A 72,089-nucleotide genomic window follows, 5' to 3' on the forward strand; every position below is an offset into this window, starting at 1 on the left:
CTATCTGACGTGGCCCTATGTCCCAGCTTAAAAGAAATAAAAAGCATTCTTCTCAGGAATGGCATTCCTAGGGTTTCAAAGTCATCTCCCAAGAGAAGTCAAGGGCCAGAACTTTCTTGGAAATGTGCAGAGTTTTTGATCCTTCCAGATCCACTGTGTGAAACATCGGAAAGGATATTCCATAATTCTGATTTTATAGAATAAGAAAATTTAATTTTGTTTTTTAATTGCATTTTCTTTTTTATTTTTTTAAACTTTTATTTAGAAAATATAATTTTCCAAAGTACAGTTTGTGATTTACAATGGCTTCCCCCCCCATAACTTCCCTCCCACTCGCACCCCTCCCATCTCCCGCTCCCTCTCCCCTTCCATGCACATCAAGATTCATTTTCAATTCTCTTTATATACAGAAGATCAGTTTAGTATATATTAGGTAAAGATTAGGCCGGCGCCGCGGCTCACTAGGCTAATCCTCCGCCTTGCGGCGCCGGCACACCGGGTTCTAGTCCCGGTCGGGGCGCCGGATTCTGTCCCGGTTGCCCCTCTTCCAGGCCAGCCCTCTGCTGTGGCCCGGGAGTGCAGTGGAGGATGGCCCAGGTGCTTGGGCCCTGCACCCCATGGGAGACCAGGAAAAGCACCTGGCTCCTGGCTCCTGCCATCGGATCAGCGCGGTGCGCCGGCCGCAGCGCGCCAGCCGCGGCGGCCATTGGAGGGTGAACCAACGGCAAAGGAAGACCTTTCTCTCTGTCTCTCTCTCTCACTGTCCACTCTGCCTGTCAAAAATAAAAAAAAAAAAAAAAGATTTCATCAGTTTGCGCACACACACAGAACATAAAGTGTAAAATACTGTTTCAATACTAGTTATAGCATTAATTCACATTGGACAACACATTAAGAACAGAGATCCCACATGAGGAGTAAGTACACAGTGACTCCTGTTGTTGACTTAACAATTTGACGCTCTTATTTATGGTTTCAGAAATCTCCCTAGGCTCTAGTCATGAGTTTCCAAGGCTATGGAAGCCTCTTGAGTTCGCTAACTTCGATCTTATTTAGACAAGGTCATAGTCAAAGTGGAAGTTCTCTCCTCCCTTCAGAGAAAGGTACCTCCTTTTTTGATGGCCCGTTCTTTCTACTGGGATCTCACTTGCAGAGATCTTTCATTTAGGTTTGTTTGGTTTTTTTTTTTTTTTTTTTTTTTTTTTTTGCCAGAGTGTCTTGGCTTTCCATGCCTAAACTACTCGCATGGGTTCTTCAGCCAAATCCGAGTGCCTTAAGGGCTGATTCTGAGGCCAGAGTGCTGTTTAGGACATCTGCCATTCTATGAGTCTGCTGTATATCCCACTTCCCATGTTGGATCGTTCTCTCCCTTTTTTATTCTATCAGTTAGTATTCGCAGAAAATTTAATTTTGAACTGCAAAAGGAATTGTTTCAGAAAACTGGGAGTAATAAAAATGATTATTGTGCAATCAAAAGGCTAATGGTCTTGTCTAGTAGAGATATAAGTTTTATTATGTCTGGAAAGAAAAGATAAACTCAAGGCTGATTTGGTTACTGACCTTTGGAAGATACTGTTTTGGTATCTAGTGAAGAAAGCCACTTCACTTCTGCACTTCTTTGCTTCCAGTTCTGCAAGGAATTTGAATTCAGTTCTTGCTTATACTAGTTTGAGTTGGGTTTCTCTTACTACCAACTAAAATATCCTGATACAATAGTTCCTAAAAGTGGGACATGGCAAGTGGAAAATCCTGGAATTCAGAAGTGACTGAGTTAAACATGGCTGAAGCACAATGTGGGATACAGCTCTCATTGGAGTCAGCACGGCTATGACATCACTGAAAAATAACAGGTTACATGCTTGTATTTTGCAACTTAGGCCATAAACTAAGATCTAAGTTTTAGGGATGGAAGAGAAGATCTGTGGTGGATGCTTCTTTTGGCTTTCCATTAAATCCTGACAAAAAGAAATAAGTGTTCAAGCTGGAGGTGCAGAAACATAAATGGGCAAGGAATGTGGCCTTCGTAAGAGGGTCTGATAAGCTTGCAGCAACTTCTAACTGCTGAGTCAAGTCATCACGCACCTTGCAAAAGGAGAGGTCTGCCCCAATGCTGGAGGGCAGCCTGACCTCGAGCTGGGACCCTGAGGAGACCACAGAATGGTGGGAATCCCCCTACATTGTATGGCTCTGCCAGAGGAGATGTTACCCAGTGAGAAAGGCTTCCACCAGATGCCCTTGTGAGAGGGTGAGCCTACTAGTGAGGTGTCACTCTCTTAGCCTGTTCTCTTGAATGAAATGAAACAGAACTTGGAGATCTCGTATGTGGAGGCAGAAGCATCAAGACTACAGTTCAAGGTTGAGGGAGGTTCATAGTTCAGGACCAGGGCTCCACAAGATACCAGATTCCATTATTACCCTGCAATGGTCAGAAATGGGGGAAGTCAGCAGCGGAAGCCTGAAAGTTACGAGTTCCAGAGAGAGAAGGCAAGTCTGGGACATGCAAGTTGTTCAACCTTCATGAATCCTCATAACTGTGGCCTCAAAATGTGCACACGACAAAGTGTTGAAGGCTGAGGACATGGCTTTGTTGCCTTGCCACTCTCCCGGCACCCCAGTGCTGTGGACTGTCTGTGACTGTGCTGTGGACTGCCCAGGGAAGGCCCTTGTGGCAACAGTTAGGGTAGGCAGGCCAAGAACCATTGTGCAGGCTGGGGCAGGAAGTCCTGGCTCTTACTCCATAGCTGATCAAAGGCCATACACTAGAAATACTGACTTTTCTAAAGGCAAACATCACTTTGGGGTTGCAAAAGTCCCCAGGAAGGTCATGACTACTGGTTATCAATCCTTGGGCTTAGCCGATTTTTACTGCAGATGTCAGCTGGAGGGACTGGAAATCTCTACTGAAGAATGGTGTTACTCTGCAGGCCTCCATAGCAAAGTGCCACCCAACGGGGGGCTCAACCCACAGAAATCCGTTGTTTCACGACCAGGGGGGCTGGGAGTCTGCAGTCAGGTGTCAGCATAGGGGTGGGGGTTCCTTCTGAGGTCTGTACGGAGCACGTGCACCATGCCTCCTGCCAGGTTCCTGGTAGTGGCCGGCTGTCTTTGGTGTTCCTTGGCTTATGGAGGTGTTACCCCGTCTGCCTCATCTTCACAGGGTGAATTTCCCCTGGTTTTGTCTGTACGACCTCATCTAATTAATTATATATGCAATAACCCTACGTTCCAATAAGGCCACATTCTGGGGTCTGGGTGCTAGGACTTCAACATAGGAACTTTGTGGGGACACAATTTTCCTATAGCAAGTGAGAAACTTCAGAGGGGCATGAGAGGGAGCAGAAGTGACTTTGGAAAGGCAGGTCCCACTGTTCTTCTTTCTTGACCTTCCTAATTTCTGTCTCCAACAATTCCCCCATCTGTGAGGACTGAGATAGGAATCCCTTCCTCCATGTTTAGAAGAATTTTCTTCCTTGGTGGATCGTGGGACTCTTTTTCCAATGTGATCCTTTAAACAATGGTCTGATAGGTGTTGTCTCTATTCCACCTCACTTAGGACCTCTGGGGGCATGTTGCAAGACTCAGGCAACGTGGATCAGGATTCAACTTTGTGCTCTTCCACTGTGGTAGCCCTTTTACTTCCTTCTCTTCCCATTGCTAGATGGACAGTACTCAACTGAAGGCCTTTTAAATTTTTGAATTAAGATGATTCTTCCCTTTTACCCAACTTAGAAAATGGAGATTCATGTGGAGAAAAATCATTCAACTTTTATTGTTTCTTGTGAGCAAAATATTTTCCACAGGACAGAATTGTACAAATGTTAGATCACTGGAAACAAGTTTACAAATCAGATTTTTTTTTATTTGAAAGGCAGAGTTACAGAGAGACAGATCTTCCATCTGCTAGTTCACTCTCCAAATGGCTTCAATGGCCAAGGCTGGGCCAGGGCAAAGCCAGGAGGCAGGAGTTTCATCTGGGTCTCCCATGTGACTGCAGGGGCTCAAGGATTTGCACCGTCTTCCACTGCTTTCCCAGGTGCACTAGCAAGGAGCTGGATTGTAAATGGTGCAGCTGGGACTCAAACCGACGCCCAAATGGAATGCCAGCATTGTAGGTGGTGGCTTAACCTGTGCATTCCAATGCTGGCCCCTCAAGATCAGACTTTTGTAATCAATAAAAATATATGTGTAAGCAATGGAAATTATAAGAAATTGGTTTTGAAAAATATAATTTTTGAAGAACTCACCTTATGACAGTGACCTATAAGACATCTAATTAACTTATCTGTAATGCTGAATTCTAATAGTCTTCTTATTCGCTTTTCAAAGATTTATGTAAAGCAAATCACCAGTGTTATTTTCAGCTTGCCACTTTTCAAAATTCATATAGCTATCTCAATAACACTCAAAGTTGTAAGTATAATAATATTATGTCATGTCATCATGCTTCCTAAATCCTCCTTTTAAAATATATTCTTTTAAAATATATTCCTTTAAAATAGCAGTCAGTACAATTTCTTGATACAGAGTTTATTTGTGCATGTGTTTTCTCAAGTCACTTAATAGTGGTTTTTGATGGCTGTGGACAAGGGGGATAAGACAGAGTCAATGCGAGTCATCAGTTGTGTTAGAGCCCAGGCCTTTTAAGGATGCAAGATAGAACTAGTAATAATCCACTCTCCAAACTGGGTAAAGGCTACAGAAACACACATTGGATGGAACAAAATAGCAGCACAACAATAGCAGTAAGATCACCAGGGCTTTGTCTACCACTGTGTTAATTACATAGCTCAATTTTAAGACTTTTTCCACACTTAGCCCTCTACATCTACTCATGGTGGGACAAATCATTTCCTTGTTAATCATGCATGTGTGCATCTCATCTTGGCTGTGTCTGCATTTCAAGGCCACTGTCAGGACACTGGTACCTGCAGGCTCTCCCCACTCTTGGTTGTCCTGTTAACTGCTAAAGAATTCAGACTACCAACAGTAGTACCCAGATTCATGAGGTATTATCTTCACATGTCTTTTAAATATTTTCTAAATCTTTCCATATGGAATGCAGAATACATTGGTCTTTGCACTGTTAGCTAATAATTTCTAAAGAATTATTTCATGAGATCTGAACAGTTTGTGTTAAAGTTCAGCTAAGTTAAAGTCATGGTTGCTACACAAAAGTTGGGCATCATTCCATTACCACTTTTTCTGAGGACAGTGAGGCCCCTTTCTTGTGCGCATCTTTGGGCACTTGTAGGGAGGAAGAATCTGAAGTCAGTATTCATCATTAAATGGATATTCAGGATGATCACGCCACCTGCCAAAACAACCCCCAGAAGGAAGAAGTTCATTCCAGAAGTCGCACAGCTGTGCGGGTTACTCACACCCTTGGTTATTTCATGGATCACTCTCCCACTCCACTCATTACCCCTCTGTTTCTCGCATGCTTCTCCCCTCTTTTCCCTCAAGCCAGGGCCTTTTCCTGCAGCCCTGGACAGTACCCTTGGTTGTAGGTGTGAGTGTGGGTGTGAGGTTGGTTACCACATCAACATTTTACTCAGCACAACAACAAAAAAACTAGAGGTGAGTCCCGCCTGTCTGTGTTTTCAGGACTTTGCTCAATTCCATCCTCCTCTGCTCTCTTGACCCTGGCTCCCACCCACTGCAATGAACTAAATAAACTTTGCTCTTCAAAACTCCTTTTATGGGTCTGTGTCACTCTCTCCTCATCAGTTTTTACTTGCTGCTCTCGCTAGACCTCCTGAGTGTGGAAAGTTTTAAAATCTACAAAGGGAACAAGCAGTGAAGTGTCCATTACTAGTGATTGTGATGATGAAACTGTATCTTAAATAACAAAGGTGAAACAGGCTATAAAAGGTCTGGAGTGGGTATCCCTGACATGGTGCTTGTCCAAGATTCAGTTCTTTCCAAGCTACCATGAACTAAAAGTATAAAACAAAAGAGGCTCTCAAATGTAAAAGATCAACTAAATGAAAAACAGAAAAAGATTCATGACCCTAAATGATAGTTTGCTGACTCATGCAGCCTAATATTTGCTTCATCTTGTTAGTTTTCTAGGTATTTCCTGCACAATAGATTATTCTCTCCCAGTGTTACTAGAACTGGTATTAAATAGGTGGAATGTCTGACTGAATCATGTCACAAATGTCTGTGAAATAATCAATACAGTGGTGGATTGATTGCATCTTGCTATTACATCTTGCATCTTGCTATTTCATCTTAATTTAATGACATTTATTAAATAAAAACTGGCTGTCCTGAAGAACTATTAAGTCACCTCTAACTATCTGTTAGTTCAGTCAAAATGTTATGAGTTTGTGTTTTCTTTTTGTCTTGAGGTTGAGTACTACCTTTTGATATCACACTCTTTCCCTGGAAATCCACACTCACAAGTTTTTACTACAGTGGTTCAGATATTCAATATTAGCCCTACCAGAGTACCTTCCACCTTATCCAAAAAAGGAGAGTCCAAAGGATAAGTGTCCAAATCTTCTTAATGAGCATTTTCTAAATGCCACTAAAGTTAAGATTACAAAATGAAAATGACTGTTTAGGTGATGAGAAAAAATGGAAAGATTAATAGAGAATGATGAAGAAGAAAACAATGTGTGTATATGCAGATAAGTGCATGTGTAAAAACTGTATTTTTGTCTTAAAATTGTAATATTTAGAGAAAAAATGGCCACCTAGGTGGATTAACTGATTGTGGCAATACTCTAAAGAAATATAAGGAATTCTGCTTGTGGGAAGTTAGTTAATAGGTGGATCTAGAAGCTCTAATTCTTATAGGTAAGAAATTTGCAACTGAAGGTTCTTTCTTCCCAATCTGATTCTCTTTCTAGTACATTACAGTGCCTTTCTTCCAGGAACTTTTTCAGTTAAAAGATTTTTATATCAATTTGCTCTAATTTATGCATCACTTTGCTTTTGGAGAAGAAATAAATATATTTGGATACTTTTGCCGCTGTTGTTTTAACATATATACATCAAGAGTTAATTCTCTAACATGTATACATTGCATTAATTGTTTAACATGTACACGAGTTAATGCTCTAACATATGTATGTTATTAGCTAATTCTCGAACATATGTACATCATGAGTTAATTCTCTAACATATATGCATTATGAATTCTCTGACATGTGCATAGTGAGTTAATTCTCTAACATGTGCATATGAGTTAATCCTAAAACATATATACATAATGATTTATATATATATGTATTATATGAATTCTCTAAAATATCTATGTAACGAGGTAATTCTCTAATATGTATTCAATGAGTTAATTCTCTGATGTATATACATTATGAATTAATTCCTTAACATGTACATAATGAGTAAATTCTCTAACACATGAACATCGTGAGTTAATTCTCAGAGTTCTTAGCATGCCACACTTTAAGCCATGAAATGGCACAAATCCAGGATTCTCTTAAATAAGTGTAGGCTAACATTTCTCAACCTTTTGGCTAAGATCAAGTATAAATAGAAGTTTGGGGTTGTAGGAATTTTGGGGGCAAGGAGGCTTCAAAGAATTCATGGACAACGCATGTTATCTAATACCATTTTCACATGAACTTTTTGAATCCCTCTCACAATGTATATATCTCACCCAGGCGTGTTTAATATTCAGAACATGCAACCCACTATCCTTGAGCCTGCATTTTCTGTGGACACATGGGTCAGGGTGTGTAGGAGCCCTGTTGGCCACTGGGAAATTTCTGATGAACAATCCCCCAAAACTTACATGAGCAGTTCCACATATCGAACATTTTTATTCAAAGCTTCAATGTCCTTCATTTCTTCTTCAGTGAGAGAAAAGTCAAAGATCTGAAACAATCAGAACAAAAGAACATTTTTGTTGGTGGAAGGGTTAGGCTTGGGGTGAGAGAGTATGGCCAGCAGAGGGCGCCCTCCTCAGGTATGGGAGCGTCTCCGCAGGTGCCTGAGAAGGCTGGGGCTGCTGTTGGAGCCACCAGGGGAAGCAGGGCTTGACATTCTGCTCAACCCTTCATCTCTGAGATAATCCTGCTGAGAACATTTTGTAAGACATTCCAAATGCTCTGTCAAACAGCAGATGTTCAGGAACTCTCCTGAAATTCCAGTGTGAAGAATCATTATTATTTCTGTGTAAGATGCTCAGCTTTGGAGCCAGCATTTTGGTGCATCCCCTTAAGCCACCACTTGCAATGCTGGTGTTCCATATGAGTGGCACTCTAAGTTCTAGCTGCTCTATTTCCATTCTGCTCGCTGCTAATGCACCTGGGAAAGCAGCAAATATGGCTCAAATGTTTGGGTCTCTGCCACCAGATGGAGTTCCAGACTCCTGGCTTCAGCCTGGCCCAGTGTTGTGGCCATGTGAGGGAGTGGACCAGCTTGCAATGGAATAGTCTTGCCCCTCCCCCAAACCCACCACAGTTGTCACTCTCTTTCAATTAAATAAAATAAATCTTTTTTAAAAAATGGTCAGTTTTTTATTTTGGACTACTGCCTTATACTTTAAAAAAAATTTCCTAGTTTCTAAAATTGCATATTTTTTGAAATTTTGATTTTTTTATCTTGAAATATGTTCTTATATAGTTTTCAATGTTTTGCCTACCGTTATATTTTAATAGCATTTTCCATTTTAATTTTTCTTTATACTTATATACTTTGCACATACTCTGATTTTTAAATACATTTAATGATTTGTGAAGTTTAATTATCTGTGTAGTACCTAACTATGTGGTGTGTGTAAAGAAACGGACACCACGGAAGTACACAGACAAGCATGGAATGAAAAATGAGGAATCCGAGCTACCAGGTGAGTGAGCAAGAACACAGCTATGGGAGTAATGCACCTCGGCTTGTCAGGGACAGAACCTCTTGTGATTCAATCTCTCTCCCTCTCTCCCTCTCTGTGTGTGTGTGTGTGTGTGTGTGTAACTCGGCCTTTCAGATAAATTCATTAATTAAAAATGTACTTTGGTAGACACAGAAGAATATTATTTAAGGGGCTGGTGTTGAAGCACAGTGAGTTACATCACTGCCTTCAATGTGGATACCCTATAAGGGTACCAGTTTATGCCCCTGCTGCTCCATTTCTGGTATACTTCCCTTCCAATGTACCTGGGAAAGCACTGAATGAAAGTGCTTGAGCCCCTGTACCTAGGTAGGAAGCCCTGGATGGAGTTTCTGCTCCTGGCTTTGGCTTGGTGCAAACTTGGCTGTTGGGGCCATTTGGGGATGGGAGCCAGCAGACAGAACACTCTCTCTTTCTCTCTCTCACCATGCCCCAGTTTCTCTCTCTCTCTCTCTCTCTCTCTCTCTCCCTCTCTCTCTCACTACCTTTCAAGTAAAATAAGTAAATTTTTCTAAAAAAAAAAAAAAAAAGAATGGTTTGAAAAAAAATCAAACAATTCGGAATTTCATTCAGTTGAAGCCTTCCAAAGATTTTAGAATTGTTCTCTTTATGATCATTCTGCAAAACCCCTTGTGAAATATAGAATATCATGGTGTACAATTTTGTCAAACATTTTTTAAAAATCAGCAATGAGGGCCGGCACTGTGGTGTAGCAGGTAAAGCTGCCACCTGCAGTGCCGCAATCCCACATGGGCACTTGTTCTAGTCTCAGCTGCTCCACTTCTGATCCAGCTCTCTGCTGTGGCCTGGGAAAGCAGTGGAAGATGGCCCAAGTGCTTAGGCCTCTGAACCCGCATGGGAGACCTATAAGAAGCTCCTGGCTCCTGGCTTCGGATGGGCTCAGCTCTTGCCATTACAGCCATTTGGAGAGTGAACCAGCAAATGAAAGACCTCCTTCCCCTTCCCCTTCCCCTTCCCCTCCCCCTCCCCTCCCCCTCCTCCCCCCCTCCTCCCCCCCCCCATCCTCCTCCTCATCCTCCTCCTTCTCCTTCTCTGCAATAATTTTCAAATTTGTTTCCAAGTTTTACCAGAGTCATTGAGAAAGGACATAGTTTATAATGAATGTCAAACCTTACATATTTCTGTTGTGTAGAAATGAGCAGGGAATGTCCAGAGTCAACAGAGAAGGGGGAAGAAGATTGAAGGGAGATGAATAACAAGCAGCAAAGCAATCGCCAAGTACTGGGAATTATACAAAGATGTGGGCAGTGGTAATCAAGCAACACAGCATTACAAATTGCTTAGTGAGCCAAATAGGACATGCTCTGAAAGCAAAGGCAAGAAACGTACCCATATTTTCACATTTCCAAAAGCAATCCTCTTACCTGAAAGTTCTCTTTGATCCTTTCAGGATTAAAGCTTTTAGGAATGACAACCACCCCTCGCTGAACGTTGAAACGCAAAACAATTTGGGCTGCAGTCTTCTTGTACTTTTTGCCCAGTGAGTTCAGCAGTGTGTCCTTTAACAAAGGCGGGAGAGATGTATTCACCCTTTCAAAAAATCAAGACATAAATCACATTTAGGCAGAGAGATGACAACCAAGTGTTAACCAAACCCCCTCCTCCTCTGTTACCTGTCTCCTCTTTATCTGGTGACCCACCAGGACACTGCAGGTCACTTGTAATCAGTTTCTCTAAGTGACAGAATCCCTTGAATGAAGAGTTGTTCTTTGTATGAGAAGATCAAGGAAGAAAGTTTATGAAGATGCCTCTTCTGGAGGGTAAGTAATAATAGTGTTCTGAAGAGTCTTCTATTTTAAAAAAATATTAATTTTCTTTATTTGAAAGGCAGAATTACAGAGAGAGAGAGAGAGAGAGAGAGAGAGAGAGAGAGATTGATCGTCCATCCGCTGATTCACTCCACAAATGGCAGCAACAACTGAGGCTGAGTCAGGCCAAAGCCAGCAGCCAGCAGCTTCATCAGATCTCCGATGCAGGTGCAGGAGCCCAGGCATTGGGCCATCTTCTGCTGCTTTCCAAAGCACATTAGCAGGGAGCTGGATGGGAAGTGGAGCAGCTGGAACCCGAACTGGTGCCCATAAGGGACACACCACAATGCCAGCCTCCTCTGATGAGTCTTACAGAGAGAACTGGATCAGAAGTCCACACAGGGAAAGGCAGAAAGACTAAAGTGGAAGAAACAGAGCCACAAGTTTTGGTATCATCTTAGAGTAGAAAAATTTCTACTTTGTGGAACACCTCACATTGAAGTGCCACCATTCTATACACAGAACAAAAGATTCAAATATTTCAGAACCTAACCATAAAAACTCTTTGTCAAATAATAATTGAAATAACATTTATTTGGCCTTTCATATATACCAGGCACTGACAGATAATTTTACACTCGTAATGAATTCTAACAACACTTCAGGGAGAAGCGTATTAAAAGCTCTATTGCATATAAGTATATAATGATTTGAACAGATTACTGTCTTAACCAGTTAAGTGCCGAGTTTTCAATTTCTATTTCAATGAAATATTTATTTCATAGTTGCCAGAAGTAGTATATTTATGGTTCAATTCAAGTATTTATGTGTCCTATAAATAGGACAATGGGACATAATGGATTAAGATCAAACAGTCAAATAGGTCATTCCAATTAAGTAATTCACAGTAGCCTCACTACACCGAATGAACAACTTTCTGAAAAGATGTGACACAAACTAATGCCAAACTACTTACCACATTGGATTCCTACAAGTTCCCAAAGGGCTATATGCAACAATGATGATGTCGTGTTGTTGGCAAAATTTTAGGAGTTTTGGCTGGGTGAAGTAAGGGTGGCACTCAACCTATGTAGTTGTATTGGAGAACAAAGCACAAATTTAGTTTCTTGTAGTCAAATGCATTTCACATAGTTAAAAAAAAAAAAACTCTTCAACAAAATCCACATTAATAACATAACCACATCCATACTATATGCTACAGTTTGTATCTAGGTCTTTTTCTTAATGGGATAAATTAATCTCTCTTTCTTCTATTAAGGTCTTATATATTATGAATGCTTTAAAATTTATTTAATCATTCTCCTAATTTTCAATGTTGTTACCATCCTCTCTCCTCTTAATAAGCCATGCTTTGATAAACACACACGAAGTCTATCTGAGCATCCTGAGATTCTTTAATCAAAATAGATTCCTAGAAATGGAATCCTCTGAACATTGTTAAGGCTCTTAATATATATTGCCACATTGATCTCCAGTCAGACTGAGTTAATTTATATTCTCTGGTGCCTCATCACTTGCTTATGCAGAGCATTATAATAAGTACAGCATATGTAAATGTACAACAGACACTTTGCTAATATGAAATACAGAATCACACTTATATTTGCATTTCTCTAATTAATGGTGAGTTGAATATTTTTCATATATAAAGCTCCCTCAAAAACGTCCTGGAAAATGAAATTAAAAGAGGAGGTTATTTTGGTGCACACATATATAAGAAATCTGGAAATCCATGCACAATTTTTTAATAATATGCATTTTTTCATGAATTTCTGCAGTATCCTCATATTGACCAGTTTTGTAAGTTCTGTCTTTGTGAATTTGTGTTCACTTCTTTTACACATTTTTATGATGAATCTTAATTTTTTTTACTTATGTTTCACTGATATTTACTAGATTTTTAATTCATAAGGAGGTGAACAACTTTTCTATTATATTTCTAGAAATGTTATTATTTCTTATTTATTTTTCTTTGCTCCTTAATTGTTACTAGATGTTTATATTAAAATTTTAATAATAGTTAAATAATATTTAAATAAATACTAATAATTTAAAGTTGTCTTTGTGATTTTTTCCATGGTTTTTTGTTTCTACCCATTGCTCCAGAAAACTAAAGCTCTCTTCTTGTATTTCTGGGTGATTTTGTCTTCTTTAACTACTGACCAAGGGATATTAACTTTTTAGTATGAGGCAAAGATCTACATTTGTTTCTACATGGAGTCATTTTTCTCACACTATTTACTAAAAAAAAAAATCCATTTTAGAAGTACGGATTAGGCTTCTGTCTTACATGATGACTTCAGGGAAACTATCTCACCCTTTAGCATGCCCTAGATGTCAAAGCTATAATAATGTGACCCTTGAATATGGATGTATTCAATGTGTATTTGCTGAATGAATTAAATTGTCACTTTATTTTTAAAAGAAAAAAAAAGAAAATCATCCCTTTGCCATTAATTTGTGTTACTTTACATTACATTTTTATTATACTTGGTCCTATTTCTAAGGTATTTGTTAACATCCATTTATTTGTACAATGTTTCCTGCAATGGCTTCACATTATTTTAAATACTCTGTACTATGTCTCCACATTGAAAGGTCTTATTCCACCTCATTCTTTTCTTAGTTATTTTTCTATGGATTTGAGCTTCAAAGCTTTTTTTAAAAAAAAAAAAAAAACTTTTATTTAATAAATATAAATTCCGAAAGTATACCTTTTGGATTATAGTGGCTTTTCCCTGCATAACCTCCCTCCCACCCGCAACCATCCCATCTCCCACAACATCTCCCATCCCATTCTTCATCAAGATTCATTTTCAATTATCTTTATATACAGAAGATCAACTTAGTATATACTAAAAAAAGATTTCAACAATTTGCGCCCACACAGATACACAAGGATAAATTACTATTTGAGTACTAGTTTTACCATTAATTCACATAGTACAACATATTAAGGACAGAGATCCTACATGGGGAGTAGTGAACAGTGACTCCTGTTGTTGATTTAACAACTGACACTCTCATTTATGATGTCAGTAATCACCTGAGGCTCTTGTCATGAGCTTCCAAGGCTATAGAAGCCTTTTGAGTTCACAAACCCTGATCTTATTTAAACAAGGCCATAATCAAAGTGGAAGTTCTCTCCTCCCTTCAAAGAAAGGTACTGCCTTCTTTGATGGCCCATTCTTTCCACTGGGATCTCACTCACAGAGATCTTTCATTTAGGTCTTTTTTTGCCAGAGTGTCTTGGCTTTCCATGCCTGAAATACTCTCATAGGCTTTTTAGCCAGATCCAAATGCCTTATGGGCTGATTCTCAGGCCAGAGTGCTATTTAGGACAGCTGCCATTCTATGAGTCTGCTGTGTATCCCATTTCTCATATTGGATCATTCTCTCCTTTTTAATTCTATCAGTTAGTATTAGCAGACACTGGTTTTGTTTATGTGATCCCTTTGACACTTAATCCTATCTTTATGATCAATTATGAACTGAAACTGATCACTTTGACTAGTAAGATGGTATTGGTACATGCCACCTTAATGAGATTGATTTGGAGTCCCCTGGCACATTTCTAGCTCTACCATTAGGGGTAAGTCTGAGTGAGCATGTGCCAAACTATACATCTCCTCCCTCTGTTATTCCCACTCTTATATTTAACAGAGATCACTTTTCAGTTAAATTTAAACACCTAAGAATAATTGTGTGTTGATTAAAGAGTTCAACCAATGGTATTAAGTAGAACAAAAAATACTAAAAGGAATAAAATAGTGAGTTGTTCCTCAACAATCAGGACAAGGGCTGATCAAATCATTGTTTCTCATGGTGTCAGTTTCATTTCTACAGGTTTCCTTTTAGGTGCTTAGTTAGCTGTCACTGATCAGGGAGAATATATGATATTTTTCCCTTTGGGACTGGCTTAATTCACTCAGCATGATGTTTTCCAGATTCCAGCATGATGTCTTCCAGATTCTTCTATTTGTTGCAAATGACCAGATTTTTTTTGCTGCTGTATAGTATTCTATAGAGTACATATCCCATAATTTCTTTATCCAGCCTTATGTTGATGGGCATTTAGGTTGATTCTTTGTCTTAGCTATTGTGAACTGAGCTGCAATAAACACTGAGGTGCAGACAGCTCTTTTATTTGCCAATTTAGTTTCCTTTGGGTAAATTCCAAGGCATGGGGTGCTGGGTCATGTATTAGGGCTATATTCAGGTTTCTGAGGAATCTCCAAACTGTCTTCCATAGTGGCTTGACCAGTTCCCATTCCCACAAACAGTGGATTAACGAGCCTTTTTCCCCACATCCTCACCAGCATCTGTTGTTAATTTATTTCTGTATGTAAGCCATTCTAACCGGGTTCAGGTGAAACCTCATTGTGGTTTTGATTTGCATTTCCCTGATGGCTAGTTATCCTGAACATTTTGTCATGTGTCTGTTGGCCATTTGGATTTCCTCTTTTGAAAAATATCTATTTAGGTCCTTGGCCCATTTCTTGCATTTCTTCTGTCTCACTGTCTTCATAATCTTGTATTGGAGTGTCATGTTCTTTTGGGAGTGTCATGTTGTCTTCCTTGTTCTTGTTTCCTCAGTTGTTGTGTTTGTTGTTCGGCATTTGTGGAGATACTCATTGGTTTCTTCTTTTTTTCCCCTCCCGCTGTGGTGGCTTTTCTTGTTGTACTATGACTCTGTAGATAAGTGGACTGTCTGCTTTCAGTGAATCTCTAGAGGCTTGTGGTGGATGTGGCCAGAGAGCTCTGTTCAGTTCTTCAGGATTAAGGGTGTGCCGAAGGTGACACACCCAGGTTTGGTTGGTAAATCTTCTCTCTTTTTTGTTTTAATCAGTAGGGAAGTAATTACACTCAGTTGAGCTCTTCTCCTCGATGGCGATCAGTGCCTGAGTGCTAGCCCCGGTGGGTATAATGTTCACCTGCTCTGTCCCAAGAACCACACAAAGGATCTGTGCAGTCCTCAGTGTAAGCTCAGATTCCCCTGAAATGTCTCTCACCTTGTAGCCAAGGCTACCGAGCTTATGGCATCTCCCACAGAGACTACTCACATCTCAGCCACACCATGAGTTCTCCCACACACCCTCAATTTTTTTTTCCACAGTTCCAGTTCATAAGCTCCACACATTCACTAGGTCTTAGACTCCTGTTATTACTCCCCACAAGAGTCAGGTTTTTCTGCTTGGCTGATTGCCAGACACAGCTCCAAGCTGGTGCAGCTGTTACGTATGTCCAAAATGGTGCCTGCTCTGTTGGCTCGTACGCCTTTGTAAGGTGATTGGAGAGAGAGAATCATGTCCGTACCTTCCCTTTTATTTCTTCTCTCCTCTAGTTAGGCTGGTGTACTTTCCCCCAGTTTCCCTCTAGGCTGTTCCTGCTGCCTTTCTGCCAGTGTCTCGGGCTACTGCAGTTTCATCTCACCTCTCTTTCCAGCGCTGGTGCAAAGGCTCTCGGCAGCTGGGGTCCCAAGCTGTGGGCGCCTGTGCCTTCCACGTAGATCCACCGTATCCCTCTAATTACGGAAAAGTTTCCTCTGCAGTTTTTTTCCCTCTTTCCTGAGACTACACTATCTACACTTTTATTAAAATATCTTCTCCTGGACTATCAGTAAGCTCCCTCCCTATTCCGCCATCTTGAAACCCTCTCTCCCAAAGCTTTCTTAAATTGAGAGAGGTCAAAAGGTGTCCCCAGGGTCCTGTGATGAGGTTGCTGTGGAGCCACAAGACCTCCCGACCCCTGGTCCAGGCCTCGCCCTCTTAGTAAACGCTGCCCTGGGTCCCCTCCACCCACGGTAGAAACTGAAGCTGTACCTGGTTGCAGACGGGTTTGTGCTTGAGTCCTGGTTTGTTCAGGAGGAGCTCCAGCTGCCTGCGGTTAAAGTTGGACACCCCGAGGGATTTCACCAGGCCAGCGTCTTTGCAAGCTTCCAAAGCCTATAAGAGACAACAGGTCAAGAAAGAGGCCTCACAGGAAGCCAAATTAAACGTTTAGCAGTGGGCATTTGGCTGAGCAATACCACAACGAAGTTGCCACATGGAATACACTTTCCAATAAGATGAAAAATAAAAATTAATAAATGCTTATGAGGGTTGAAAAGGAAAAGACCTTAGGCATCTCAAGAGGCATTCTGTTAGGAAAAAGGGTGGGGGGTGGAGAAAGGCAGGAATTCCATGATTGCATGAGTCTGAGAAAAACTATATACTGGGGCTGGCACTGTGACATACAGAGCAAAGCTGCTGTCTGAAGTGCTGGGATCCCATATGGGCACCAGTTCAAGTCTCGGCTGCTCCACTTCTGATCCAGCTCCCTGCTGATGTACCTAGGAAAGCAGCGGAAGATGGGCCAAGTCCTTGGGCCCCTGTACCCATATAGGAGACCCTGAAGAAGCTCTTGGCTCCTGGCTTTGGATCATCCCAGCTCTGGCCATTGTAGCCATTCAGGAAGTGAAACAGCAAATGGAAGACATCTCCCTCTCTCTCTCGCTCTCGCTTTCTCTCTCATGCTCTCTCTCTCTGCTTCTGACTCTCTGTAACTCTGCCTTTCAATAATAAATAAATAAATAAATCTTAAAAAAAGAAAGAAAAACTACATACCATATCTACACATTGTATTTTTGCAGCATATACATTATATATTATATATTAGTATACATTAATAAAATCAGATTTCCTGAAATTTTTTGAGGTTTCTTTATGGCATAGGCATATTCATTTTTGTAAATGTTTTAGTGTATATGAAAAGCATATACACACCTAATTTTGGATGTAAAACTATCTTTTTCTCCTCTCTCTTATACAAATGAGTATGTATGTACAGCATACACAATATATATAAAATCAGGCCTAACTTTACTTTTCTCAGTATGTGAAAGGAATATGTTATAAATTACCATTATAATGCTGGATTTATCAATAGCTTCCTGCTGTCCACACATATACAAAAATTATAAATTTTATTTAGGCAGAGGGACAGAGAAAGCCCTGATCCAGTAGTTCAAATCCTAGATGCCTACAAGTGTCAGGGATGGGCCAGGGCCACAACCACATTCTGGGAATGCTATCCAGGTCTCCCATTTGAACCCTATTACTTGAGCCATCATCATTGCTTCCCAGGGTCAGCACTAGTAGAAAACTGGAATAAGAAACCAGAGCTAGCAATTTTTTAGAGAGCTTTTATTTAAAAAATATAAATTTCACAGGTACTTTTGGAATATAGCAGTTCTTCCCCCCATACCCATCCTCCCACCCTCAAACTGCCGCTCTACTCACTACACCTCAGCATCAGCCCTGACTTTCAAGTAAATAAATAAAACTTTAAAAAAAAAGAAAATATTATTATCTTTTTACAACCAGTGTAACTGAAAATAAAACAAAAGAGATACTAATTTCATTGTATGTTATTAGTTCTTTCTGTCTGGAAGTTTTAATTTTTATTTTCATTTAAATATATAATATATTGAGTTAGAACCGATACACAATAAACTACACATATTTGAAGTGTACATTCTGGTGAATTTTAACATATAAACACATCAGTCAAATCATCAGTGCAGTCAAGATAATGAACACCTCTGGTGGAATGCTGATAAATATCTAACAATTCACTATCCAGGAGAAAAAGGCCCCAATTTGTAATTTGATAATTTCTACAATATGACCATTCACATCAGGCTGCACTCAGACTATCAAGACATCACCAAATTATAAGTTATAAAGGGATTTGCACAATCAGTTCTTGCAAGGTGATATGAGTCGGCTTCAGTACCCCTGGAAGATTCTCCCTCTCCCACTGAATTGCCTTGGCAATTCTGCTGAAAATAAACTGACCACACATATGCATATGTATGAGACCATATATGTGGCTTCTCTATTCTGTTCAATTGATTTAGATATCCATCTATGTCCTACTATGACATGATCATGATTTCTACAGTTGTATAGAACTTCTCAAAATTAGTATAAGTCCTCCAAATTTCTCCCTCATTCTTTCAGAATTGTTTTGACAATTACAAGCTATTTCATTTCTATATAAATTTTAGAAATAACTTTTCCATTTCCATTGGGATTTTTACTAGGATTATATTTTTTATGATTTATTCGTTTATTTGAAAATCAGAGTTAAACAGAGAGAGGAGAAGCAGAGAGAGAGAGAGAGAGGTCTTCCATCTGCTGGTTCACTCCCCAATTGGCCGCAATGCTGGAGGTGCGCTGATCTGAAGCCAGGAGCCAGGAGCTTCTTCTGGGTCTCCCACGTGGGTGCCCAAGGACTTGGGCCATCTTCTACTTTCTCAGGCCATAGAAGAGAGCTGGATAGGAAGTAGAGCAGCCGGGTCTTGAACCAGCACCCATATGGGATTCAGTGCTTCAGGCCAGGGTGTTAACCTGCTGTGCCACGGCGCCAGCCCCTTGACTAGGATTATATTGAGTCTACAGATAAATTTAGTGAGACTGATTAGGCCAACTATATCAAGGGATGTGGTGTATCTCTCCTTTTATTTACACCTTTGACTTATCTCACTAACATGTTATAGTTTTTATTAGATAGGTCTTAGACAAACTATTATATGATCTACAAATATTTAATATTCATTTAAAATTCAGTTTCAAATTGTGTTGCTAACATTTAGGTGATATAGAAAAATAGATTTTATTTCCTTTATTTGCTAATTGGTTTCTCACAGGTATGCTTCTTAGTTTCCAAATATCTGGTGATTTTTCAGATATGTTTTTGTTAATAATTTCAGGTTTAATTCCAATAGTATCAGGCAGCATATTTTGCATAATTAGAAAAATTTAGAACTCATTGAGACAAATCTTTATGGCTCAGGAAATGGCCTGTCTCATTAAATGTTCCATGTACATGTGAAAAATAGCATTCTCTTTGTTTTGATAAAATGTTCTATAAATATCAGTTAGATAAGAAATATTGATAATGTTTAAATCTCCCATATACTACAGAAGTACTATATACTTGCCGGCACCATGGCTCACTAGGCTAATCCTCCACCTGTGGCGCCGGTACCCTAGGTTCTGGTCCAGTTGGGGCGCTGGATTCTGTCCCGGTTGCTCCTCTTCCAGTTCAGCTCTCTGCTGTGGCCTGGGAAGGCAGTGGAGGATGGCCCAAGTCCTTGGGCCCTGCACCCACATGGGAGACCAAGAAGAAGTACCTGGCTCCTGGCGTCGGATTGGCGCAGTGCGCCGGCCACAATGCACTGGCCATAGCGGCCACTTGGGGGGTGAACCAACAGAAAAAGGAAGACCTTTCTCTGTGTGTGTGTGTGTGTGTGTGTGTCCCTCTCTCTCACTAACCCTGCCTGTAAAAAAGAAAAGAAAAGAAAAGAAAAGAAAAGAAAAAGTGCCAGCACCGCGGCTCACTAGGCTAATCCTCCACCTGTGGCGCCAGCACCCCGGGTTCTAGCTGTAGTGGCCATTTTGGGGGTAAACCAACAGAAAGAAGACCTTTGTCTCTGTCTCTCACTAACTCTGAAAGAAAGAAAGAAAGAAAGAAAGAAAGAAAGAAAGAAAGAAAGAAAGAAAGAAAGAAAGAAAGAAAGAAAGAAAGAAAGAAAGAAAGAAAGAAAGAAAGAAAGAAAGAAAGAAAGAAAGAAAGAAAGAAAGAAAGAAAGAAAGAAAGAAAGAAAGAAAGAAAGAAAGAAAGAAAGAAAGAAAGAAAGAAAGAAAGAAAGAAAGAAAGAAAGAAAGAAAGAAAGAAAGAAAGAAAGAAAGAAAGAAAGAAAGAAAGAAAGAAAGAAAGAAAGAAAGAAAGAAAGAAAGAAAGAAAGAAAGAAAGAAAGAAAGAAAGAAAGAAAGAAAGAAAGAAAGAAAGAAAGAAAGAGAGAGAAAGACAGACAGAAAGACAGACAGAAAGAAAGAAGAAAACGTTTTCCTCTTAACCTATTTTTGAGTCTTTAAAAGGGTTTCTTGTGTATTAATACATACTGGGTTATGGCTTCTATCCATTCTTACAACCTCTGCCTTTTAACTGGATTGCTTAGACATTTCTGTATTCTCTGATTATTGGTATCACTGAGCTTAAATTTATATTTCCCATCTCGTATCTCCTGGGGATACTGCTACCTTATGAGGCAGTTCCTCCCAAGCAAACCTATCAGCAACACTGGGGCCAGAAGTGAGCACAGGTCTCCTGGGTGCAAAACCCAGCACCTGAAAACCCATTCCAAGCTTCTTTACACAGATAGGTCAAGTTCCCAACCATTACACAGGGGGAGTAAATAAGAGATATTCATCACAGTGTGACTTCCCAGGCTCTGGAGCGTGGAATGGGAGTGACTGGAAACAAATGACTTGTGTTTTCTCAGCTTCCCGAATTGCCGGGCCACTGCTGCTCTGATCTGATTTCTGAAGACTTCTCACCGTGAGTCCTCAGTCTGTACCTGTGTTTGGAGCAGGCAGTACTTGCCCCCGGGCTATGGCAGGGGAGAACAAAGTGGAGAAAGAGCTTCAGTAGCTCCTCTCCCATACTTATGACGAATGCCCTTTACTGCTCCTTGGGTTGCCTCCTATTCCAGGTCAAAGCTGTAAAACTACCTCACAAGCTTCCAAACTTCCCTCCCCACTATTGAATCCATAAGTTTCTCCTTGTTTTCCCACAGTTTCCACTCTGATCTTGGAGAGGAGTCAGCAGTTGGCTCAGAACTGGATCCAGAATTATTCCAAGTCATTCATGCATCCTCTTGTTTTAAGTTGGTTTATTCTGGACATCTTACTATTGGCTTTTTAAAATTCAATCTTTTTAATTTATCCTGTTTAAATATTTTTAATTACTGTTCTTAAGAAATATTTTCTATACTTTCTTCTTCCACACCTTCCCCTTCCTTTTCTTTAAAATTTTTCTCTTCCAATAAAACAAAATCAAGAATTATTCAGCACCTACACATAGAGATCTCACGTATCTGTGTATATTGTTAGAACTGTCTGCTCTGTTACTTTAAATCTGACAAATCAATCAGATCACTGTTTAAAATAAGTTCTTTTAAAATAAAAGCCCATTTGAACTTACCTCCCATGTGGCACACAAATTTGTCTTGTGGTATAACCACTTGCCATTCTCATCTCTGGGATAGACTACATCTCCAGGCTGCAAAACAAGAACAAGTGTAATTCACTTCATCTATGTCTGAGAACTAAAATCACAGTATTTGAGGGGACAGTGTTGATGCACAGTAGATTAAGTTCCCACTTGCAATACTGGCATCCCATTTCAGTGTGCCAGTACAAGTCCTGGCTGCTCTGCTTCCAATCCAGCACTCCTGCTAATGTGCCTGGGAAGGCAGTGGTGGATAAGCACAAGTACTTGAGCCCCTGCCACCTATGTGGGAAACCAGGATAGAGTTTCTGGATCTTAGTTTCAGACTGCCCCATACCAGACGTTACTTCCATTAGGAAAGTGAATGAGCAGATAAAAGATCTCTGTCTCTACCTCCTTCTATCACTCTGCTTTTCAAATATATACAGAAAGAAATATTTTTAAAGAAAATTTATTTATTTATTTTTGAAAGTCAGAGTTACAGATGGTGGGAGAGATGGAGTTCTTCCATCTGCTGGTTCACCCTCAAATGCCCACAGCAGCCAGGGCTGTGCCAGGCCAAAGCCAGGAGCCAGGAACTTCATCTGTGCTTTCCACGTGCCCAAGCACATTATCAGGAAGCTGGATCAGAAGTGGAGCAGCCAGGACTCAAATTGGTGCCCATATGCAATGCTAGTGTTGCTGGTGGTAGCTTAACTTGTTATGCCACAAAGCAAACCCCAAGAAATCTTTTTAAAAATGAATAAAATCAATGGGTCTGCTGTGTATCTCGCTTCCCATGTTGGATCGTTCTCTCCCTTTTTTATTCTATCAGCTAGTATTTGCAGACACTAGTCTTGTTTATGTGATCCCTTTGGTTCTTAGTCCTATCATTATGATCAATTGTGAACAGAAATTGATCACTGGGACTAGTGAGATGGCATTGGTACATGCCACCTTGATGGGATTGAATTGGAATCCCCTGGTATGTTTCTAACTCTACCGTTTGAGGTAAGTCAGCTTGAGCATGTCCCGAATTGCACATCTCTTCCCTCTCTTATTCCCACTCTTATATTTAACAGCGATCACTTTTCAGTTAAGTTTCAACACTTAAAAATAACTGTGTATTGATTACAGTATTCAACCAAAAGTATTAAGTAGAACAAACAAACAAAAAATACTAAGAGGGATAACGTATTAAGTTGTTCATCAACAGTCAGGGCAAGGGCTGATCAAGTCACTGTTTCTCATAGTGTTCATTTCACTTTAACAGGTTTCCTTTTTGGTGCTCAGTTAGTTGTCACCAATCAGGGAGAACATACAATATTTGTCCATTTGGGACTGGCTTTTTTCACTAAGCATAATGCTTTCCAAATTCCTAACAGGGATCACTTTTCATTTAAAATTTAAACACCTAAGAATAATTGTGTGTTAATTAGAGTTCAACCAATAGTACTAGAACAAAAAAAAACTAAAATGGATAAAGTATTACATTGTACATCAACAGGACAATAGCTGATCAAGTCACTGTTTCTCATAGTGTCAATAAACAGCACTCTGGCTTCAGAATCAGCCCTTAAGGCATGTGGATCTGGCTGAAAAGCCCATGAGAGTATTTCAGGCATGGAAAGCTAAGACACTCTGGCAAAAAAAAAAAAACCACCTAAATGAAAGATCTCCGCGAGTGAGATCCCAGTGGAAAGAACAGGTCATCAAAGAAGGAGGTACCTTTCTCTGAAGGGAGGAGAGAACTTCCACTTTGACTACGACCTTGTCTAAATATGATCAGAGTCGGCGAACTCAAAAGGCTTCCATAGCCTTGGCAACTCATGACAAGAGTCTCGGGTGATTACTGATGCCATAAAAAACAATGTCAATTTGTTAAGTCAACAAAAGGAGTCACTGTGCACTTACTCCTCATGTAGGATCTCTGTCCTTAATGTGCTGTACATTGTATTTAATGCTATAACGAGTACTCAAACAGTATTTTTCACTTTGTGTTTCTATGTGGGTGCAAACTGTTGAAATCTTCACTTAATATATGCTAAACTGATCTTCTGTATATAAAGAGAATTGAAAATGAATCTTGATGTGAATGGAAGGGGGGAGGGAGAGGGAAAGGGAAGGGTTGCAGGTAGTAGGGAAGTTATGGGGCGGGGAAGCCACTGTAATCCATAAGCTGTACTTTGGAAATTTATATTCATTAAATAAAAGTTTAAAAAAATGAATAAAATCATGTAATTTGAGAGGATAATATACCAATATACCTTGCCCTAGGGAAAATAGTTCAAGTTTATTTTCTTATATGTTTGTATAATCTCTAATAAACATAATTTATATATATGTATATATATATCTGTCACTCTGTCTTTCAAATAAATAAATATTAAAAAATAAACAAGAGAGGGGTTGAGAATTAGTACTTTCAGTCTTCATCCTCTGAGGGTCAATCCTTGAAGAAGTTGAAGACAGCCAATTTATTTTTTCTTATTAAAACCCAAAGTTACTCACTGAGGGTGACAAGAAATTCTTTGGCTAAGAAAGGTATCACCAAAGACGGACATGCTTCTTAAGTTTAAGGGAGCTACATAGCATGTAGCTCTCCATTCTCTTTCCCTTCCTGGACCTGCCAGAGTTCAGCATCTTATTTTCTACCCAAGGTCAAATTCCTCCAGTTTTTTTGGAGACCCTCTCTCAGATTAGACTAACTATGGTATGAAGCATTCTCTTTCAGATCTCTCCTTTTCTTATGTATTTAAAAAAGAGACTTATCACTTTGAAGGAGAATTTTTTTTTTTTGACAGAGTGGACAGTGAGAGAGAGAGAGACAGAAAGGTCTTCCTTTTGCCGTTGGTTCACCCTCCAATGGCCGCCGTGGCCGGTGCGCTGCGGCCGGCGCACCGCGCTGATCCGATGGCAGGAGCCAGGTACTTATCCTGGTCTCCCATGGGGTGCAGGGCCCAAGCACTTGGGCCATCCTCCACTGCACTCCCTGGCCACAGCAGAGAGCTGGCCTGGAAGAGGGGCAACCGGGACAGAATCCAGCACCCCAACTGGGACTAGAACCTGGTGTGCCAGCGCCCAAGGCGGAGGATTAGCCTAGTGAGCCACGGCGCCGGCCTTTGAAGGAGGATTTATAACTATTAAGGAAGAAGGAACACAAGATTATCCACCAATACGACATATGGTGATATTGAAAAATTCCAGAAATTTTACAAAGTAGAATAGCCTAAATTCCTTTTCAGGATGGACTAAAATAAAATCCTAGCACAAGACATTGATTTAAGGAAATACTTTTGGGGCCAGTATTGTGGAGTGGCAGGTTGGGCAGTACCCTTCTATGCCAGCATCTTGTTTGGGTGCTGGTTCAAGTTCCGACTGTTCCACTACTGATCCAGCTCATTGCTAATGGCCTGGATAAAGCAGCAAAATGGCTCAAGTACTTGGGCCCCTGCAGCCACATAGGAGACCTGGAGGAAGCTCCTGGCATTGGCCTGGCCCAGCCCCAACCGTGTAGCCATCTGAGGAATAAACCAGTGGATGGAAGACTTCTCTCTGTGTAAATCCAACTTTCAAACAAATAAATCTTCTAAAAAATTTTTGAAAAGAAAAAACAAGGGGAAAAAAAGGAAACACTTTCATTGACTCATGCCACAAACCCTGGGTAATGAGTGACCTTCTCTGGTGATGCTGGTAATATTCGTATCTGCAATGACCACAGTCCATCCTGTTATCTTCTCTTCTGTAGGACTTTGCCCCACTGATATACTACCAGACCAAACATCCCATTTTTAATGTGGAGGTTAATGAAATCTCCCTTTCTCTTCCATCAGCAACTTCTGAGCATTCAGGCCACTTCTGAATCACATGGTTCATCACCATTATTTTCATATCCTACTCCCAGACATTTCTTGTCCTGTTCTATTCTCTACCTTTTCAACTCAGTCCCATATCTCCCAAGTGAATGCTGATTATGTGCCATAATTTTTCTGAGCTCTGAGGACATAATGGTTGATAAGACAACCAAGACTCACTTTCTAATGAGGATTACATTCTGGTATGCATAGAATAATAACAAGCTAGATAAGCAAGAAGCTAAAAAAGTGACCTATGTTAGACAGAATGACTTGTAGAGGATGATTTTTGATGTGATTTTAAGAGGCTCCCTAAGAAGATGATAATTGAGTTGTATTCTAAAAGGTGAGATCAAAATAGCTATTGGAAAATTTAGGGGGAAGAACACTCTAGACGGAGGGAAATGCAAGTGCAAATGACCACAAGTAATGGACTTGGCATAAATAAAGCAGCAAAAACAGTATGACAGTGCCTAAATGGGTATGATAGTAAGTAAAATAAAAGAGAAAGGCAAGGGCTGCATCATGGAATCTGTGGTCTATTGTTAACACTTTGCACTTGACTCTAAAGCAATGGGAAGTCTTTGGACTTCAGCAGGGAAGTGTCTTACTGGGTTCCTGCTTTAAAAAGATCACTACAGATATTTTGGAGGGTGCATTTGGGGGAGTGTTATAGGTTGAAATGTGTCCCTCCAGAATATGTTCAAATTGTAGCCACTAGTACCTGTGAAAATGATCTTGTTTGGAAATAGAGTCTTGGGCTGTTTTGGGTTGCTATAACAGAATACCTGGTGCTGGGTGATTTATAAAGGAAAGAGATTCATTTCACCATGATTCTGGTTGTTTGAAAACTAAACATCATTGGGTCAGCACCGAGATTGGGCCCTGTGGCTGCATCACCACACAATGAAGCAGAAGGGAAGTGGGAGAATGCACAGAGACAGAGAGATGTTGGGAGGGGGGAGATGCCAGGCTTTATAACAACTTGTTCCCCTTATAACCAATCCAGTCCCATGACACATAACCTATTCCCATGAGACAGGCATTAATCTCTTCTGGGGGATTTTCCACAATAAGCCAAACTCTTTTAGGACTCACTACCTCCCAACACTGTTACACTAGGAACCCAGTGTCCAGCTCACAGATTATGAGGGATGTTGAGGGACAAACCATATCTAAACCCTAACAAGACCTTTGCATATGATTTAGTTATGATGGGGTCGTTAGCTGGGCCTGTTACAAAGGTGAGCCCCAAATAACCTCTGTGTTTTATTTCTTCACTACAGGTTGTGACCCATTAATTTAGGAGTCAGCCTGAATTCACTTTATACATATAACTATTTGAAAAATTATTCAAACAAGTAGATGATTAGTCATTTAGAACCTGAAAACTGCAGCCAGCATCTGATAAGACAGGACCTTCTGGTTATGCTCTCAGCTACCATGGGCCTTTGGAGCTCCCATCCAGGCACTCTCTACTATGCCGCTACACAACGTAACTTCCAAAGGGATGGTCTCTCCCTAATCCCCCTCTCTCAATAAGTTCTTTCACCCGTCTCCCCTGCCAGATGGTTGATCTCTTGCCATGCTAAGTCTCTGAATAGTCTCATTCTATTGGACAGCATTTCTCATGCAACCCTGCCCTGGTGTTGCCAAATAAAGCTTGTGTGTTACTGCTTCTCTTGTGGTCATTTCTTTTCCTTTGATCAGTGCACAAATACTTTCAGCCTCCTACAGGGCTCTAATATAATGACTGCGTCCTTAACTAAAAAAAGGAAGGTGGGTGGGAAATTTGACACCAAGACAGACATGCATACAAGGAGAATCAGATAAAAATAAAGGCAGAGGTCAGAGATTACATCTATAAGTCAAGGAATGTCAAAATAATCATCAGCAAATCACCTAAACGTGGGATAGAGGCACAGAACATATTCTATCTAACAGTCCGCAAAAAGAACCAATCTGCCAACAACTTGACCTTGAACTTCTACCCTCCAGAATCATGAGATAACAAATGTCTGTTGTGTAAGACATCTTGTTTACAGCACTTTGTCACAGCAGCCATAGGATACTAATACAGTGAGTAAAATGTAAGAAAGCACATTAAGAGCAGGCTAGGAGCAGGAGTATCATAGTTATGTGATGCATCATAGTATCACAGTTATGTGATGCTATGGTCTGAATGTCTATGTACCCCTTCTATAAATATATGGAAACCAAACCACCAAAGTGATGGTATTAGAAAGCGGGGCCTCTGGGAGGTAATTTGGTCATTGGAGCCCCACCTTTGCAAATGGGATTAATCCCTTATAAAAGAGACCCCACCAAGTAAGGGCACATAGAAGGTGCCATCTATTTGAGAGAGCTCTCACCAGTCACTGAATCTGCTTGTACCTTGATCTTGGATTTCCCAGCTTCCAGAACTATGACCATCAATTTTGTATAGTTCAAAAGTCACCTAGTCTAAATTATTTTTGCTACAACAGCCTTGATAGATTAAGACACCTGCCCATAACTGCTTGGACACCAGGCCTGGATTTGCATCTGTGCTTTCATTCCCCACAGCAAGCCTGTAGGTCTATTTGTCACAGAACATATCCCAGGCTGCAGGAAACTGTCTGCTCAAATTGGACAGGGCCATGAATTTACAAACCCCTGTAACTCCAAGGCAGCCTTTAACCAATTGTTACAGAGGTGTTAATATTTCTGTTTCTTTGCCCCTTGATCGATCTTGAGATGTGACCAACTTTGTCCCCAGAGCTTCCTGTGACATTGAGGAAAAAGTTGCTGTCTGAAGGACTTTGCTTTCTATCACACATCTGTTTGACCCCTTATTTCTAAGTCAGTTTGCCATTTCCTTAATGGATTTTCCTAGCTATACTTCATAATAAATCACTCTCACATGCATTCTCTTCCTCTCAGAGTCTGCTTCTGGGGAATTCAATCTAAGATAGTATTGCAACAGGCAAGAGCTGTTCCCGGGAATGGGCCAGTAGCAGTAGAGAGGAAAAGAAGGGAAGAGCTTAGCATATGAATTGGGATTAGAGCTGATACACCTAGATGTTGACTTGGAAATGAGGGAGGGTGGTGCTAGGGAGAGAAGAAGCCAAGATGATTCCTAGACTATTGTGTACATGATGGTAATAATTTCCTGAGATTAACACTAGAAATTAAGAGGACAATTTTGAATATTTTGATTTTGAAATGACCATAAGATATTTATTTATTTATTTATTTTTTAACTTTTATTTAATGAATATAAATTTCCATAAGATATTTAAGGAGGTAGGCAACAAAGAATTCTGGGACTCACAGAGGTCACTACCGCAGATCAAATTTGGGAATCATCAGTCTGTGGAATGTCATTAAATCCATGTGATTGGATGAAATCACCTATCCAAAGAGCATGGTTAGTAAGATTAGAACATTGAGAATAGAACACTGGGTATAACAACAGTTCAAAGTTGGCAGAGAAGTTACCAGGCCATCACGTGGGAGTGATAGCATAGATATCAGCAGAAGAAAATGTTTAAAGGAGGCCCCAGTCAACTATGTTGCAAGAGATCAAATAATTGAGGACAAAGTATCTGTTGGCCTTGGCAGTATGCATGTCTACTGACTTCAATAAAAGGGTTACTTTGGTTTGTTTTTTTTTTTTTTTGGAGATGGAAAATTGCTGTGTTTTGAATGTCCCTCAGAACTCCTGTGTTGGAATCTTTGTCTCCAGTGCATCAGTGGTGGGAGGTGGGACTACTTGGGAGGTGTTTGAGTGTTTAGGTAGGTGCATGGGTTATTTCATTTTAAAAAGAGTTCAAGGGAGTTGGTTTGCTCTCCTGTGCTCTTTGCCCTTCCACCTCCTACCATGTAATGATGCAACAAGAGGGGACTTCTTTTTTTTCTTTATTTTTTATTTATTTGACAGGTAGAGTTTACAGTCAGTGAGAGAGAGAGAGAGAGAGAGAGAGAGACAGAGAGAAAGATTCACTCTCCAAATGGCCACAATGGCCAGAGCTACACAGATCTGGAGCCAGGAGCCAGGAGCCAGGAGTCTCTTCCTGGGCTCCCATGTGGGTGCAGGGGCCCAAGGACTTGGGCCATCCTCCACTGCTATCCCAGGCCACAGCAGAGAGCTAGACTGGAAGAGGAGCAACCGGGACTAGAACCCAGCACTCATATTAGATGCCAGCGCTGCAGGCAGAAGATTAATCTAGTCTGCCACAGTGCCAGACAAGGGCCTTTTTCTAGATTCTGGTACCTTGATCTTGGGCTTCTTAGCCCCTATCCTTATAAACCTCATGGTCTCTTCCCTCCATTCCTGTTCCTCACCATCAGGTGACAGAGGAAGAATAATCTAACTCTTTAAAAGCCCACGTTGCACACCAGGTTCTAGTCCCAGTCGGGGCGCCAGATTCTGTCCTGGTTGCCCTCTTCCAGGCCAGCTCTCTGTTGTGGCCAGGGAGTGCAGTGGAGGATGGCCCAAGTGCTTGGGCCCTGCACCCGCATGGGAGACCAGGAGAAGCACATGGCTCCTGGCTTTGGATCAGCGCGGTGCGCCGGCCACAGCACGCCGGCCACAGTGGCCACTGAGGGGTGAACCGACGGAAAAGGAAGACCTTTCTCTCTGTCTTTCTCTGTCTCACTGTCCACTCTGCCTGTCAAAATAAATAAATAAATAAATAATAAATAAATAAAAAGCCCATGTTGCTGACTCTCATTCCTGTTTTCTCATCTCCTAAAAAATCTCATAAATTTTTGCAATCTGTATTTTGTTATTCTGAAATTAAGATGGTGTTTTTTAATTCCATGCTTTAAAAAATAGAGTGCTAAAATGTTTAAGCAAGAAAAGTTTTTTGTTTAAAAAATCATGAGATTCAAAAAGCATGGACATTTTAGCTTCACATTGATTTCTCAAACAGGTTCAGTTGACAGTAATGTTATTATCTTTTATCATTTCTTACTGCTAAAAAATACCTTATGTGTCCCTGAGCATTGATCCCATCAGGAAAACAAATAGAAATTCTCTATTTACCTTCTCCAAATAGATTCTGAAAGTAATTTGTCAGCCACAGAGAAACACATTTCATTTTATAACATTTAAATGCAGATTCTTTCCAAATTTTTAACTCAGAGTAGAAATGTTCCTTCAATCAAGTCATTAATAAGTCAATGATGCTGGAGACTAAGATCATAACACCCAAGAGCTTCCTGCCAAAACAATACTCAAGTCCCCAGGGTGCTGGGATAGGTAGACCTGGGAGGATAAGGTAGAAGGCGCAGTACTGTGTAGGAGAATGGGGTTGGGACTGGCACTACAGACCTCCAGATCTGGCCCTACAAATGATAGACTTTAAAACAGTACACAATGCTGGCACTGTGCTGCAATAGGTTAATCCTCCACCTGCAGCGCCAGCATCTCACATGGGCACGAGTTCTAGTCCCAGCTGCTGCTCTTCCGATCCAGCTCTCTGCTATGGCCTGGGAAGGCAGTGGAAGACAGCCCAAGCACTTGAGCCCTTGCACCCATGTGGGAGACCCAGAAGAAGTTCCTGGCTCCTGGCTTCAGATCGGCTCAGCTACGGCCGTTGCAGCCATTTGGGAAGTGAGCCAGCAGATAGAAGACATTTCTCTCTGTCTCCCCCTCTCTCTGTAACTCTCTCTCTCAAATAAATAAAAATAAAATCCTAAAAAAAGAAAAAACTGAGTATACTACTTTATCACTTGAGGCCTTAACTCCTGCTTCAATGAAATGAGGTTTTTAGACTATATAAGTGCAGGGGCCGGCACTGTGGTGTAGCGGATAAAGCTGCCGCCTGCAGTGCCGGCATCCCATACGGGTGCCAGTTTGAGTCCTGGCTGTTCCAGTTCCAATCCAGCTCTCTGCTATGGCCTGGGAAAGCAGTACAAGATGGCCCCAGTTCTTGGGCCCCTGCACCAGTGTGGGAAACCCAGAGGAAGCTCCTGGCTCCTGGCTTCAGATTGGCGCAACTCCGGCCATTGCGGTCAACTGGTGAGTGAACCAGCAGATGGAAGACCTCTCTCTCTCTCTCTCTCTTTGCCTCTCCTTCTCTCTCTGTGTAACTCTGACTTTCTAATAAATAAATAAAATCTTTTTAAAAAAAGAATATATAAGTGCAAAAGTTCCTTTCCGCCTGAACATTTCATGATTTCATCTTTCAATTATTACCTATGAAATGCCAGACATCCTGTCACTGACTTCACATACATAATTTTAATGACTTCTCACAACACTCTTCAAGTTAGTTATAATTGTCTCTATTTTAACAATGATGTTGAAATTCATAAAGATAAAAGTGACTGTTTTAGTAAGTACTGAACTTGAAATTCAACCCTTGCTCTGTATGATTATAAAACTCATACTCTTCACTATACCATGTTTAGGCGATATGGGAGAGAGATTAGGCAAAACTTGATCAGTTGTCTGGCTTTTAGGGACAGGGATAAGATTACAAACAGAGCCCATAATGCTCTTTCCCATAATGTGAAGGGACATTTAGTTCATGAGGACAGTGGAAACCTAGTATTCGTTTTTGTTGTTTTCTCCCAACCATCTACCCTCTTTCTGGAGGAACTCATTCCATGTTGTTTGGGTGGACTGACTCAGCTCCCATTCTTGGCTGTAAAGACTAAATAAGTCAACAACAGATACACATCCCCAAGCACATTCATCAGTAGTTCTCCATGTTTAATTTGTGGTCTTAAAGTGGGAGAGGTGGCATATAGTTTTTTATTTCAGGTCTTTACCTTCTACTTAGAGGAGCATTCTAAGCACAGACATTTATATGGTGCATGTAATGTTTATTTAAGAGATGAGAAGCACACACACACACAGAGGCATAGGTAAGGAGTAGAGAGGGGAAAAAGAGGTAGGAGACAGGAAGTAGAGACATGGAGCAGCTCAGTACCTCCATTAGTCTTGGACTCCAACAAGATGGACAAGCAATTCCCAGCTCCTCCTTTTATGATGTAACGTGGTAAACTGAGAGTTTATGATACCTCCATAAAATTCCATGTGGAGCTTAATATACATATTTACATGGTGACTATTGCCCAATTCCCAGAGGGAATTAGGTATCCTGGATAAGGAGGTATTCGGATAGACAAGTACGATAGAACTACGTGGGGCAGAGACTTGTAGTTTGTGACTTCCAGCTCAGCTAGCTACCTTATCCCATTTCCGTCTCTCTTTCTGTGATTTCTCAAGCTTGGCATGTCAACAATCATTCTGCCATCATACAGACAAGGAGTTCTGAGAAGCCAACCAGAAAAGGGAGACAGAAAGGGCCTGAAATACAGAGACATTGTTTGCACTTTCAGATCAAGCTATACTTAAATCAGACAGCCCTTGGAATTCATGGCTTTTATTTATTTATTTTTTTGACAGGCAGAGTGGACAGTGAGAGAGAGAGACAGAGAGAAAGGTCTTCCTTTGCCGTTGGTTCACCCTCCAATGGGCGCTGCGGCAGGGGCGCTGCGGCCGGCCCGCTGCGGCCGGCGCACCGTGCTGATCCGAAGGCAGGAGCCAGGTACTTATCCTGGTCTCCCATGGGGTGCAGGGCCCAAGTACTTGGGCCATCCTCCACTGCACTCCCTGGCCACAGCAGAGAGCTGGCCTGGAAGAGGGGCAACCGGGACAGAATCTGGTGCCCCGACCGGGACTAGAACCCAGTGTGCTGGTGCCGCAAGGCAGAAGATTAGCCTATTGAGACGCGGCACCGGCCGGCTTTTATTTTTTTACTAGAGTCAATTTTAGTTTGATTTCTGTCATTTATAAGTAGAGTATGACTAATTCAGAGGTCTTCAAGTATTGCAAATAACATGCCTAAAAAATGCAGAATTGGCTAAAGATTGTGATCAAGAAGGATGTTCCTGCCTCTAGCTGAGAAGTGGCAATTTCTGCTACGCAATCACACAACATAAATTATTGCCTTGCTGTGTTCTAAGATTCAGACTGCTAAGGCCTGCTAAGGCTGCAGCTTTAGGGTACTGACAGAAAAACACTGGATGTCTCATCTCCCCCTCTTATCTGAAGTTCTCAAGAATAACAGCAGAAATGTGCTGAGAATGCAACAAGGGGGAACTGTCCAGAATAGCCCCAGAGTATCTTCCTATTCCTCCCAGAACTCGATGTCCTACAGTGTTTTAGCCTACAGTGATCCCATATAAAACAAAACAAAACAAAATTGGATTGCTACAGGAATCTCTCATCTGTATCCAGTGAGATTCACAGATGAGATTCTATTTACCCTGAAGGTAGCTTTCCTGAACCTGGGTGGATGTGTAGGTGGGGGTGGGGACTGGCTTCCTTGAATCCTAGGCTTCTGTTGTCCCTCATTACTTAGCTGTGACTTATAAAGTTGCTTCACTTAGTATGTTACATGAGTTTTATGTCTCTTAGGGCTAATGCAGGTGGCAGAAATTATAGCCCATGATGCAGTCTGGAATAATCATTGCATGGTGAATCTGCCAAAGTAGCCTAGTACGTAATGAACTTGCTTTGGGACTTGAGTGAATAACAGTTCTGAAGTTTCCTCCAAAGACAAGATCTCAGGCCACAGATGCCCAACTTGCTCTGCATTATTTCAAGTCAGAGATCAGGATGGCTGCCGCTAAGCTGAGGCCCCTGCAGATGGGCAGAGCAAGCAGCTGCTATAGGGAGAAAGAAACCCAGAAGCCAAGGAATAGACGCAAGGAATGCGGCCCTGTAGCATTTCTAGTTTTCATTATTCATTCATGGACCTGACTGAATGTGAATTTACCGGAACCCTGTCAAGATTTTAAGGGATATTGTCTTGTCTGATAAATCCCTACCTAACACAGCCTATGATTACCAAGGCAACTGTGAAGTCTTCAAACCCAAATCTCTATGAAGTAGGATGCAAAACAGACTTCCCCAAAGTCTGTCATGGATGATGACAACAGAGGAGAGTCAACTTTTCTGTTGACTCTGAGAACACAGAATGATACGATAGATTGGTTGACTAAAGGATTTTTGGCCTCTGCAGGGATAGAGGGTCCCCATTCTTCCTAAGCAGCAAAATCTGATTTACCTCATGGACAACTAGCCAATTTCATTTTTCAATCTCTCCTTCCCTCAATGAATTCTTTTTGGTTTTTTTGACAGGCAGAGTGGACAGTGAGAGAGAGAGACAGATCAGATCAAGTGGTTGGGCCCTGCATCCCATGGGAGACCAGGAGAAGTACCTAGCTCCTGCCTTCGGATCAGTGCGGTGCGCCAGCCGCAGCACCCCAGCTGCAGCGGCCTTTGGAGGGTGAACCAACGGCAAAGGAAGACCTTTCTCTCTGTCTCTCTCTCTCACTGTCCACTCTGCCTGTCAAAAAAAATAAATAAATAAAAGCCATGAATTCCAAGGGCTGTCTGACTTAACTATAGCTTGATCTGATCTGTCTTTTCCTTTACCGTTGGTTCACCCCTTAATGGCAGCTGCGGCCGGCACGCTGTGGCCAGCACACCGCGCTGATCCAAAGCCAGGAGCCAGGTGCTTCCTCCTGGTCTCTCATGCGGGTGCAGGGCCCAAGCACTTGGGCCATCCTCCACTGCACTCCCAGGCCACAGCAGAGAGCTGGACTGGAAGAGGAGCAACTGGGACAGAATCTGGCGCCCCGACCGGAACTAGAACCTGGGGTGCCGGCGCCACAGGTTGAGGATTAGCCTATTGAGCCGTGGCGCTGGCCTCCTCAATGAATTCTTTTTTTTTTTTTTTTTTTTTTTTTTTTTTTGACAGGCAGAGTGGATAGTGAAAGAGAGAGACAGAGAGAAAGGTCTTCCTTTTGCCATTGATTCAACCTCCAATGGCCACTGCGGCCAGCGCACCGCGCTGATCCAATGGCAGAAGCCAGGTACTTATCCTGGTCTCCCATGGGGTGCAGGGCCCAAGTACTTGGGCCATCCTCCACTGCACTCCCTGGACACAGCAGAGAGCTGGCCTGGAAGAGGGGCAACCGGGACAGAATCTGGTGCCCCGACCGGGACTAGAACCCGGTGTGCCAGCGCCGCAAGGCAGAGGATTGGCCTAGTGAGCCACGGCACCGGCCCTTCAATGAATTCTTAAAGTGCGTACTGCTCTTCATCTGTGTATACTGGGCACATTCTTGGTTTTCAAATTGAGTCTATACACTAAGAAAATTCGAAGAAGGACTGCATTTGATCTAGAAGAACACAAATCATCTGAAAACTCTCACCTTGGAGCTGGCTCCAAAAATGTGACAATTCTTTGGGTTTGCTCCCTCTGGAGGGGTAGAAGGGGGGCATGTTGTTAGTTGTCTATATTATTTTGCTTTATATTGAGCAGGGCTTGGTTTTATAACAGTGTGATTGAGAAGAAGGTTGTGTCTGGACACTAGACAACTATAATGTGGAGTAAAGTTAGGGACTGGTTTGATAAAGGGAATTTAAGCTGTAGTGGTAAAAACATGCTTTAAAGAAACTACACTGAATTAAGAATGAAGAAACTTGGGATCCAGGCTTGAGTCTACTAACATAATAATCTTTTGGGGCATTTGTCAGGTTCTGTTCTATAATAACAACTACCATCACATTCAGTGGTGCTAGGTAATTAACAAGCTTCCTGCCTGTAACTGTTGAATCATGGTTGCTGGGGTGCAGAGGCCTAATTTCTAGGCATCTGAACTTACCTTGAAGGCCATGGGTATTTCAATGATATAAAGATCTATATAATCAAGTTTGAGAACCTTGAGTGTCCTCTCCAGGGTTGGCCGCACCATCACTGGGTCATGATTCGTAGCCCAGAGCTGAAAAAGTCAAAGGGAGAGAGTTAGCTAATGTACACACTATTTTCACAATAACATAGCCTTTTATCTTTTGTAAAGCATTCACCCACATCTCTTCCACTTATTTAACAATCATATGTTTGTGCTGCAACTATCCAAATATAGTACAAGAAAAGTCAATATCTACTTGACCACAGAGTGCATGACTCAAGAACAAAATCTTCCCCTGACCCATGCTAATTTCCTAGTTGGCCTTTAATGTGTTTATTTTTTCTCACTGTAAAACTAGGAAATGTGCATCTTGCAGATGTCCTGACCTAGCCTGCCATTTCATTTTCCTGCCACTATAACGAAATACATACTTTAAATTTGCAAAAACTATGGTTATGTGTGGCTTCAAGGAATCCTTCACTTTGGAACAGGTGGTACTGAAATCTCATGAAATGTTAAATCATTGTGGGGCCGGTGCTGTGGCACAGCACGTTAATGCACTGTCCTGAAGTGCTGGCATCCCATATGGGCACCAGTTCGAGTCCTGGCTGCTCCACTTCTGATCCAGCTCTCTGCTATGGCCTGGGAAAGTAACAGAAGATGGCCCAAGTCCTTGGGCCCCTGCACCCACGTGGGAGACCTGGAAGACCTCTCTCTCTCTCTGCCTCTCTTCTCTCTGTTATAACTCTGACTTTCAAATAAATAAATATATCTTTAAAAAAGAAGAAATGGATAAAGTATTACATTGTACATCAACAGTCAGGACAAAAAAAGAGTGTCAATTGTTAAATCAACAACGGGAGTCACTGCACTTACTCCCCATGTAGGAGCTCTGTCCTTAATGTGTTGTACTATGTGAATTAATGGTAAAACTAGTACTCAAACAGTACTTCACACTTTGTGTATCTGTGTGGGTGCAAACTGTTGATATCTTTTCTTAGGATATACCAAGTTGATCTTCTGTATATAAATATAATTGAAAATGAATCTTGATGAAGAATGGGATGGGAGAGGGATTGGGAGATGGGATGGTTGCGGGTGGGAGGGAGGTTATGGGGGAAAAACCTCTATAATCCAAAAATTGTACTTTCGAAATTTAGATTTATTAAATAAAAGTTTAAAAAAAACTTTAAAAAAAAAGAAAAGAAAAGATTCTAAAACGTGTTCAAGAGAAACGCCAGATTACTTTCAGAGGATCTCCAATTAGACTTACAGCGGACTTCTCATCAAAAACCCTATAGACTAGCAGAGAATGGCGAGATAAATTCCAAGTTTTAAGAGAAAATAACTGGATAGTATACCCTGCAAAGCTCTCATTTATGAATTAAGGTGAAATAAAGACCTAAAAAAATAAAATAAAATAAATAAAAAAGAAGAAATGTTAAATCATTGCATACATTTAAATTCCTTGTCCTGTTCTTTTGTACTCATTTTTTTAAATTTTTTAAAAATTTTTTTGATAGGCAGAGTTAGACAGTGAGAGAGAGAGAGAAACAAAGAGAAAGGTCTTCCTTCCGTTGGTTCACCCCCAAAATGGTCGCTACAGCCGGCGCACAGCACCAATCCGAAGCCAGGAGCCAGGTGCTTCCTCCTGGTCTCCCATGCAGGTTCAGGGCCCAAGGACTTGGGCCATCCTCCACTGCCCTCCCTGGCCACAGCAGAGAGCTGGACTGGAAGAGGAGCAACCAGGACAGAATCCGGCGCCCCAACCGGGACTAGAACCCGGGGTGCCGGCGCCACAGGCGGAGTATTAGCCTAGCGAGCCGCGGCACCAGCCAACTTTTGTACTCATTTGTTTCATCTCAGACTTTGGGTTAATTCTGCCAGTTCCCACTAAGAATCTGCTTAATTTCTAGTGCTACATAATGAAGTATTAAGGTTTGATTGGTCATCTTGAAACATCCTACATAAAAGGGTGCCCAGAGACGTTCAGACAAACGCTTTTTGCCTTGGAAGCACAGAGAAAAGAAAACTGAATGTGGAGAAACCAGAACTGTGTTTTGTCATTACTGTGGGCACATTTGGGTTATGGTTATGGTTCCACTAAGTGAAAATTCTGCTTTTTTCAATAACTTATTTTATTTTCTTATTTTAATAACTTTCACTCAATACCTAGAATATTAGTTTTGTGCTAGGTATTGTGCTAGGTATTATCTTATTATTTCCCCTTTACAGAGAGGGAAACTGAGGCCCAGAAACTCTGAACTACTTACAGCCCCTCGTGACACATCTGACATGCTGGCCTGGCAACCTAGCACCAGGATCTATGCCCTTAACCACTGCCCAACACTGCCTCTCAGGCCCTGCCAATGAAAACCAATCCTGCTGGAGCCATAACAACTGAACCTTACATAAACTCAGTACTCCCTCTCCTTCTGTTTCCTTAACCAAAGACGGTCATATTCTGCCTGTGGGAGCTTTAGTCTACACAGCACATTACTGAATTGCATATATATAAATATAGGGATAAAACACAATTATACTTTTGAGAAAATTTAAGGATTTTACAGAGTGCATTAGGTCTAATGGTTAAGAGGCCCAAATCCCACATCAGCATGCCTGGATTAAATTCTTGGCTCTTCTCCTCACTCCAGCTTCCAGCCATTGCGAACACTGGGAATCAATCAATCTCTCTCTCTCTCTCTCTGTCTCTCTCTCCCCCCATCCCCCTGTCAGTCAAATAAGAAAAAGAAGGATTTTAAAAAATATTTTGACCACTTTCTTGTCAGATGCTAGCTTCAGCACCTGCCATAGTGAAAATGACACTCTAGGACATCAAGCCAGAGGCTTGCATGGTGTGCCTCCCCAGGATGATCAAATAACTAGCTACCCGATTTGTGAACTTCTTTTATTTTTAAAATTTATTCATTTATTTATTTGAAAGGCAGAGCTACAGAGAGAAAAGGAGAGAAGGAGAAAGATCTGCCATCCACTGGTTCACTCCCAAAACGGCGGCAACAGCCAGAGCTGAACCTGACTGAAATCAAGAGACTGGAACTCTGTCTGATTCTCCTAACATGGGAGCAGCGGCCCAAGAACTTGGGCCATCCTCTGCTGCCTTTCTAGGTACATTAGCAGAGGGCGGGATTGGAAGTGGAGCAGCCATGGCTCAAACCCGTGCTTACATGGGATGCTGGCACTGCAACTGGTGACTTAAATGCGCCAAAATGCTGGCCCCTAGGTTTGTTAACTTATTGACTGATTTTGGATATATGCTTGATTTCTTTTAATAACCAAAGTCCACTGGTTGCAAAAGTTGACCCCATTTCCTTCCTCAAAATATTACTAAATTTGCTATATTTCTCCCATAATCTGATAACATAAGAATGTTGAAAATTCTATTTTGCGGCTGGCGCCACGGTTCAATAGGCTAATCATCCTCCTGTGGCGCCAGCACACCGTGTTCTAGTCCTGGTTGGGGCGCCGGTTCTGTCCCAGTTGTTCCTCTTCCAGTCCAGCTCTCTGCTGTGGCCTGGGAGTGCAGTGGAGGATGGCCCAAGTCCTTGGGCCCTGTACCTGCATGGGAGACCAGGAGAAGCACCTGGCTCCTGGCTTCGGGTCAGCGCGGTGCGCCGGCCGCAGCAGCCACTGGGGGGTGAACCAACAGAAAAGGAAGACCTTTCTCTCTGTCTCTCTCTCTCACTGTCCACTCTCTGGAGGAAAGAAAAGAAAGAAAAGAAAAGAAAAGAAAAGAAAAGAAAAGAAAAGAAAAGAAAAGAAAAGAAAAGAAAAGAAAAGAAAAGAAAAGAAAAGAAAAGAAAAGAAAAGAGAGAAAGAAAGAGAGAGAGAGAGAAAGAAAGAAAGAAAGAAAGAAGGAAAGAAGGAAAGAAAGAAAGAAGGAAAGAAAGAAAGAGAGAGAGAAAGAGAGAAAGAAAGAAAGAAGGAAGGAAGGAAGGAAGGAAAGAAAGAAAGAGAGAGAGAAAGAAAGAAAGAAAGAGAGAGAGAAAGAAAGAAAGAAAGAAGGAAGGAAGGAAGGAAGGAAGGAAAGAAAGAAAGAGAGAGAGAGAGAAAGAAAGAGAGAGAGAAAGAAAGAAAGAAAGAGAGAAAGAAAGAGAGAAAGAGAGAGAGAGAGAAAGAGAGAAAGAGAGAAAGGAAGGAAGGAAGGAAGGAAGGAAGAAAGAAAGAGAAAAAGAAAATTCTATTTTGCATGATTTTGGTATCATCTAAGTTTACCTTAAATAGAAAATACAAATTGTTATTATACTAAATACAGCATGAAATAATTTCTCAGTATCTACAGGGGATTGTTCCCAAGACTCAAAATGCATTATGTAAAAGGGCAAAAATTTGCATATAGTCTATATAATTCTCTCCCCCATACTTTGACTCATCTATAAATTACTTGTAATATCTGATAAAATGCAAATCCTATGTACTTATTGCAATGTATTTTAAGTAATAATGACAAGAAAAAGTGCACACATTCAGTACAAATGTATTTTTCTGATTTTTTTGATCCATGATTGATTGAATCTATGGATGCAGAGCCCGTAAACATAAAGGGCTGAGAATACTTACACGAGTACAATTAGATTACACACACATAAGCACGCAGATAGAGGGAAGCTGGATAATAATATGAACACCCAGACACTTCCCTTCAGGGAAGTCAAGAAACTGAACCATAACCAATCTAAGAAGTCCTAGAAGGGCTCCGTTCCTCTGCACAGTTAAAAACTACCCTGAAGAGTGAAGAGGCAACTGACAGAATGGGAAAATATATTTGCAAACTATGCAACAGATAAAGGATTGATAACCAGAATCTACAAAGAAATCAAGAAACTACACAACATCAAAACAAACAACCCACTTAAGCGATGGGCCAAGGACCTCAATAGACATTTTTCAAAAGAGGAAATCCAAATGGCCAACAGACACATGAAAAAATGTTCAAGATCACTAGCCATCAGGGAAATGCAAATCAAAACCACAGTGAGGTTCCACCTCACCCCAGGTAGAATGGCTCACATTCAGAAATCTACCAACAACAGATACTGGCGAGCATGTGGGGAAAAAGGGACACTAACCCACTGTTGGTGGGAATGCAAACTGGTCAAGCCACTATGGAAGTCAGTCTGGAGATTCCTCAGAAACCTGAATATAACCCTACCATACAACCCAGCCATTTCATTCCTTGGAATTTACCCAAAGAAAATTAAATTGGCAAACAAACAAGCTGTCTGCACATTAATGTTTATTGCAGCTCAATTCACAATAGCTAAGACCCTGGAACCAACCCAAATGCCCATCAACAGTAGACTGGATAAAGAAATTATGGGACATGTACTCTATAGAATACTATACAGCAGTCAAAAACAATGAAACCTGGTCATTTGCAACAAGATGGAGGAATTTGGAAAACATCATGCTGAGTGAATTAAGCCAGTCCCAAAGGGACAAATATCATATGTTCTCCCTGATCCGCGACAACTAACTGAGAACCAAAGGGGAAACTTGTTGAAGTGAAATGGACACTATGAGAAACAGTGACTTGATCAGCTCTTGTCCTGACGGTTGATGTACAATGTAATACTTTATCCATTTTAGTATTTTTTGTTCTAGTACTATTGGTTGAACTCTGTAATTAACACACAATTATTCTTAGGTGTTTAAATTTTAAATGAAAAGTGATCCCTGTTAGGAATCTGGAAAACATTATGCTGAGTGAAAAAAGCCAGTCCCAAATGGACAAATACCGTATGTTCTCCCTGATTGGTGACAACTAACCGAGCACCAAAAAGGAAACCTGTTAAAGTGAAATGAACACTATGAGAAACGGTGACTTGATCAGCCCTCACCCTGTCTGTTGATGAACAACTTAATATGTTATTTCTCTTAGTATTTTTTTTTGTTTTTTCTACTTAATACTTTTGGTTGAATACTGTAATCAATACACAGTTATTTTTAAGTGTTGAAACTTAACTGAAAAGTGATCGCTGTTAAATATAAGAGTGGGAATAAGAGAGGGAAGAGATGTGCAATTCGGGACATGCTCAAGCTGACTTACCTCAAACGGTAGAGTTAGAAACATACCAGGGGATTCCAATTCAATCCCATCAAGGTGGCATGTACCAATGCCATCTCACTAGTCCCAGTGATCAATTTCTGTTCACAATTGATCATAATGATAGGACTAAGAACCAAAGGGATCACATAAACAAGACTAGTGTCTGCAAATACTAACTGATAGAATAAAAAAGGGAGAGAACGATCCAACATGCGAAGTGAGATACACAGCAGACTCATAGAATGGAGGATGTCCTAAACAGCACTCTGGCCTCAGAATCAGCCCTTAAGGCATGCGGATCTGGCTGAAAAGCCCATGAGAATATTTCAGGCATGGAAAGCCAAGACACTCTGGCAAAAAAAAAAAAAATGACCTAAATGAAAGATCTCTGCGAGTGAGATCCCAGTGAAAAGAACAGGTCATCAAAGAAGGAGGTACCTTTCTCTGAAGGGAGGAGAGAACTTCCACTTTGACTATACCTTGTCTAAATATGATCAGTTGGTGAACTCAAAAGGCTTCCATAGCCTTGGCAACTCATGACAAGAGCCTGGGGTGATTACTGATGCCATAAACAAGAGTGTCAATTTGTTAAGTCAACAAAAGGAGTCACTGTGCACTTACTCCTCATGTAGGATCTCTGTCCTTAATGTGCTGTACATTGTATTTAATGCTATAACGAGTACTCAAACAGTACTTTACACTTTGTGTTTCTATGTGGGTGCAAACTGTTGAAATCTTTACTTAATGTATGCTAAACTGATCTTCTGTATATAAAGAGAAATGAAAATGAATCTTGATATGAATGGAAGGGGAGAGGGAGCGGGAAAGGGAAGGGTTGTGGGTGGGAGGGAAGTTATGGGGGGGGGGGACATTGTAATCCATAAGCTGTACTTTGGAAATTTATATTCATTAAGTAAAAGTTAAAAAAAAAAACTACCCTAAAATTTGCCTTGCTGGTTTCATAGGATTTTATGGTCTGTAAATGTATCTCCAAACAATACAGTGTTAAGTTCTGCTTTTGCTGATCTCCATATGAATAAAATCCTATTGATGACTTGCTTTCCCCTCACTACATGTTGCTGAAACTCATCCCATTGGATTCCTTTAGCTGAATTTAGTCATCATTGCTCATGCACTGTGGCACAGTCATTTCCCCATTCCACTGTTGATGGACCACTGGGCTGTTTCTAGTTCTCAGCCATCACAAACAGCAGTACTCTGGACGTCATTAGAAATGATAGTGGTTATATAAGATGAAAGTGATCTCTGGAGTAGGTGTTAAGGAGGGGAATTTTTAGGTTATAAGGTGTGCAGGAGGGCAGGTACTGTGTGCAGAGGGCTAAGTTGAAGCTTAGAATGTCTGCAATCCACATCAGAGGGTTTGGTTTGAGTTTTGGATACTCTGCTTCCTATATAGCTTACTGCTAATGCACCTGAGTAGGCAGCAGATCATGACTCAAATACCTGAGGCCTTTCCACCCACACAGGAGTTCCAGATGGAGTTCCCAGCTCCTAACTTCAGCCTGGCACATCGTTGGCTGGTGGCAGCATCTGGGGAGTGAACCAGCTACTGAAAATCATCCTCTCTCTCTCTCTTTCTCTCTCTCTCCCTCTTCTTCACTGTTTCTCTGCCTTGTAAATAAAGGCAAGTATAAAAAGAGATGTACACATTTTTACCTTAAGAAGAGTAAACCTTGAAAACATTATACTACATAAAAGAAACTACACGTAAAAATTCATGTATTGTAGATTCTATTTGTATGAAATATCCAAGACAGAAATACTATAGAAACAGAGTAAGGGAGATCCATGGTTGCCAGTGACAAGCAGAGAGTAACAAATGGATAATGTCTGCTAATGGAGTCAGGGTATCTTTTTTGAGTAATGTAAATGCTGTACAATTAGATAAAGGTGATGCTTGCACAAGTTTGCCAATATATAAAAAAACCATGATGAAAATGGTGAACTTTATGGTAGGTGAATTAGATCTCAATTAAAAAATGGTGATCTACAGAAAAGCAGGTGCACACAAAGGAAAAAGAAGGCTGCTCTTTTTAATACAGCACCGGCACTCTTCTGGGATCTGAACAGCCTACACTCCTCCTGTCACTGCCCAAGTTTTCGGCTTTGTAGATTCGGCTTTTCTCACATTAAGCCCCCTTAAATCAACAGCCAGGGATGAAGAAAGAGCTCTGCCCTCCCCTTCAGGGGCTCACAGTGAGGAAGAGCACAGTGGTGAGGGACAGGGAGCACATCCTCCTCCCCTCGGCAAGCTCAAGTTTCTTCAGCAGAGAAAGGAGGTACTGGACCTACCATTGACAAAGGAGACAGGGTCGGGGTGGGGGTGGAGGCGAGAACTCACCTTCCCACAGTAGAAAATATCCTCTCTCCGCACCTTCCCTTCTGCTATCTTCTCCCTGATGGCTTCGCCCACTTCGTGCTCATTTTGGTAGATGTAGGCCCCGTCAATGTGTCGGTACCCCGTGTCAATGGCAATCTTGACTGATGTCGCACAGCTCCCCTTAGGGGTCTGAAATGACAAGGAGGTTGGGGTTGGAGAGAAGAAAAATGAGTGTTGCCTGTAGTTTAGTCATCATTAGTCAGGATATTTTGCATGTACATTGTTTGACAGTTCCCAGGACCCTTATATAAAATGGCATAGGATTTGCATATGACCTACGGCATCCTGAATATTTTAAACTTTGTCTAAAGATCTTAGAATACCTGCTACAATGTAAATATTGTGTAAGTAGTTACTATATTGCACTATTTAGGGAATAAAAACAAGAAAAAAGTCTGTCCATGTGCACTATAAACCCAATTTTTTAAAAGATTTATTTATTTATTTATTTGAAAGGCAGAGTTACAGAGATGCAGAGGCAGAGAGAGAGAAGTCTTCCATCCACTGGTTCACTCCCCAGATGGCCACGTTGGCTGCAGCTGGGCTGATTCAAAGCCAGGAGCCAGGAGCTTCTTCCAGGTCTTCCACATCAGCACAGGGGTACAACAACTTGGGCCACTTTCTACTGCTTTCCCAGGCCATAGCAGAGAGCTAGACTGGAAGAGGAGCAGCCAGGACTTGAACTGGCACCCACACGGGATGCCAGCACTGCAGGCCATGGTTTTACCTGCTACACCACAACACCAGCCTGCAGACCCAATTTTTAAAATTGATTGATCAATTAACATATGAAGGATGGAGAGAGTGAAAGAGAGACAGAAAGCCAGCAAACAAGCTCATCCATCAACTGCTTATTTCCCTAAATGCCCACAACAGCAAGGGCTGGGACAGATTGGAGGCAAGAGTCAGAAATTCAACCCAACTCTTTCACATGGGTAGCAGAGACCCAAGTACTTGTGTCATCACCACTGGCCCCCACAGTCTGCATCAACAGGAAGCTAGAGACAGGAGCAAAGCTGGGAACTGAATCCAGGTATTGTACATCCGCTCCTGAATTTTTTTCTGAGTATTTTGAATATCTGGTTGAATCTGTGGACATCATATAGAGAGTCCACTGCAGTGTGTTATAGCAGCACAAAGCAGGCTAAGACTGTTTTTCAGACTCCACATATATCATTGTACTTCAGTTATGCTATTTAAATAAACACAAGTTGTGTCGAATTTAGTTACAATTTTCTTAATGAAAAAAGAAAGGCCTAAAGTGATTTCCATCCATCAAGAAACACATCTAATCTCATCAAATAAAATTTTCAAATTATCTTTTAGAGTGTGTGTGGGAGAAGGTTAATCCAATTTGCTGACTTTTTCAACTTCATAATCATGGTGATTGATCTGGTCTTATGCAATGGATGTTGAGAAATACTTGTACCTGTTTCTGTTTTTCACTCTTCTAACCAAATGCCTGACAAGTCATATCAGACATGAGGTCTCCAACCCACAGCTACTGATTTGTTGTAAAATGAACAGGATAAGAAGTCTGGAATGTATTTCTTTTTTTTATTATTATTTATTTATTTATTTATTTTTATTTATTTTTTTTTATTTATTTTTTTATTTATTTTTTATTTTTTTGACAGGCAGAGTGGACAGTGAGAGAGAGAGAGACAGAGAGAAAGGTCTTCCTTTGCCGTTGGTTCACCCTCCAATGGCCGCCGCGGCCGGCGCGCTGCGGCCGGCGCACCGCGCTGATCCGATGGCAGGAGCCAGGAGCCAGGTGCTTTTCCTGGTCTCCCATGGGGTGCAGGGCCCAAGCACCTGGGCCATCCTCCACTGCACTCCCTGGCCACAGCAGAGGGCTGGCCTGGAAGAGGGGCAACCGGGACAGAATCCGGAGCCCCTACCGGGACTAGAACCCGGTGTGCCGGCGCCGCTAGGCGGAGGATTAGCCTAGTGAGCCGCGGCGCCGGCCCTTTATTTATTTATTTTGACAGGCAGAGCGGACAGTGAGAGAGACAGAGAGAAAGTTCTTCCTTTCCCATTGGTTCACCCTCCAATGGTCGCCACGGCCTGCTCGCTGTGGCTGGCGCATCACGCTGATTCAAAGCCAGGAGCGCCTCTCCTGGTCTCCCATGCGGGTGCAGGGCCCAAGCACTTGGGCCATCCTCCACTGCACTCCCCGGCCACAGCAGAGAGCTGGCCTAGAAGAGGGACAACCGGGACAGAATGCGGCGCCCTGACCGGGACTAGAACCCCGTGTGCTGGCGCCGCAGGCAGAGGATTAGCCTATTGAGCCGCGGCGCCGGCCCTGGAATGTTTTTCTAATTACTTTATAGACCCACAGGAAACAGCCCAAAATCTAAAATGCAATGGAAATGCTGGAAGCATATTGCACAGGGCAATAAACAATAGTGAATGGAATACAGATCAGAAGAAATGACACAGCACTGCGAAAGTGATCTCCCTGTTAGTGTCTGACATTCCCTGTTTCCTCTGAAAATGATGTGGCAGGCTCTGCCCTGAATGCAACATAATTCCATGAAGGATCTACTTGCAAATATTCCTCCAGCCACCAGATAAGTTTTGAGATTTCTTGGCAAGCAAAAGCAATAAAAGTGGGTTGCTAAGGGAAGAAAGAAGAAACCATACAGAAGGAATTATAGTACCAGACAACTGGTACAATGAAAACTGGAGAGGACATACAAGAATGGATCTTAGGAGTACTGCCTCAAGAGGGAGCTGGATATCAGTTTGAATAAAGGATAGAGTTATTTTTTTTAAATATGGGAACCCTATCCTCTGACTCAACACCTCAAAAAACAATGCAAGGGCTGGCACTGTGGCGTAGTGGGTAAAGCTGCCACCTGCAGTGCCGGCATCCCAAATGGGCACCGGCTTAAGTCTCAACTGCTCCACTTCCAATCCAGCTCTCTGCTATGGCCTGGGAAAGCAGTGGAAGGTAGCCCAGGTCCTTGGCCCCTGCACCTGCATGGGAGATCCTGGCTCCTGGCTTCGGATTGGCACAGCTCCGGCCATTGCGGCCAATTCAGGAGTGAAGCCTCGGATGGAAGACTTCTCTCTCTCTGCCTCTCCTCCTCTATCTGTGTAACTCTGACTTTCAAATAAATAAATCTTTTAAAAAAATGCAAATGTACTACCAGCAAAGCTCTTGAAAATTTGGAAAAAGTAATGGCCCATACTAAGCAAAGTAGACTTTCCACAAATACAAATGGCAGATGGTCAAGAAAGGGATCAAAACTCTCAGAGCGGGCTGGCATTGTGGCATACTGGGTAAGGCCGCTGCCTGCAGTGCCAGCATGCCATATGGACACTGGTTCGAGTCTCGGCTTCTCCACTTCCAATCCAGCTCTCTGCTATGGCCTAGGAAAGCAGTGGAAGATGGCCTAAGTGCTTGGTCCTCTGCACCCACGTGGGAGACCTGGAAGAAGCTCCTGGTTCCTGGCTCCAGATCAGTGCAGTTCCAGCTGTTGCGGCCAATTGAGGAGTGAACCAATGGATGGAAGACCTCTCTCTCTCTCCCTCCCTCTCTCTCTCTCTCTCTCTCTGTAACTTTTGCAAATAAATAAATAAATCTTAAAAAAAAAAAAACTCAGAGAAGAGGACAGACTAGGGTGAATCTACAGTGTTAGGTGAGAAAACCCAGTGATGGTTTGTGTTCTGTAGCAAGGACCAGAAGACATTCCTTTAATCAAAGAGATAAGAATGCTTCAATGACAGAAACACCAAAATCACTGCAGTCAGTTACAGCTGTCCTTGGGGGGCCAAGGGAGTCTGTGGGAGATGCTGTTGCAGATCTGGGTTGATTGATAAATTAGAAATGACAGAATTTTTAACCATAGAGGCCATGTGGTAGTAGTTAATCTCCAAAGTGAGGTGGCAGAAGTTATCCTACTAAGCGTTATCTGGAGAACATGACCTACAGAGAGCTATGGAGATGGTTGTGGACATGAAACATTAGTTTCCAGAAGAAAAACAGGATGTCAAGATAAATTTGCACTTCAAATAAGCAAGAATTTTTTTTTGTTATAACCACAACCCAAATATTAAATGGGACATACTTAAATTAAAAATTATTCATTGTTGATCTGAAATTTACCTGAATATCTTATATTTTTATTTGATAAATCTGGTAGTCTTATTCTAAGGGCAAATTAGATAGGCTGCTTATAAGGATATTGCAAAATTTACACAAACCAAAGCAATCAAGAGTACATTTTTGTGGTACTGCTAGAAGTTCTTTAAGAAAAAGTCACATATATGGCTGCAGCCTGGGAAAGTGTTAAGAATGAAGCCTCTTACCCAGAGTTAGGCTCCTGAGGTTCCAGAAGCAGTGTATCCACACTTGCAGTGCTTATTCTTACCAGTGTTCATGAACACAATCATAAATTCACAAATGCCACGTGCTTAGGTCACTTGGAATTTGCATTCAGCCAAATTTCAGTGAAGGAAGTAGAAAGATTCCATTTTATTACCCAAACCAGTTTTTAATACTGAACTGATCTAATTTAACCTTTAGCTCAATACTCATGAAGGCACAGTACTCCTTGGAGACTGCTTTCACGATTACAAAAAGTTAACCAAGAAGATTCAAGCAGAAACAGATTACATTTTGCTCTAGACAACTGCTAAACACATACACACGACGGGAAGAGAGCAAGCTTACCGTTTTAGGCTCTGAATAGGTACCGAGTCCGATGATGGGAATGCTGTTTCCATCACCCAGAGGAATGCGGTGATTTGTGGCACTGAGGTCCATCTTGAAGACAGAGCCTGAGCTTTCAACTCGCTAGGAGTGGCTCTGATCACCAGAGGGAGAGTCTTTCTGAAAAGGTGTCCTAGGGCACCTTTTAGTCAAAAGACGAAGGTCAGAGGGAGGAGCAGAGGGAAGAGACGGAGAGTGACAGATCTATTTCTCAACCTGTGTTTTTCCACATTGTCCATGAAATCCTGTGTATGGATGTTCCCTGAACTTCATAGAGGCACGCAAATAACATAACCCGTTGAGAGTTTATGCTTACTTCTCTGCAAAGAGAAAGTGGAAAGAAAAAAAAAAAAAAACAAGAGGGAACAATTCTACTGGCTTCTTCCAGTTAAGATGTTGCTATGGGTGAATGAAGGACCTATGTTAAATTCTCTTCAACTACAAAGGAAGTTTATTAGTTCTAGCATTAAGGCTATAGTCGTGGAGACTAGAACAGCTTTTCAGGATTTCCCTGGATATCCAGAGGCAGCAGGACTGCGAGAAAGTCTTGAATTTTTATCTCCAGTAAAGTTCGGGAGCCACTAGACTAGAGGAACAAATATGGCCAAGATCAGGTTCCCACTCTGCAGGTGGTCTCTCTGTAGACTCTCCCCTTATCACTGAAAGGTGTTTATGCCTGTCCTTGGAGTGACATGCTGACAGGAGCAAACCCAAGGAGAAGGAGGTTTCACTTACCCCTTAACCTACACAGCAATGCAGAAATTCGGCCCTGCTCTCAATTGCCTTTCTTGGATCATGGGTCTGCCACCAAATCAATCACAGTGGTGAAAGGAGAGAAAAGACTGATGGCCTTGAGATAATTAGAAATCACTTCTAAATTTGCAATTAGGGTCAGTTGGGAAAGAGGGAAACAATGAACAGATGTTTATTCCAGTGTTCCTCAAAAGGACTGTGCTGTGTGTAAAATGAGAGCTTTGATCCTGATGGCTTCAAAGCTGGTTAAAGATCACGGACATGAAGCCTGCTTTCCAGTGCTTTGCCGCCTCCCTGGGATAGTTCTCCTAGCTATCACCATTGATTAGACAGCAGACACAGCAAAAAACCAGGCTGGGGCAGTCTGGGGCACGGCAGCAGAGGATTCATCACTAGAAAACAGATCCAAGAAATGCTTACCGTGCACCCTTGAGTGCTTAAATGTTGGTTAACACATGCTTCTCTGTTTTCATTATTACTTTTTGCTGTTTATCTCTAGAATTTTAGCATACGTGTAGATTTGTATGATCTGCATTACAATGGGGATACCAGAAAGTGCCATGACCCAGGGAACTCCTTCATTCTACCTGATTGTGGCCACACTCTCCCTTCACCTCTAGCCCCTGGAAATCAATCACTGTCTCTTCTCTATTACTATAGGTGTATCTTTTTTTTTTTTCACAGGCAGAGTGGACAGTGAGAGAGAGAGAGACAGAGAGAAAGGACTTCCTTTTGCCATTGGTTGACCCCCCAATGGCTGCCACAGCTGGTGCACCGCGCTGATCCGATGGCAGGAGCCAGGTGCTTCTCCTGGTCTCCCATGGGGTGCAGGGCCCAAGCACTTGAGCCATCCTCCACTGCGCTCCCTGGCCACAGAAGAGAGCTGGCCTGGAAGAGGGGCAACCAGGACAGAATCCGGTGCCCCGACAGGGAATAGAACCCGGTGTGCCGGCGCCACAAGTGGAGGATTAGCCTATTGAGCCGTGGCGCTGGTCCACTATAGGTTTATCTTTTAAGGTGTTCATGCAGGGGCCCGCGCTGTGGTGCAGTGGATTGACATCCTGGCCTAAAGCACTGTCATCCCATATGGGTGCTGGTTCAAGACCCGGCTGCTCCACTTCCGATCCAGCTCTCTGCTATGGCCTGGGAAAGCAGTAGAAGATGGCCCAAGTCCTTGGGCCCCTGCACCTGTGTGGAGACCTGGAAGAAGGTCCTGGCTCCTAGCTCCTGGCTTCAGATGGGTGCAGCTCCGGCCTTTGCAGCCATCTAGGGAGTGAACCATCAGATGGAAGACCTCTCTCTCTCTCTCTCTAGTTCTCTATGTAACTCTGTAAGAGATTTTAATTTTTATAATATTTATCAATATTTTATATCCTACTTTGAAGGTAATTTCAAAGAACTTTTTGTCTCACTACAGATCTTTTTTTCTGAAAGTTTTATGATTTATGTTTTCCATTTAGATCTATGATCCATTTTCAATAGATGTTTATTTAATGTAGCAGATTTAGGTACCATTGTTTCATTTTGCATAATACTGTCCTTTTGTTAAAATTACATTTGTTGATGGGAGTCACTGTGCACCCGCTCCCCATATAGGACCTCTGCTCTTAATGTGCTGTACTATGAGAATTAATGGTAAAACTACTACTCAAACAGTACTCTATACTTTGTGTGTCTTTGTGGGTGCAGTCTGTTGAAGTCTTTATTTAGTATATACTAAGTTGATCTTCCTTATATAAAGATAATTGAAAATGAATCATGATGAAGAATAGGATGGGAGAGGGAGTAGGAGATGGGATGGTTGCAGGTGGGAGGGAGGTTATGGGGGGAAAAGCTGCTATTTATAGTTATTAAATAAAAGTTGAAAAGAAAAAAAAAGAGCAGCACCAAAAAAATTACATTTGTTGAAAGAGTTGCTTTCTCCATTGAATTTTTTTACATCATTTTTATAAATCAAAGAGCAGGTTGAGTGAGTCCATTTTGAACTTTTTATTCTGTTTCCATTATCTAGACATCTCTCCCTTCATGGATAACAAGTGACCTTGATTATTCATCATAAGACTTAAAATCATGTACTGTATTGCTTCTCGGCCTTTTGGCCAAGATCAAGTATAGTAAATCATATAATATAATCCCTCAAACTTTATTTACTTTTCCAAAAATGTTTTAGCTAATCATCTTCCTTTACTTTCTTTTTTTAGAAGATTTTATTTATTAGAAAAAATTATATATAGAGAGGGAGAAACATAGAAACAGTTCTTCTGTCCACTTGTTCATTCCCCAGATGGCTGCAATGGCCAGGGCTGAGCCAGGCCGAAGCCAGGAGTTTCTTCCAGGTCTCCAACATAGGTGGAAGGGGCCCAACACTTGGACCATCCACTGCTGCTTTTCCCAGGCTGTTAGCAGGAAGCTGAATCAGAAGTGGAGTTGTGGGGAGCAATTCGGACTAGACTAAGTTACTGGAATTAAGACTTGTTCTGTGCATCTGCTCTCCCACAATATGGCGCTGGGAGAGAAGAAAACAGCTTTTACCCAGCTGCCTCTCACCAACTTGACAAGCTGCAGGAGCTGCTCCTGATTGGAGGAGAGCAGCGTACTCGGCGTGTGGGCAGCCGAGTTGGGATTGGCGGAGGAGGACTATAAAGGAGGAGAGAGACGGCATGCACCAGGAACATCTAAGGGGAACATCTAGCTGAAGGAACACCTGTGCAGCCCCCGAGAAGAGCCGGCCGGCGGTGTGCCGCTCCCCTGCGGAAGTGGGGAAAGCGGCCAGGGGGAACCGCCCTTCCACGGAGGTGGAAGGGATAGTAGCCAACCCGGGAAGAACCAGCAGCAAACCCAGGGAGGGCCGAGCAGATGAAAGAACAGCGCAGGGTCCTGTGTCGCTCCTCCACGAAGAGGGGGAGCGACATAATGGTGCCGTGACTCGGATATGAAGCCTAGGCAGGGCTTAGTGTCGTTCCTCCACGAAGAGGGGGAGCGACATAATGGTGCCGTGACTCGGATAGGAAACCTAGGACGGATAGGAAACTTAGGAGGGAAGAAACGGGAAGAACTGGGAAAATATGGGAGAGAGAGACTAGCAAACAGCCTAGGGAAAAGCCGGACGAAAAGGGTGCCGGAAGGAGCTATTGAAAGCCTAGGCATAGATTCGGATACGGACTATGGGGGGAAGCTGGGAGAAATCTCTAAGGTCGAAAGCGAAAGTGAAAGCTAGAACAGACTGACTCGGATGCGGACTGTGGGGAGAGGCCAGGAGAAATGAGGGAGGAGTATTGTTGGAGGAAAGCTTGGGGAAACATACCGGGTAGAGAAAAATGTTAGGGAAATTGAAGCCGCGGGGGGCAGGCCGAGGCGGAAACGAAAGCCACTTTGGGATTCTCAAGTTAGCCCGGGAATAGGGGGCGAAAAGTTGAAACCAGAAGCGGAAACGTAAGCCCGGTTGGGATCCGTCTGATTAGCCCGGGGAGCAAAGGACGGGAAGCCAAACCGTGGGGCGGAGACGTAAGCTGGGTTGAATTCGCCAGGCTAGCCCGGGGAACTTAGATTGAATGCTAGTGGCGGAGACGTGAGCTGGGGCTGTGTGACTCGCGGAAGCCGCTGCGTGCAGAGAGAGCACGGGGCGTGAATAGATAGGGAACGCGGGGCTGGCGCGAGGCCGTGGTTCAGACGCGAAAGGGTTAAGTGCGAGACCGCGGAGTGTGCGCGCAAAGCCGAGCCGCGCAGATGAGAGAGGCGCGGGCTGAAGCGGCTCAGAGCCGGCGAGGCGCCGAGAAGCAGCCTTGGGGCGGAGCCCGCTGGCGGGGCGAGGCGCCGGGAAGCTGCACGGAGCTGTGAAGCTGCCGGCAGGGCGAGGCGCCGGGAAGCTGCGGGGATAAGAGAAACAGAAGTTTAGAAGTAAAATGAGAGAAATAGGAATGCTGGAAGATAGAAGTAAAATGGGAGAAATAGGAATGCCCGGAGATAGAGAAATAGAGAAATAGAAAGGCCTCCCCACAACACAGCAATGTGAGAGCTTGGATTCGGTCTGCCTGATTAAGTGAGACGATGAGCACCTGCGGGTGGCTGGCAGCTTATGCGCCGCAGGTCACCGAAGACAGGCACGAATTAACATCAGTAAGGCCTCCCCACAATACAACAATTAGGAGGCTTGGATTCGGTCTGCCTGATTAAGGCGGTAAGCACCAGCAAGCAGCTCGACCAGAGTATGAGCTGCAGGTCACCGAAGATAGGCACGAACCAACACTAATAAGTCTCCCCCACAATACGGCAATGAGAAAGCTTGGATTCGGTCTGCCTGATTAAGGCGGTAAGCGCCAGCAGGCGGCTCGACCAAAGTATGAGCCGCAGGTCACCGAACACAGGCACGCATCAGCACCTAAAAACCTCCTCACAACATGGCGAAGAGAGGACCCGGATTCGGTTTGCCTGATTGATAGGACTTGTAAGAACCTGTGGCAACTCTAGCAAGTAGAGCAGAGTGTGTGCCGCGGGACACCGAAGACAGGCGTGTATCAACGCCAAAAATAAAAAAAAAGGGGGATCTGTGGGGAGCAATTCGGACTAGACTAAGTTACTGGAATTAAGACTTGTTCTGTGCATCTGCTCTCCCACAATATGGCGCTGGGAGAGAAGAAAACAGCTTTTACCCAGCTGCCTCTCACCAACTTGACAAGCTGCAGGACTTGCTCCTGATTGGAGGAGAGCAGCGTACTCGGCGTGTGGGCAGCCGAGTTGGGATTGGCGGAGGAGGACTATAAAGGAGGAGAGAGACGGCATGCACCAGGAACATCTAAGGGGAACATCTAGCTGAAGGAACACCTGTGCAGCCCCCAAGAAGAGCCGGCCGGCGGTGTGCCGCTCCCCTGCGGAAGTGGGGAAAGCGGCCAGGGGGAACCGCCCTTCCACGGAGGTGGAAGGGATAGTAGCCAACCCGGGAAGAACCAGCAGCAAACCCGGGGAGGGCCGAGCAGACGAAAGAACAGCGCAGGGTCCTGTGTCGCTCCTCCACGAAGAGGGGGAGCGACATAATGGTGCCGTGACTCAGATATGAAGCCTAGGCAGGGATTAGTGTCGTTCCTCCACGAAGAGGGGGAGCGACAGGAGTAGCCAGGACATGAACCATTGCCCATATGGGAAGCTGGCACTGCAGGAATCAGCTTTACTTGCTACACCGCAACACCAACCCCTCTTCCTTCACTTTCTATGTAAGCTTTAGAATCAGCATCTCTATTTCTTTTTCAAAAATCTTGCTAGAATTATTGTGCGTTCCAAACTTTTTTTCCTGGATGACTTTCAGCTGGGGCTGTGTCGCTCCCCCTCTTCGTGGAGGAACGACACAGGACCCTGCGCTGTTCTTTCGTCTGCTCAGCCCTTCCCGGGTTTGCTGCCGGTTCCTCCCGGGTTGGCTACTATCCCCTCCACCTCCGTGGAAGGGCAGTTCCCCCTGGCCACATTCCCCACTTCTGCAGGGGAGCGGCACACCGCCGGCCGGCTCTCTCGGGGGCTGCACAGGCGTTCCCCCTAGATGTTCCCCCTAGATGTTCCTGGTGCATGCCGTCTCTCTCCTCCTTTATAGTCCTCCTCTGCCAATCCCAACTCGGCTGCCCACACGCCGAGTACGCTGCTCTCCTCCAATCAGGAGCAAGTCCTACAGTTTATTGGTTGAACTGGAGGCAGCTGTGCGGAAGCTGTTTACTTCTCTCCCAGCGCCATATTGTTGGAGAGCAGATGCACAGAATAAGTCTTAATTCCAGTAACTTAGTCTAGTCCGAATTGCTCCCCACAGGGCTGCTATAATAAAATCATAGACTGAATGGCTTGGAAAGTAGCTGCTTATTTCTCAGTATTCTTTAGACTGGGAAGTCCAATTTTGAACTGCCAGCCAATTCACCTCCTAGTAAGGGTTCTCTTCCTTTCTTTTAAATGACTACAATAGAAAAGGGGGCAACATCCAGGCTAATGATTTGAATACCTTTGAATATGAAAATTCTAGAGTCTGAGAACTCTGACAATTTTTAGAATTCCCTTGCTTTCTCTACATTTGAAAGATAAAGGATAGGGACAAGAAGCATGTGAGGAAAAGGCAAAGCCATCAGAGTTCTCTCATGACAGCAAGAAAATTTCTCACTCCATCCAAAAATAAGTAAAGAAGGAGAAAGTCTAATAAAAAAGTTTTTTAAAAGTTCATAAAATATTTACGTTATTGGCCGGCGCAGCGGCTCACTAGGCTAATCCTCCGCCTAGCGGCGCCGGCACACCGGGTTCTAGTCCCGGTCGGGGCGCCGGATTCTGTCTGGGTTGCCCCTCTTCCAGGCCAGCCCTCTGCTCTGGCCAGGGAGTGCAGTGGAGCATGGCCCAGGTGCTTGGGCCCTGCACCCCATGGGAGACCAGGAAAAGCACCTGGCTCCTGGCTCCTGCCATCGGATCAGCGCGGTGCACCGGCCGCAGCGGGCCGGCCGCGGCGGCCATTGGAGGGTGAACCAACGGCAAAGGAAGACCTTTCTCTCTGTCTCTCTCTCTCACTGTCCACTCTGCCTGTCAAATAAATAAATAAATAAATAAAAAATATTTACGTTATTAAAACACTATACATTGGCCGGCACCGCAGCTCAATAGGCTAATCCTCCACCTAGTGGCACCGGCACACTGGGTTCTAGTCCCGGTCGGGGCATCGGATTCTGTCCCGGTTGCCCCTCTTCCAGGCCAGCTCTCTGCTGTGGCCCGGGAGTGCAGTGGAGGATGGCCCAAGTGCTTGGGCCCTGCACCCCATGGGAGACCAGGAGAAGCACCTGGCTCCTGGCTTCGGATCAGCGCGGTGCGCCAGCCGCAGCAGCCATTGGGGGGTGAACCAACAGAAAAGGAAGACCTTTCTGTCTGTCTCTCTCTCACTATCCACTCTGCCTGTAAAAAAAAAAATTAAAAAAAATAAACTTATGGCTTATTTCTATTTCTACATGATTTTTCGAAGTGCTCTTGTACTGTCTGGAACATATTTGCTCTTTTCTTTCATGCTAACTGGTAGATGAAATGGAGGGAAATTCATTCAGCTAATTGAAATGAATTAACATTCAGAAAGGTTCAGATACCACGGGTGAATCTGAATGATATAGTATAGCACACATCACAATCTCCAGTTTGGGTATTTAAGTATGAACTATTAATCAACAAAACTCAACTAAGTTTATTTAAAAAGTACATTAATTATTTTGGTTAACAGTTTAGTGAAAGGATTCACAAGATTCAGTTTAGGACACCTTCATGAAAGGCAACAAATACAAGAGTACATAAAAAATTGTGGACAAATGGTATTAAAATTTGCTTATTTGAGTGCAAAGAATTTTGGAAATTCACACACTACTCTTTTTTAAGATTTATTTATTTATTTGAAAGTCAGAAGTACAGGGCAAGAGAAGGAGAGGCAGGGAGAGACAGGTCTTCCATCTGCTGGTTCACTCCCCAGTTGGCCGCAACAGCCAGAGCTGTGCCGATCCGAAGCCAGGAGTTTCTTCCAGGTCTCCCATGTGGGTGCAGGGGCCCAAGGACTTGGGCCATCTTCCACTGCTTTCCCAGGCCATAGCAGAGCGCTGAATCAGAAGTGGAGCAGTTGAGACTTGAATCAGCACCCATATGGAATGCCAGCACTGGAGGCAGCAGCTTTACCCACTATGCCACAGCACCAGCCCCATACCACTTTTTTCATAACATGTGTTTTTCATGAACTTTTTGAAGACCATTCACGTGCATGGGTTTCAAAATTTTTTGCACCCAAATAGTTACTCTTGGAAAAAAAAAAACTTACTTTATCTTCATTTTATCTGAAAGAGAACAGAGAGAGAGAGAGAGAGATCTTCCATCTGCTGGTTTACTCCCCAGACGCCCATAACAGTTGGAGCTCAGCCACATCAAATCTAGGATCCCGGATCTCAATCCAGGTTTACATATGGATGGCAGTCTGCCTCCCAGGCTGTGTACTATCAGGAAGCTGGAACAGAAGTGGATCCAGGATGTGAACCCAGGCACTCTAATATGGGATGTGGGCATCCCATGTGACATCCTAACTGCTGCACCATAAGCCCTCCTTTAAACCTATCTTTAGACTCCATATTTTCCATGAAGTTTTGAAGTACCCTCAGATAATATGGTAATAAGAAGAGAAGGAAATTCATTTGGAGGGCTCAGAGATCTCAGGTCCAGGTTTCCTTACCCCTGCCCTCAATCAATGGATTGTTCCGGACACCCTTTGTTGTCAGGAATTAAACTACTATTGACGTGTGTGAACCCCTTTGTACTGGGAAACCCACAGCCTATTTCAGGCAAGGGTATCTTAGCATGAGCTTATCAAACAGACACATTTCAGCATGCAACCAACCTTAGCCCCACCAGGGTACACCAAAACCAGGGGCACAGATGGTGTTGTAGCACAGTGAGCTAAGCCACTGCCTGAAAAGCCAGCATCTCATATGAGTGCCAGTTCATGCCTTTACTGCTCCACTTCCAATCCAGCTCTCTGCTAATGCACCTGAGAAAGCAGTGAACGATGGCCCGAATGCACGGGCCCCTGCAACACACGTGGAAGAGCTCTTGGCTCCTGGCTTTTGTCTGGCTCAGCCCCAGCTGTTGTGGCCGTCAGATTGAAGATCGATCAGTCTCTTTCTCCCTCTATGTCTGTAACTCTGCTTTTCAAATAAATAAAATAAATCTTAAAAAAAAAATTATTGACAGGCTGATTATATTGTTCTCAAACAACTCACAGATCAAAGATTATTTAATATCATTTACCTTTAGTTAATATATTCCACAGTACTGTCAAGGGTCAATGTCATACTCCAGGCAGGTCCAGAGAAAAGTATTTGGTCAACTCAGACAAGAGATTAACCCGTGCTTTAAAAAGGGAATATCCAAAGGTCTGTACAAAATGCAGATAATTCCCTAAAACAACTTAAATAATCATCTGAGTTTTCTTTTTAAAAAAAAAGGAAAGGAGAATTTTGGGGTTCAAAGTACTAAAACTAAGGATAGTGATTTTTTTTAACTTTTATTTAGTAAATATAATTTTCCAAAGTACAGTTTATGGATTACAATGGCTTTTCCTCCCCATAACTTACCTCCCACCCACAACTCTCCCATCTCCAGTTCACTCTCCCATTCCATTCACATCAATTCATTTTCAATTATCTTTATATACAGAAGATCAATTTAGTATATATTAAGTAAAGATGTCATCAGTTTGCACCAATACAGAACATAAAGTGTAAAATACTGTTTGAGTACTAGTTATAGCATTAATTCACATTGAACAACACATTAAGGACACAGATTCTACATGAGGAGTAAGTGCACAGTGACTCCTGTTGTTGACTTACAAATTGACACTCTTGTTTATGGCATCAGTAATCACCCTAGGCTCTTGTCATGAGCTGCCAAGGCTATGGAAGCCCCCTGAGTTCACCGACTCTGATCATATTTAGACAAGGCCATGGTCAAAGTGGAAGTTCTCTCCTCCCTTCAGAGAACAGTATGTCCTTCTTTCATGGCCCGTTTCTTTCTACTGGGATCTTACTTGCAGAGAACTTTCATTTCGGTGGTTTTTTTCTTTCTTTCTTTCTTTTTTTTTTTTTTTTTTTTGGCCAGAGTGTCTTGGCTTTCCATGCCTGAAATACTCTCATGGGCTCTTCAGCCAGATCCGAATGCCTTAAAGGCTGATTCTGAGGCCAGAGTGCTGTTTAGGACATCTGCCATTCTATGAGTCTGCTGTGTATCCTGCTTCCCATGTTGGATTGTTCTCTCCCTTTTTCATTCTATCAGTTAGTATTGGCAGACACTAGTCTTGTTTATGTGATTGCTTTGACCATTAGAGCTATCAGTATGATGAATTGTGAACTGAAATTGATCACTTGGACTAGTGAGACGGCATTGGTACATGCCACCTTGATGGGATTGAATTGGAATCCCTGGCACATTTCTAACTCCACTATTTGGGGCAAGTCCAATTGAGCATGTCCCAAATTGTACATCTCCTCCCTCTCTTATTCCCACTCTTATATTTAACAGGGATCACTTTTCAGTTAACTTTAAACACCTAAGGATAATTGTGTGTTAATTACAGAGTTCAACCAATAGTATTAAGTAGAACAAAAAAAAAGTACTAAAAGGGATAAAGTATTAAATTGTACATCAACAGTCAGGACAAGGGCTGATCAAGTTACCGTTTCTCATAGTGTTCATTTCACTTTAACAGGTTTCATTTTTGGTGATCCGTTAGTTGTCACTGATCAGGGAGAACAGATGATATTTGTCCCTTTGGGACTGGCTTATTTCACTCAGCATAATGTGTTCCAGATTCCTCCATTTTGTTGCAAATGACCAGATTTCATTGTTTTTGACTGCTGTATAGTATTCTATAGAGTACATGTCCCATAATTTTTTTATCCCATCTACTGTTGATGGGCATTTGGGTTGATTCCAGGTCTTAGCTATTGTGAATTGAGCAGCAATAAACATTAAGGTGCAGACCGTTTTTGTGTTTCCCAATTTAATTTCCTTTGGGTAAATTCCAAGGAGTGGGATGGCTGGGTCATGTGGTAGGGCTATATTGAGGTTTCTGAGGAATCTCCAGACTTACTTCCATAGTAGCTTTACCAGTTTGCATTCCCACCAACAGTGGGTTAATGTCCCTTTTTGCCCACATGCTCGCCAGCATCTATTGTTGGTAGATTTCTGAATGTGAGCCATTCTAACCGGGGTGAGGTGAAACCTCATTATGGTTTTGATTTGCATTTCACTGAAGGCTAGTGATCCTGAACATTTTTTCTTTGTGTCTGTGTCTGTTGGCCAATTGGATTTCCTCTTTTGAAAAATACCTATTGAGGTCCTTGGCCCATCTCTCAAGTGTCTTGTTGTGGAGTTTCTTGATCTCTTTGTAGATTCTGGTTATTAATCCTTTATCTGGAGCATAGTTTGCGAATATCTTTTCCCATTCTGTCGGTTGTCTCTTCACTCTCCTGACTGTTTCTTTTGCAGTACAGAAACTTCTTAATTTGATGCAATCCCAATAGTTAATTTTGGCTTTGACTGCCTGTGCTTCCCGGGTCTTTCCCAAGAAGTCTTTGCCGGTACCTATATCTTGCAGGGTTTCTCCAATGTTCTCTAATAATTTGATGGTGTCAGGTCGTAGATTTAAGTCTTTAATCCATGTTGAGTGGATTTTTGTGTAAGGTGTAAGGTAGGGGTCTTGCTTCATGCTTCTGCACGTGGAAATCCAGTTTTCCCAGCACCATTTATTGAACAGACTGTCCTTGCTCCAGGAATTGGTTTTATATCCTTGATCAAATATAAGTTGGCTGTAGATGTTTGATTTCTGGTGTTTCTATTCTATTCCATTGATCTATTCATCTGTTTCTGTACCAGTACCACACTGTTTTGATAACAACTGCCCTGTAGTATGTCTTGAAATCTGGTATTGTGATGCCTCCAGCTTTGTTTTTATTGTACAAGATGGCTTTAGCTATTCGAGGTCTCCTGTGTGTCTCCATATGAATTTCAGCATCATTTTTTCTAGATCTGAGAAGAATGTCTTTGGCATTTTGATTGGTATTGCATTGAATCTATTAATTGCTTTTGGGAGAATGGACATTTTGATTATATTGATTCTTCCAATCCATGAGCATGGAAGACTTTTCCATTTTTTGGTATCCTCTTCTATTTCTTTCTTTAAGATTTTGTAATTCTCATCGTAGAGATCTTTGACCTTTAATGTCCTTGGTTAAGTTTATCCCAAGGTATTTGATTGTTTTGTAGCTATTGTGAATGGGATTGATCTTAGAAGTTATATATATATATATATATATATATATATATATATATGATTGTAGACCTTTACTTTCTTGTAACTCTCCTAGTAAAAACGTTAAACTGTCTTTCAAGATTCCAAACTGGTGCTGCACAGACCACTTGCTTTCCAAAAATATCTCTAATATACTCTCCCTATACAAAATCTGAAGTCCAGGAGCCATGACACCTAGTCATTGAGCCTGAGGGGACAGGGAGTTGAGGACAGGGCTCCCCAGGGGGGCAGGGCCAGGGCTCCTGACCACTCGGGCCCCAGCCAGCATTGATTTGGTTGTGGTCAATTCTGAGTCCAATGACCCTGGCCCAGGGCCTGGTGTGGGAGGACGCGACAGGCTGTGTCTCCTTCTGGGGCAGGTGGGGTCACAGGGGTCTCTGCAGCTGTGCCAACGCCAGTAGCTCTGAGCCTACAGCCTGGGACTCTGCATCAGAACCCTCTCGGCAATGTGCTGTGAAACTGTTTACATACAGCTGGGGAAAATACCATGGCTTAGGTGAGCAACCACTTAAGGCTATCAGGACTACTTTCTATTTCTCACATATTTATGCCCTCATGAAGAAGCACAGGTCTATTAAAGAAATCAGAAGCCTTTCTTCAGTCAATTAACTCAGCTGAACTGGACCCAGGGCGCAGAGCTCATGTATTCAAAGATGAGTCTGACAGGATTTCACAGTAAATAAATGAAATTGTAGTGTTTTTTTCTTTGTTATGTTATTATTCACTTGGCATTCAATTCCTTAATATTGTGTATTTATTTATTTATTTAACTTATTTGAAAGGCAGTAAGACAGATAGACTGAAATCTTTTATCTGTAAGTTCAATTCCCAAATGCCTCAACAGCCAGGGATACACCAGGCTCAGGCTAGGCGCTCAGAACTCAATTTAGGTCTTCCACAAACGTGGCAGGGTCATCACTAACTGAGCTATCATCACTCCTGCCTCACAGAATGTGCATTAGTGGGAAGTGGAGCTGAGAATAGAGTCCAGTCGCTCTGATGGGAGGCAGGCATCCCAAGCAATGTCTTAACTGCTGTGCCAAATGCTCACCCCTGGAATTAAAATTTTTGAAGCACTATGCTGACAATTGAATGGAACCACAAAAGATACAGCATAACAATGCAATCTTGAGCAAGAAAAACAATGCTGGGGCCATCACACTACTGATTTAAAACATACAACATAGCTATAGTAAGCAAACAGCATGGTACTGGCATAAAAACAGACATGCATACTCCAGAAGTAAATCCACAAGTTTACCATTGGTTTGCCTCAACAAAGGCAGCAAGAAAGCAAGATAGGAAAAGCACAATCTCTTCAATAAATGTTGAGAAAATGGGTTATCTACATGTACAAGAATTAGACTGGACTCTCATTTCATATCACATACAAATATCAACTCCGAATAAAGAAGATGGCAGGGGCTGGCATCTTGCTGCAGTGGATTAAGCCACAGCCTGCAACAGTAGCATCTTATATGGGCATCAATTTGAATCCTGGCTGCTCCGCTTCTGATCCAGAGCCCTGTTTACGTACCTGGGGATGCAGTGGAAAATGGCTCAAGTGCTTGGGCCCCTGTACCTATGTGGGAGACCGGGATGAAACTCCAGTCTCCAGGCTCCTGCTTTAAATTGGCCCAGCCCTGGTGTTGCAGCCACTTGGGGAGTGAATCCGTGGAAGAAAGGTCTTGGTCTCGGTCTCGGTCTCGGTCTCTCTCTCTCTCTCTTTCTCTCTCTCTCTCTGCCTCTAGCTCTCTAACTCTGCATTTGAAATAAATCAAATAAATCTTTTTAAAAAATAAAGGAAAGAGTATGTGGCTTAATGATTAAGCTACCCACATCCTAAATGGGAGTTCCTGGGTTTGATTCCAGCTCTGGCTCCTGACTCCAGCTTCCTGCCAGTGCAGACTCTGCAAGGCAAGTGGTGGCTCAAGTAGATGGGTCCTTGCCAGCTGATTAGGAGGCCTGGATTGAGTTCCTAACTTCCAGTTTCAGTCCCAGCCAGTCCTGGTTATCAAGGGCATTTTATGGGGCCGGCACTGTGGCGCAGCAGGTTAAAGCCCTGGCCTGAAGCGCCGGCATCCCATAAGGGTGCAGGTTCTAGTCCCAGCTGCTCCTCTTCCCCAGCTCTCTGCTGTGGCCTGGGATAGCAGTAGAAAATGGTCCAAGTCCTTGGACCCCTGCACCCATGTGGGAGACCCGGAAGAAGCTCCTGACTCTTGGCTTCAGATCAGTGCAGCTCCGGCCATTGTAGCCATCTGGGGAGTGAACCAGCGGATGGAAGGCCTCTCTCTCTGTCTCTACCTCTCTCTGTAACTCTGTCTTTCAAATAAATAAAATCAATCTTTTAAAAAAAAAAGAGCATTTTATGAGTGAATGGATGAAAAGTTTCAGTTGTATGAAGTGAAAAAGGTTTGGACAACTAATATACATAGTGATTACAATTAATAATATTGTATTTTATCAAAAGTTATACTGGAAATTTGCTAACAGAATATGTAGATCTTAAGTATTCTCATCATACACATAAACACACACAAAATGTAACTATGCAAAGCAATGGACATGCTGGTCAAGGTAATCATTTCAAAATGTATTTATATGTTGAAATATCACAATATATAATTAAAATGTATACAATTTTGTTGATTATACATCAATAAAACTGGAACAAAATTAAACACAAATCAGGAACTTTTTAAGCAGATAACAGAAAAGCATACAATTTATATGATTCACAATACAAGAGTGCTTCAAAAAGTTCATGAAAAATGAAATTAAAAGTTAAGCTTATTTTGGTTAAAAAATATTAAATCCAAGGATAGTTTTTCATGATCTGCATTTTCCATGAATTTTTGGAAGATCCTTTGTATTTTTATCATATATATCACTTTACTAATATGCAATAATAGCATCTAGGATTATCCTCAGTTATGATGAGGGCAGAAAGTAACTCTATGTGGCTAAAAAGAATCTTTATGAGCTGAACTTTGATCATGCAGAGTGACAATTTTACCAGGCATTCTTAAGAAAAATTGTCTACTTGTAGGTTCTGTTTAATAAGCTCATCCAAGGATTCAATTTTCTAGTGTCCTTCATTATTTGATAAGAGTCTAAATACTGAAAATTTCGTTTTTAGGGGCCAACGCTGTGGCACAGCAGGTAAAGCCACCAGCTGCAGTGCTGGCATCCCATAAGGGCGCTGGTTCAAGTCTCAGCTGCTCCACTTCCTTTCTGGCTCTCTGCTGTGGCTTGGGAAAGCAGTAAAAGATGGCCCAAGTCCTTGGGCCCCTGCACTCGCGTGAGAGACCCAGAAGAAGGTCCTGGCTCCTGGCTTCAGATCAGCTCAGCTCTGGCCATTGTGGTCAACTGGGGAGTGAACCAGAGGATGGAAGATCTCTCTCTCTGCCTCTCCATCTCTCTCTGTGTAACTCTGAATTTCAAATAAATAAATAAGTCTTTTAAAAAAATCCTTTAAAAATTGTAAATATTCTCCAGTGGGAAAGATCCTCAATTTATAATTACATTGCGGGGGGTGGGGGGAATGACCACTTTTGTATCTGGCACAGTGGTTTCTTCCCTATATTTAAAATGCTTTTCTCAATGAATTATGGATGTCCACTTATCTAAAATTCTACTGGAATTATCTTTATCATCACCTTTTCTCTGAAATCTAAATTCCTGAAAATCCAAAACTTTTTGAATGCTGACATGGCAGCCATAGTGGAAAACTCCTATGAAAGATTAGTCAAAATGTGGTTCAGAGTACCAAAGCTTTGTATCATGTACAAAATTATTATAAATACTACCTATAATTACATTCAGGCTATCTGCATAAGTATATATAAAACGTAAGTGAATTTCATATTTAGAATTGAACCTCACTCCTAAGATATCTCATTATTTACAGGCAAATACACCAAAATCTGAAAAAAAAAATCAAAAATAAAAGAAATCTGAAATATTTCAGGTCCCAAGCATGTTGAATGATCGTGTACAAAGAGCAAGATCAAGAAGACAGTGGGGCTGCCATTGTGGCTTAATGTTAAAGTTGCTGCCTGCAATGGCAGCATCCCATATGCATACCGGTTTGAGTTCTGGCTGCTCCACCTCCAATCCAGCTCCCTGCTAATGCACCTGGGAAAGCAGCAGAAGATGGTTCAAGTGGGTCCCTGAACCCACGTGGAAGAACCAGAGGAAGCTCCTGGCTCCTGGCTTCAGCTTTGCCAGCCCCTGCAGTTGCAGACATTTGAGAAGTGAACCAGCGGATGGAAGATCAATCTCTCACTATCTCTCTCTCCCTCTCTACCCACTGCCTCTGTAATTCTGCCTTTAAAAATAAATAAACAAATCTTTAGTTTTTTTTTAAAAAGGTGACAGTGGAGTGTTTTAATCTCTTGACATGCACCAACCTGGAATATGGATGGTCCAAACTCTGGAACTGACAGAATACATTTTTTTTTAGTTTTAAGCCATTCATTCATTGTGTTTTATTACAATAGACCCATAGATGGTAGATGGTGAATGGGGTTAGGGAAAGAAAAAGGAAGGAGCTGATGTATTGCTTAGAACTATAAATGTTCTTATGGTCCCCACTGTTACTTTTAAAGCAGCTTAATTAAATAGTAATTTGCATTTAATAAGAGTCATCCATTTGCAGTGTATAGTTGAATGAGGTTTGGCTAATGCACAATAAAATGACTATGATGACAATCAAATGATGTAGCACTGCTTAATCCAATATGGTGGCTGTTAGCCACATATGGTCGTTTAAGTTAGGGTTAATTAACACTAAATAAAATTTAGTATGCATTTTCTTATTTTAACTAACTACATTTCAAATGCTCAATAGCCCTATGTCAGAGATGGCTACTAAATTGGACAGGGAAGATTATGATATATGTCCATCAAAAAGTTCTATTGCAGGGCAGGCATTTGGGCTGTGGTTAAGACACTGCCTGGGACATCTACACCCCAGTTTGCCATACCGTACTCTGTTTCTGCTTCTAGCTTTCTACTAATATGCATTCTTGGAGGCAATGGGTTATTTACCCATGAGGGGAACTAGATTTAAGTTTCCACTCTAATGTATTTGGGGAATCAACTGGTAGATGGTAGGTTTCTCTCTTTCTCTCCACCCCTCAAATTAAACAAATATTTAAATAAGAAAAATATTCTATCACATAGTCCTAATATAGAAATTTTTCTACCACTCTCAAAACTTCTATTATAATTTTTGTAGTCAATTTTCTGCTCTCATACCAGCTCCAGAAAATTATTCATTTGATTTTTGACACTATATTTTGGTCTTTTCTAGATTTTCATGTAAATAAAATCTATACTGTGTGTTTGTGTATGCCTTCATTCATCGAGTGCAATATTTTAGGGATTCTTCATATTGTTGTGCATTTCAGTAGTCATTTCTGCGTATTGCCAAATAGCATTTCATTGAATGCCTATACCATAATTTGTTCATCTACTCATGAGATGAAAAATACTGTGCATACAGGTTAAGATTTAGGACATTAACAGCCTTCACTGACATGCCTGTGTTTGAGTCCTGGTTCCACTTCCAATTCCAGCTTCCTGATAAAGTGTGCCCTGGGAGGCAGCACATGATGGTTCAAGTAGTCGGGTCCCTGTCACCCACTTGAGAGAACTAGACTGAGTACCAGGCTCCTTGCTTTGGCTTGGCCCAGCCCTTTCTCTTGCAGACATTTGGGAAGTGAATCAGCAAATGGAAAATCTCTCAATCTGTGTGTGTGTGTGTGTTTGTGTGTGTTTCTTTACCTTTCAAACAAATAAAAATAAAGGCTTAAAAACATATTTAAAGACATTTATGTTCTACATATCCAGGAAGCAGACAGGTGAATAGACAGAATGAGAAAGAGAGCTTCTATCCAAAGTTTCACTCCCCAAGTGTCCACAATAGCCAGGACTGGGCTAAGCAGAAGCCAGGAGTCCAGGACTTAATCTTGGTCTCCCACAGGGGTGACAGTTATCCAGTAACTGAACAATCACCTCTGCCTTCCAGGGTCTGCATTAGCAGGAAGCTGGAGTCAGGATCTGGAGCCAGATGTGAAACTCAAGTACTCCAGTGTGGGTTATAGGTCTCTTAATTGCAATCTTAACTTTTAGGGTAAATGCTCACCCCCAGATTTGTACTCTTAAGGATAATGTTGATAGGAATATTTGCTTATTAGTTTTGTGGGACTATGCACATCAATTGGTCAATAACAAATCACCACACACAAACTTATCAGTGCAAGACAGCATCCACTTACTGTTTCACAACCCTGTGGGTCAGGAATCCAGATATTACTAGGCTGGATCCTTTGCAATATTCTGTTGGCCAGAGCTGGGTTCTCACTTGGAGGCCCAACCAGGAGAAAATCTGCATTCAGGCTGTCTCTGGAAGTAAGCAGAAAATATTTCATTGTGGTTTTAAAACGGAGGGCCCTAATTTTTTTCATTTGATAGCAAGAGGCCACCCAAAATTCCTTGCCACGTGGGCTTCCCCCAAATGACCACTTATTTCATCCATCCAGTGAGGGGAGTCTAGGATGAATTTTTTTGTATAAGCTACGATTTATTATTTTTTAGCTAAGAGACCCTTTATTTAAGGCATATAAACATCACGCATTTCATACATACAAATTTAGGAACATAATGATTCTTCCCACTCTGCCCTCTCTCCCACCTGTACTCACACCTTTCTTCCTCCTTCCTCTCCTATTTCCATTCCCATTTTTTACAAAGATGTATTTTCAATTAACTCTTAAACACATCAGATTAACCCTACACTAAGTAGAGAGTTCAACAAATACTTGCACTAGGATGAATCTTGTAGCTAATGAAATCTTGGATAATGTTATGCGATCACAGGGGTGAATGACATTCTATCACCTTTGCAATGTTCTATTGGCTGGGAACAAGTCACAGGTCTTCCCCACACTAAATGGAAGAGGATTATATAAACACCTGGACTCCAAGGGGGTAGGGATCATGCGGATGGCAGCAGTGCAGAGTCTGCCTACCACATGTCTTTCATTTCTCTTGAACTTAGAAGTGGAATTAGTGAGTCACATTGCAAATGTGTGGGTAACTTTGTGACAAAGTGCCAAACAGTTTTCCAAAATGGTTACACTATTTTGTACTCCTAAAAACAAGGCCCTGTTGCTTTCTGTCACTATCCGTAAATGACACCTATAGAGGAATCCCTATTCATGGCTCTATTTTTAACATGTATAAGCTTTTAATTTATGTGTTTATTTAAATGAAAAAATCCAGGAACTCTTTCTCTTTCAAAACAGAAATTTACTCTGCTTATTGTGATTAGATATTTTTTCACCATAATGAAAAGCCATTTGGGTAGACACATGGAGCCAAAGCCATTTGGGGGAAATTCATGAGAACACAGGAAGCAGAAATCTGAGCAGCAAGCAGAGACAATTCTTTATGAATTTTTCATAGAAGATCAGATAAATGGTCTATATGAAGGGTCATGTTTTTATGATTCTTTCTAAAATTTTTCACTTTTTTTATTTATTGATAGGCAGAGAGAAACACAAAAAGAGACATAAAGATAGACACACAAATTTCTCCCATCTTTTGGTTTACTCACCAAAAGCCCTCAACAGCTGAAGCTGGGGCAGGCTGAAGGCAAGAACCTGGAACTCAATCCTGAACTTCCACATCCTGGCAGGGACCCAAGTACACAGCAATCATTGCTTTCTCCAAGGACACACTTTGGCAGGAAGCAGGATCCTAAGCAGAGCCAGGAGTCAAACCCAGACACTCCTATATGGAATGTGGGTAGACAGCTTGATAGAATTTGGTGGTGGAAGAATGTGATCACTAGCTTGCATGTGGCTGAGCCGTGATGCACATGCGTTCAGTCTCACTGCTGAGTTCAGGCACCTAACTACTTCACTCTGTTGCCAAGTATACCTACACCTTCTCAGAGTTATGCATTTTTTTGTAACTTAAATTGCTGAATAACAGAAACTCATAGCGGTTCAATCTAACAACTTAATTCTTGCTAAGGCTTTGCTTTCTCTGACAAGGAAAAAAGACTTAGAGACAAGCTTAGTCCTGTCACTTTTCAACTTTTTTTTAGTAAATTCGAGTTTTTGAACTGTGAGTTTCTCTAGTGTTTCTAAGTAAGCCCCTTGATGATCTTCACCTTGTAAAACTCTATCCTATTTGCCCCCTTCCTTCAGAGGCAAATTTCCTGAAAGTGTATTTAACAGTCACGGCCACATTTTTCATTCATTCATCAATTCATTGCATTATGAATTTATGGGTTTGCTGGCCACTGTTCCTTTTATACTCATCTCTAAAACATGACCAAGATTTCTAAAAGGTCAGGCCTCTTGGGTTTATCCTGTTTAACCTCTCTTTAGCTTTTGACTTGGTTGGAAATATGTACTTTATGAAGATATATTGTCATTTAGATTATATCATACAACTTATTCCCCCTTCTTTTTCCAATTGCTTCTTGTTGAAACAAATGTTTGTCTACCATAGGCTATTTGTCCCTAGCCCTAAAATGTTAGCTGTTTTACACATATTAAGACTCTTAAATTCACAACTCCATTGTCAACATTTCTTCTGGAGCAGTCCCACAGACCAAACTGCCTAAATAACTACTATTACCTGGTAGTCTCACAAGACCTCAAAGTTTGCATGTGGAAAATCTAAATCTTCTCTCATCTTCAATGACACAATGTGTGTATCCGTAGCATAGACCCAGACTCTCATATCTGATACATTGTGTTATAGTACTCTTTGTACTGCCTTTCAAAAGCCGGTCTTTCCTATAAAAACATCAAAAATGCAAATTCACTCCATTGACAATGAAGAGTGACATGATACTAAAGTTATTGTCAAAATGTGTTAGGAATTTTTACAGTTGCTACTGATTGAATAGGAAAGTGATATCCACTCAATTGTCCATCCATATTTTACATCCAGAACAGAGAAAATGTGGCCATGTAAATGTACTGTCCATTAGCTCAATGCTACTGTATAGCTCTTGAATAAGAAAAAGAAAGACTGTTCTAAATAGGCAGTGTGCCAGCCATTTGTCTATGCATTCTGGAAAGTTTCTGATGGCAGTTAGAGAGCTGTTCAGCATCCATACCTTCATTCTCATTCCCTCATTCATTCTCTCTCTCTCTCTCTCTCTCTCTCTCTCACACACACACACACACACACACACACACCAGAAAACTGTGCAGGAAGCATGTCATAATTGAAGGGGCATAGAACTGCCCAAGAGGCAGTTCTGTAAGTGATGCATTCTGAAGAGATGAGATTTTCATGTGTTGTATCTCTCATGGTATCACAGCACCAGGGCACACATGTTAGGACACAGAGATCTCAAGCAGTAAATGAAAGCCTTCTACATACAAGAAATAGAAATTTCCTCCTTGCATATTGTGTGTATACACAATTGTGTGTATACGTGTGTGTATATACATCAAACATCAGAGAAAAAAAACAATTCCTAGGAAAGGTAATTATTCAGGATTCAAAATAGTTTCAAAAATGTGTTGCATCTCACCAATGAAGAATCAATCAATAGAAATTCCAAAGGGGACATGCTAAAGTATACAGACAAGAGAATGAGATATAAAGTTAGGAATGAGAAATAAGGGAGAATTATAAAGAGAATGAAATTAGTAGAATTTTAAAACATATGATACATATAGGTTAGAATTGTCACTCAGAGAAACAGAGGAAGATCTGCGGAGATTTCATAGAATATAGAGGAAAATTTTAAAGGTAAAATTGATGGAAAACATCACAGATGAGCAAAACAGAAAATGGAAATGCAGCCTAAGCATTATAGATTAGGGTACAGAGGACTTTTTGAGCAATATGAGAACAATTAAAATATAATTCAAATATATTTTTCTCAAGTAAAATAGTTTTAATAATGAGATTATCAAGGATACTCTAAAAAATCTCATCAAAATATTCTGCCATATCTTATCAAATAATGTTTAAGTCTAAGGCTGAAAATTCTTAGAATCATCCCTTAAGTGAGAGAAAAA

General features: G+C 42.0%; 1 protein-coding gene across 1 annotated transcript; it reads right to left on the bottom strand.

Moving 5' to 3' along the window:
• Positions 1 to 5,268: 5,268 nt before the first annotated feature.
• LOC100008612 (aldo-keto reductase family 1, member D1 (delta 4-3-ketosteroid-5-beta-reductase)) lies at positions 5,269 to 49,484 on the bottom strand. The gene is given in 9 exon segments (NM_001081997.1): positions 5,269 to 5,311; positions 7,766 to 7,848; positions 10,246 to 10,411; positions 11,606 to 11,715; positions 16,473 to 16,595; positions 21,682 to 21,759; positions 36,216 to 36,332; positions 44,672 to 44,839; positions 49,392 to 49,484. Coding segments are annotated over 9 exon segments (981 nt in total).
• Between the last annotated feature and the right edge of the window lie 22,605 nt (positions 49,485 to 72,089).

Source organism: Oryctolagus cuniculus, chromosome 3 (assembly GCF_051225735.1).
Source record: "Oryctolagus cuniculus isolate XC-2025 breed Fujian yellow rabbit chromosome 3, ASM5122573v1, whole genome shotgun sequence".
Lineage (NCBI taxonomy): Eukaryota > Metazoa > Chordata > Mammalia > Lagomorpha > Leporidae > Oryctolagus > Oryctolagus cuniculus.